This window comes from Colletes gigas, unplaced genomic scaffold (genome assembly GCF_013123115.1).
Source record: "Colletes gigas isolate AHSC1104 unplaced genomic scaffold, ASM1312311v1 Colletes_gigas_Sc00004, whole genome shotgun sequence".
NCBI classification, from domain to species: domain Eukaryota; kingdom Metazoa; phylum Arthropoda; class Insecta; order Hymenoptera; family Colletidae; genus Colletes; species Colletes gigas.
Window position 1 is genome coordinate 3,947,448 of NW_025106633.1, and position 63,780 is coordinate 4,011,227.

At 45.5% G+C, this 63,780-nt stretch overlaps 2 protein-coding genes across 3 annotated transcripts; one reads left to right on the forward strand and one right to left on the reverse strand.

The window, feature by feature from the left end:
* Positions 1-1,422: 1,422 nt before the first annotated feature.
* Positions 1,423-9,716, forward strand: LOC122394874 (tubulin polymerization-promoting protein homolog). 2 transcript variants are annotated; one of them, XM_043392052.1, is made up of 4 exons: positions 1,423-1,565; positions 7,621-8,011; positions 8,163-8,295; positions 8,806-9,716. In XM_043392052.1, exons 2-4 carry the CDS (start codon positions 7,629-7,631, stop codon positions 8,986-8,988), a joined length of 699 nt encoding a protein of 232 aa, XP_043247987.1. In that variant the 5' UTR covers positions 1,423-1,565; positions 7,621-7,628; the 3' UTR covers positions 8,989-9,716. The 2 variants fall into 2 exon arrangements, with proteins under 2 accessions (XP_043247987.1, XP_043247988.1); XM_043392053.1 differs by lacking the exon at positions 1,423-1,565 and adding an exon at positions 3,632-3,862.
* A 2,491-nt stretch (positions 9,717-12,207) lies between these two features.
* On the reverse strand, positions 12,208-42,871 carry LOC122394826 (protein TANC2). Its single transcript, XM_043391968.1, has 15 exons — positions 42,167-42,871; positions 19,650-20,020; positions 19,150-19,267; positions 18,724-18,867; positions 17,355-17,984; positions 16,813-17,144; positions 16,455-16,733; positions 15,670-16,113; positions 15,349-15,555; positions 14,975-15,241; positions 14,607-14,902; positions 14,092-14,540; positions 13,721-14,022; positions 13,145-13,564; positions 12,208-12,788 (listed from the first exon to the last, which is right to left on the reverse strand). The coding sequence occupies exons 1-15, from the start codon at positions 42,228-42,230 to the stop codon at positions 12,486-12,488; spliced, it is 4,626 nt and encodes a 1,541-aa protein (XP_043247903.1). The 5' UTR covers positions 42,231-42,871; the 3' UTR covers positions 12,208-12,485.
* Between the last annotated feature and the right edge of the window lie 20,909 nt (positions 42,872-63,780).

Here is a 63,780-nt window from a genome sequence, read left to right on the forward strand (position 1 = left end):
GCAACTCGTCACGAATTTCACTAGCATTTCAACAGCGTAAGCCTCGTTGCTATATGCACCGCGCCTGTCACTTTTATTTTAAGATTCTCGTGTCATTCTTTACGAGCCTTTAATCGCGGTGCATTTAATGATTTACAAAGCAAGAGACATTAACTTAATTACCCACGAGTGTTCCTTATACTAGATCGTTTCTCAAACTATCGTCACTTGGGGGAGGTTAACAACATTATTTATCTCATAAAATTAAAATTTCTATCGTGCAAATGATTTGGAAGTTGAATCGACCCTTTCTATTTTTTCATATTTGTGGACTCAGGTTTTGACGTCGCCATTTTGGTGAACGGCCCCCTATTACGCGATCACACATCGTCGAGCTTGTGTGTTTTACTCTCAAGTTCAACGTAATCGGAATGGGTAGCGAAGGTAACCACTTGACTCGTAGAACATACTGTTGAGTCATACTACTTGGGCGTAGAAACGTCGACTTCAAACTCTTCCTAAAGTCTCAACAACGGGGTCAAGGATGCTTTCGGTAGTCGATTCCGCTTCTACGGTGGGTGCTTTTACGCCAAAGCGTTTCCTGCTGCCATTGAAACAACCTTAACCGCCAGCTTTTGTACTTGCAGCGGGGAAACATGATCCAAAATCCGCGTCTTTTGCACATTAATCTCGAACCAGCTTTTATACTAGCTCCTTTACATTAGAGATAAGAAAAGAAATAATAGGAAAGTAGCTTATTTTTGAAGATAGAATAAACTGGACAAATTTGGTTATTTTATTCTAATAATTTTGTGACCTAGCAACGAATATATTTAAATGTAACACACTGTACGTACATTTGCTGGAGTAAATTGCACGGTAAAAATTGAAGGCCTGATATCTGTAATCAAGTTATAGATAAAGATGCGTGTTTTCGAGTCGCGTGGTAAGCAATTATAGTTGTAACGATTACGTAGGTTCTCGATAAAAGAAAGAAGAAATGAAAATGTCCTACTTACAGAGAATTTAATAAATATTTCTAAAAGAAACAGCTTGTTCTAACAAGCTTAATTATTAAATTTAAAGAAGATATAAATATCAGGAGAAAAAGCGTAGACAATAGTTGGAAAATGATCCATCAAATATAGAGATGAGGTTCATGGAACGAATGATGGAAAGTGGATGAGAAAAATAATTATTTCCGGGCGGATGGTAGAGGAAATGTAGACTGTAGCTAGAAAATGATACGTCAAAATGAATTCTAACGATAAGAAGAAATGAAATCCGCGGAACAGACGATGGAAAACGAACGAGAAAAATAATGATTTTCCGTGGGTGGATGAAGAAAGTAGGTGATAGCTAGAACATAGTTGAAGGTGTTGCTAGCTGTAGGTGGGGATGATGTCGGCAGCGGACGCGGTGGTGGTTCAGTTTCGTTCTCAGTCTCATCCAGGCTGGAATCGCGGTGATGAGCGCGGCCAAAATACATTAAACGTCGCGTCCCGTGAAACAAATTTCGCGAATCGATACAGTTTACGTGGAAAACGAACTGGTCTACGGATATAGTGCGGCGAATCAGTTGAAAGGTGACTGCCCGTACTAATTAATTATTTATATAATACGAGATTTGCATCTATCATCGTTCACGATTCGAATTACTGTCCATTATTAAAATTAGCAGCTCCGTAATAACGGAAATTGTTTCGAAGTTTCTGGGGTGAAAAACGAGGGTGGAATGTACAGTAGTAGACAAGTATTTCGTAATTAGCTGGTGGTCGATAACGGTATTAAATGTTTAATAATTGACGATGCTCTTTTTGCTCAAATTTCCCAAGATAAAAAATAAAAATTCGTAATATCTTACGCTGAATACAGTAATAATTACATTTGTTTATTTACATTTTAGCAAACACTGATTAATTTTGTTCCTAATGTCTTTTCAGAAAAGCTTTGAATAGCTGAACAAATTGTTTTATTCTTTCGTGCAATGTCCATAATTTTATCGACTTAAATAGGCATTCATAGATAAACATTTCGCTTCGATATCGATAATAAAATAGTTCCAAGCGACAATTTGTTGCTTCCACGATAAAACGTAAACTGTTCGAGCAATTTGTTGGGAATGTTATCATTGGCATTCTGGAAGATAACGTTTACTCTTCTAAAAATATATACAAATTCTGACGTAATCCACTTTGCTTATCGAGAGGGTCTTTGAAACCTCAACCTTGGGCCTCGAAAGTCTTAATTCGTCCCTGAGACTGCTGCACGAGATTAAACGTTGTATATTACTAATATCGACGCAATTTTCATTCAGTAGCCCGTTTATTCGACGTGACGAAACTCGGCTATTTCGAACCAAGTCGTAACACCGTTGACGTAATGGCCGAATAAAACTAGACAGAAACTAAGACGCTGACGTTGTTAACTAGCCTCTCAGGAGAGAACGATACTCGAATACAAATAGAATCTTCGTGGAACGGGCGTTCACTGGCCAGAGATAAGAGGGAACGACGTTATTTCAACAGACGGTTCGCGTGCGCCGTTTGTTATCAAATATAACGATGCAGTTGCACGCGAAAACGCCTTCGCCAGGAATCTTGTATAAGGTAGAGTCAGGTCTGGGTTAATTCTCGTACGTTGCAATCAGGAAAGCACTCCTACAATACACTGCAAACGTCAAACATCATATTTTTCACGGAGTGAAAATGTAGTTGCCTGACTTTATGTCATTTACAAACTTTGATTAACGAAGGACTCAGACATCAAGTTCAACGAGGTTTTCGTAGGAGATATTTTATATTTTTTTCTTTCAATTAGAATATATATTCGTATCGTCAAATTCATTCTAATCTATAAGTTCTCTAACTCTAGCTGAGGAATCTGAAACCCGTAAATTAGACAGATTCCGTAAATCTAGCGTTAAGAATTTGTGTAAGCAAAATTTGCAGACCAGCGACGTGTATGTACGAGTTCATTGACCACGTGGATGATTTACTTAGATCGTCCGTGAAAGATCAAAAGTAGTAAAACGATATTTTCTAACCAGCCCCTTTCTTTTAAAATACTCCTTACGAATCGTGAAAATTTATCTTTTTCGAAATTGAGTCTCTGGCCATAAAAATTTAGAAAGTGTCTCGGAGTAATGAACAAAATTTTTTGCAACTTCGGTCCATACAAGCTTAGTCCATGAAAGTTCTGTAGGGGGTGCGATTTAGGCAAATTCACCCTAGGAAGTTGGGTTCAAAAGGATCCCAGTCATCGCCGTGTCAGGGTTAAACGGACCTTGGACGTAATTTAGCGATAATTAAAATTGTTGGCCGGAATTATAAATTCCCTTTGCGACCCTTCCGGGTTAGGAGCGTCAAATTTCGAATGGAAATTACAGGGAATCTCTTTAGAATATTTTAATCGTTTCGTTTTCGCGATGAGGCGAGTCGGTTGTTAGAACCAGCCCCCCGCGGCTCTCATTTTGGCTGCAGCGAAGGGTGAAACGCAGTTTCAAAGATATATTGGGAGGGTGACTGCGTGCTCCCTGAACGAGGAGATCGATATAACACATGCGCCTTGCGGCACAGAATCCTTCCTGAAACGCGCGTTCAACAGCTTACCGACTTGTACACAAAGCCCAGTGTTCTCTCGCCACTTCTGTCGCGATAGCTTCGCTACGTTTGATCCTAATATCTCGTTGGAAAATATTTTATTCGGCTCGTTGACGACCGTCCACTTCCGTCGAGGCGTGGAGTTTCATCGATCGCGGTGATTCGCCTAAATTTCGAGCATGGTGCAGCAGTGACTCTTCCGTTGTACCTCGTGACTCGAAGCAGTTAGACGCAATTAGCTTTCCTGGCCTTCGATTTCTTCCTCGAGAACCTTTGAATCGGTGAGTTCGAAGCAGCGAAAAAAGTGAAGCACAACGTGCTGTTTAGAAATGCAAAGTGTCCTTTAGAAGTCGTTTTCGTGGGGCGTAAATGTAAGGAATCAGTGTTATCGGAGCTTGTTCGGAACGTAAGAGTAATTTTTAAGATGGAGCACAAAAATCTGGTCTAGAGAAGTCTACTCTGAGAGGACGTGTCTTGATGTGAAATTTCATTTCATTTCTCTGTTAAAGTTAGCTCCAAATGAGAAGTGGTAAAATTTGTAAGTCGTACGGAAGTCTACTCTAGAGAAGACTGCTCTTGGGAAGTGCTCTAGAGAAGTATACTCTATAAAAGTCTAGCCTAGAGATGTCTACTCTGTAAGCATACTCTAGAGAATGTCTCTTAATTTAAAAATAATGTTTCACTTCATGAACCAGGACTTCATCTTAATTTATCTTAAATTTATTATACTTGTGTATATTATGAAAATGTAAAGCACATGTTACGTTTCCAAGAAATGCTCCAGAAGTCCATAATTATTTCGTTTATCGTTTCCTAGAACCGGTAGGCTTATTAATAGAACAAGATTTCATCTTAACTTATCATTTAGAAACAGTCAACAGTTGTCTGATTATGTAACTGTGTCATGTGTAAAGCTTTTGCATTTACAAATTAATTTTTTCGGTTCAAATATTAATTTTCTTGTAACTTTCAAATATTATAAATATTTAAGCAACATGGGCGCACAATGTGGCTATGTCAAAAGTCGAAAGGCTCGACTTGTTTTTGTAAACGCGAGACAAGTTGTTGAAATCGTTTTTGAGAGGATCGTCGATTTTCTGTATTGTTTATTTTACGGAGTCGAGCCTTTAGGCTTATGACACGACTATATGCTAACACTGCGGCGTTTCGACACCTGATCGGTATTACTTAATAGGTCCCCCGCTTTCTGTTCCTTGATAATTGCGTTAACGTGGTGTCGTCGTAATCTCTATTTATAGTCATGAAACAACGCCGTGCCTTTCGCGGCCTTCCGCGATTTACAGTCGTCCAAAGTCGAACTCACCTGCGATCGAAATGATTCCTAATACGTTTACTTACGATTGCAACGCGTTATTGTGCTTCAAAACACGAAGTTACTAAAATAATCCCCTTTCCTTTCGATTTTGACAAAACCCTATAGGTTCATAGAACGGTAAAAAATAAGGGATACGTATTTTTTTAAACATCGATAAGTCAAATTTAAGGGGTTGAAACTACCCGTCAAAGTTGGAGTTTTAAGCGCTGCGCCGTTTCATACTATTTTTATATTATCTTCGGTACGATTGAACTTACACAAAAATCGTTTAAACAAATTCTGCATAGTTTTTGACAGAGAATACTATGGTGCACTCTTTGTTATCAATTTTACGTCTAGTATTGGCTACCCACCATTTTCTAGAGGGAATACCTTCAATTATTCGCTGTATTTACTTCTTAGTTGAAACAGTTAATTTAGTTTTCTTCGCTTTTAAGAACGTTTGTCTTTTGCACCTGCCTTGGCGCGGTTCTGCACGCAGGATTTAATCGTCGTTGAGCGTAACGCGATACCTGCAACCTCACGAATCAGATCGGAGGCTGGTTTTCCAGAGGTATCGTGTTCACAGGCGTGAAATCGTAGCACGAACAGTTTTCGTCCTTGGACGGGCGAAAACGAACCGATCGGTTCGATTAGACGATCGCGCCGCGTTCGACATCACTGGATCACGCGAATTCTCAATCACGAGGCTTGTCGAAATGTTTGAACGATACGCGATGATCAGTAATGGGACGAGGATGATTGAGAAATCGAACAGTCTCTGCTCGCGAGGAAAAGATGGCCACCGCGTATCGTGTATCCCCTCGAAGCCGTACTTTTGTGAGCAACGTTTCTTCGTGTCGTTTAAAGTACCGAAGATATTAAGGCGATCCGTTTGCAGGTTTCCTTCTTCCCGTAAAATTGTTCGAATTATCTTTTCGAAAGGCACTTAGCTTCGTCAATTTGTACTATTTCAACAGCCAAGTCTATTGGCTTGCCAGAAATTGTCGCAGTCGAATAATTGAACAGGGAATACTCGTCCCTCGAGGCTTTCCCAGAAATCAGAGTTAGAGTTTTCCATTGTTGCCTCCGATCCAACGTCTGTGACAATAGCCCAGGTGGGCACAATGCCATTCAGCAAATAAACGACAATGGAAGGACCTTATCGTCGGTAGCTCGTCGATTTTTCGATGTATACATCGCGGACGGTAATAATTAAGTAAATTGGAAGCCATTGTTCTCGATTCGTCGATAAGATTTCCTAAAGATTATTCCGTATCGTGTAGAGGAAACGAGTTTTAAAAAATGAAAGAATATAGTTTTATTTCGTTTGGCCCAGTAACGAAAATGGTTGGCCACCGCTGAGGGTAGAAGGAACTTCAACGACCCCTGATTTTTTCATTAAAGCGTTAGTGTCAATTCCAGGGGATCGTCTACGGGAATTATGTTAAATCGATAGCCGGCGTTAGTTGACCTCAAAACGTCATCGACGTGTCTGTCAGACGCTAATAGCGCGAACGGTGTACCTACATGTTTCACATGGTGATACATTTGTCGTTTAAACTTGACCCTGACACGCTACTTATGCAGTTTACGTTCTTTCGAACCATATTTTTTAAAATTAAAATTGTCATAAAAAATTAAAAATCAAAAGTTGAGTTTTATACGTTGTTAAATAGAAACTGTATTTCTCTGTCTTAAATGCTACTGAAATACCTAATTATAAAGGATTCAAAACCTCCATTATAGCAAAATTTCTTTAACATTTGTTTTCCATGAAGTTTCAAAAAATTATTCAAGACTATCAAATAATAAAATTGTAGTAAAAATTGAATTTCCTTTTTAGTAAGTTAATTTATTGAATATTATTTGACTCGATGAAAATATTATGCATGTTCTTAGTAATTGCTTGGGGTAAGGATAAACTGCCATAAGGTTGCTACTTCGTTTCATGCGACCTCACGTCCCTTTCGAGAAGATTTGGCGTTATAAAATTCCCTCGAGACGTCGTGAAAGCTTCAGCAGGAAGGGTGTAAAACGTCGATAACCATAAACCTTCCTGAGGGTTTGGAACTCTTTTTATAGCGAATCTGGAACTGCCTAACCTAGGATTTCCCATCGTATTTCTGTTTCCAAGTCCATCGAAGTGTGCGTATTCCCAAAACTGATGCCAATTTTCAAGCAAAATTTTTTTGAAATGTTCGATTTTTCGCAAAACACTTGAACTTGAAACAATGCCTCAGACATTGAAATACTTCGACGTATTTCAACTTGTCATCGGATCCATACTACTGCTAAATTTTTAATAGGTGTCTTTACAACGAACCGTCTTTGAAGTCTTAATGACACGTTTGTCAGCACGATAAACTACTTTCAACCCTTTGCAAATATACACACGTATAACCATTTGATAAGTGGCTCTCGTAGGAATCAATGTTTATAACTTCAACGATGGTCGTAAACACAGGCACACATTAATAACCTAAATTTAACTCTAATAAAGCTTTGCTCGTATAACATTTCTTTCTTATTTGGAATCAATTTGAATCGTCGCAGCCTCAAAAAACTTCGAGCCATTTCGATGCTGCGATTCGAACAGTCCATTTTCCAAACGCTGTGACCCGAAAACGGGGTCAGATAGAACGAACGACCGCGATATCGCCTCCGTTGCTGTCCTCTTTCGAATTCAGCTAGCGTGCAGCTTTCGTGTTGTGAAATTTCCAGACGCAAGGATGCAAGCAGAAAAGACCGACAACGAGACGGAGAAGGTAGAGCAAAATAACGTCGACGGGGAGAAAAATGGAGCCGAGGGGGCTGAAAACGGGGCCAAGGCGGAGGGAAACGACGCGAACAAAGAGTCCGCGGAGGTGACGAACAAAACGTCGAACCTGAAGATCGAGGACGACACCGGAAGCTCGACGCCCAGCAGTCCGGGCGCCACGCAGCCTGGCAGCTTTTTGGCAAGCTTCAAGGCGTTTTCGAAATTCGGTGACCCGAAAAGCGACGGGAAGCTGATCACGCTGAGCCAGAGCGACAAATGGATGAAGCAGGCGAAGGTGATCGATGGCAGGAAGATCACCACCACCGACACGGGGATTTACTTTAAGAAGCACAAGTGAGGCGCTTAGAAATATTTAGGAAACAAAGTTTGTTAGCATTTTTTAATAGGACTGGTAACTAAAGCATGCCTCGTTAGATAGAATTTTTACGAATTGACCATCGAATATTGTTTTACCATGAATTTTACACGTCTAATTCATCGACAGATCCACGAAGCTGGGAGTCGAACAGTACAAAGCATTTCTGGAGGAGCTGGCCAAGAGCAAGAAGGTGGACTTGACGGAGATGAAGAAGAAAATGGCACACTGCGGACCACCGGGAGTGACTGGCGCTTCAGGAGTAAGTGTTTCAGTAGGAGGTCCTCGAGATTTCTATAATTCGTATCTCGTCGTTTCGTTGTTTGCCCTCGTAAAATAAAGTTATAACGAGCACACGACATCGTGGTTAACACACAGTGTGGACGTCAATCAATATCCATAAACTTCGCCCACGATTTCATAAATTAATCGAGGGAAAAAGTAGTACGTCTTTAGCGACCTCGTCCATCGTGATATCGACAGCGAAGATTTACAGGCCTGACCTTATAGACACCAGCAATAAATCTTTAATCGGCGATTCGCGTCGCCCACGTGTCGCCGAGCATCGCAGTCTTTCGCGTTAATTAGGCCAATAGTTCGCTTGGAACGACCTTCAAGGACGATTCTCGAGTATTTTTTAAATTAAAGATTCAACGACCATTCTGGAAAAAAAGATTCCTCAAAGGAGACAGAAGTGTCCGCCGTCATTTATTAGCCAATTAACGTCCCTTGTTCGTTTAGAATTGGTATTGAGAGTAAACAATTTTTTTAGATGGGAAAAGCAGCATCCACCGTGGACAGATTGACGGACGTCAGCAAGTACACTGGTTCCCACAAGCAACGTTTCGACGAGACTGGAAAGGGCAAGGGTATCGCTGGTCGGAAGGACCTGCCCGACCAGTCCGGCTACGTGCAGGGCTACCAGAACAAGGACACCTACAATAAGGCCCACTAGCCCCCGATCGCGTGCTCCTGTGATGTCTTCGACACTCTGTTGTCCCGTCCACGCGCTTCACGCGAAACAAACGCGTCGTCGTGCTGTCGTCGCGTTCTCGCCTCGTCTTCACTGGCGTTCTTCCTGGCGTCGCAGCTCGCTTGAACAACACCGCTGGCAATCAAGGTCGATCGACCAAGTCCCATCGAACGAACTGGAGCACACTCCACCGGGGAGTGCGATGAACGTCAAGAGCTTCACTGGTGATATTTCGCGATAAACGGCGATACTAGGTTGCCATTGGATTTCGTACAGTAAAATCAGATTCACGCCATTTTCTATCGGGCAATCGCTTATTTAAACATTTTTAAATGTTGAGAACACCTTGTATGTGTCTCAATCTATGCTATCTTTTCTCTTGGAAGTTAAGTTGTAGTGTGCATTTCTTAATCCAAAGTATAGCAGTACATGTTACTTAACATGTTCATTACCATCATTGGCTAGACTTATATTCATTTTATTGTATTGACGCCTTCAAAACGACTACCTAGTGTACTTCGAGGGAGAAAAGGTAGCATGAAGCGAGCCTACGCCATTGAATGTACAGACGGTTGGCTGACGAGTAGCGTGAATCGGACTTGATCCTTGAGACATTAAAACGCACCATTCTCGCGTCCGACATTTTGTATTTGAGAGGCCTCCTTCGAATGCAGGAATTTAATCCACAAACATTTCTGAAATATACGTCCAAATACGACTTGATTTTATACGATTACTTCGACTAGCAAAATTTAGGAAACCCTTCGTCGGGATATAAATTTTGCAGAGTTGACCTAGTCGCGTAAAACCGGTCGATCGAGTCTTATTTGCACACAGATTTTAGAAACGTTTATGGAATAATTATATCGACGAAGCTCGAAGAAACAACGGTGCATATTTGAGAAAGATTTTTGTTCTCGAAGACCATCGGCACCCCGTCTGGGCGAGACGATAACATTTTTTAATTCTCGGCACTTTTCGTGCACAAAAAATTTCGTTTTCTTACAACGTTCATTTTCTATGACAATTTAATATCGAGTTTTCTATTCGTTTTTTATTCTATAACGCACCCGGCCGTCGACAGGAGCGCGAAATGTTTCTTGCTAGGCGAACGATTTCCAGCGCGATGGCGGTTCGAGACTAAAAGACGCACTTGTTGCATCCGTTATCCATACTTTAGCGCGCGAGAAACTCGATCGTCGAGTTCGGATGACGCGAGAAGCGAACAGGGAAATGGGTCAGTGCAGTTTCGTGGACAGTTTTCCTGCGACGAATAGTTGAGAGAGGATACCTTGTGCGATATCCAAGCCTGAGAATGTTGTTTCTTTTCACGTAATGTACAAGCAGTTCAACAGGGTTGCAAATACTACAAATATGGAATGTATTCTATCCGTTACAGAGGTGCTTGTTAGGAGATGACTACGTTGTATTTACAGTTCGTAAATGTATGCTCAATCGAGTCGCTTCGAGTCTCTGGAACCGACGATACTTGTTAGAATCTTCACTCGAACGCAGGATGAGCAACTATGCCTGAAAGAAAATTTCTAGACGCCAACGTAAGACGAAAATTGGGAAGTATTTTGTTCTTGAGATTTGTCTTATTTTGGTGTTTAGAATCGTCCCTTAAATTTTCTCCCAGCTGTAGTCGGGTATCCTGTTTGCTTAGACGCCGAAATTCTTGTAGATGCTGTCTTCGAATCAGTTGCGGAAGGGGAAAGAATCGCGATACGAATTTTACACGGTACAAAGCGGTAGGTCTGGGCAGAAGCACCACACCAATAGAATCTCCGTACGAGCGTGGCGCGTAGTTGTTCTTGATCGTGCAAAGTGTACAGCCGACGATCGTCTTACGTAGTATACGAGAATCGAATTTGTGATCGAGCGAGGCTTGAGATATTTGCGATTATTCTTACGACATTTACAATATATACGTAATCGATTAAAAAGTGTACTTAAACGTGGCTGCCAACGCGATGGCGGCGGGTTCGAGACCAAAATCCGTATACTTGGTACTAACTCTTGGAGATATTTAGGCGAACTGTAACGGAAGATACGCTTGCGAAAGCGGTAATGTTTTCTCGCTTAATTGTTAAAAGGAAAAACAGAAAAATTTTGAAGAGCTGTAATCCCTTCTAGCCTATTTTCTATGAACATTTTTCCGATAATAAGATTGTCGTCGATGTTACTTCCGAGGTTAAGCGTTCTTTTTCTTCAGATGTTTAATTCCGGGGGATTGTCACACTTCTGCGAATATGTCTTCAATGTATCCATAACGCACTTTTACGAGTTCTCTCTAATCGATGTACACTATTTAGGGGACAACGTACCTCGATCGGTTCTCCCGAACGAAAAAGACGTTCGATCATTCGGAACAATAAAGAAGAGTTGAACGAAACCGGTAAGTTTATTTTCTGACATTCGTCGCGTTTACTCCTTTCGTTGTCGTTTCTCAAGCGTGGAGCAATTACGGTGTGAAAATAGGAATAACGTAGATCGAAAGATGGTAGTAGAAACAGAGACGAGCATTTGTTCAATAAAAAGTTCGTTTATTTCGGACATCTGTGCTCCAAGGCAGAGACAAACAACATCGTAGCTGTAACCAAAAAGCCTATGCAAGTTCGCTGCAGGCCTTCTCTATTATAATTAAAATAAATCGAACACGCGCCGACGTGGGCGACGATCGAATCGCGACGCTTAACGCGATCCGACAGGTTACACAGGAGCAGGTGTATTAAAATGTGTGGCAAGCGAATGCATTATAAATATGATCAACGAGATCGTCGCGTGCAACGTGTGTACTCTCCTTCTATCGGTTCGATTTTCTAACAGTGGAATATATTGACGCTTCTCTACGACGAACGGTGCCCGTCGCGCGTTCCGTTTGTTTTTTGTTTTTTTTTTTCTTCTTTATATCTTTAGATATGCATACGTTCGTGCACACGGTGGTTCACGTTACAAAAAAAAAAAAAAAAAATACTGAGAGAAAGAGTAAGAAAAAGAAACAGAATTAAATAACTTTCATTAAATTACAACGACACTAGAAACCAATTTTCATACGCGTAATATAATACAAATATTTATATATATTTATACTATATATATATAGAAAAATGTATATATATTAAACTCTGAACATCGTACAAAAACCCTACACGTTCATGCAATGCAATTGCATACAAAAGAAAAGACGTTGGTTCGCGTTGCAGAAGACGCAAGGAAAGGAATTTCTTTCGACGCTATAGTCAACAGGACACTTTCGTTCAGATTCGGTTATTGAACGTTGCTCCAGGACAGCTTAGATCCAATCTCAAGGCCACTTAACGTCGATCGGAATCGACGTCCTAACTTAAATATCGACGGCAACGAATCGAAGCTCGTCGGGAACGTTCGAAGACCATCGTAAACAATGGCGACTATTCCCCCGATAAAAAGGGGTTGTCTTAGAAAAGTTTGTGTCTTTTGCGAGTGAAACAGTAACGTTACAACTCGGTGAGAGTATCGACCGACGCTCGAAGCCGGGATCTGCTGACGGAGTCGTCGCATCCCTTGGTGATCTCGACGTCGTCCAGCCGAGAGACTATTTCGTCCCTCAGGGCGACGAGCACGCGTCGATCCTGTCGATTCTGCGGCGGCGCCATCTGAAGAGCCTCGTGGACGTCGGACAGGGCGTCTTCCAACAATCCTGAGTCGACTCGCGCTTTCGCCCTGGCGTAGAAAGCCTCGTAAGACACCGGGCGAACCTTCAGAGCCTCGTCTGCGAGCTCGATTGCTTCCGCACATTCCTGCAAGAAGATGACTTCGTTACGTCACACTTCAGTCACTCACTGAATTTGATACGCAAAAGGGTTAATTTGGAGTGCAAAATCTGTATCGAAAAAGTTCTAATGTCAAGCATCTTGAAGAGTACCTTAAGCTAGAAATTCAAAGCAAATTTCTTCGTGTACGTTCATATTGCACAACAGCAGAGCATACAATGAACGATTGCAAAGAAGCACTCACTATCATAGCTGCCTATTTAGAGACTGTTCTAATTCGTTGCGCAACCGAAAGTACCTAGAGCTTACACCTGCGCCATTTTGCAATCGGCTAGTACAATTGATCGACCAAAAGAAGCGTGCAGAGTTGAACGACCACTCACATTCATCTTGCGCTTGCATCGACTGAGATTGAGCAAGAAATTGAGCCGTAGTTGCGCAAACGTCTGCAGTTGCAGCATCACGTGACCCTGCTCTTGTCCCTGGCAGTCCTCCTCGGGCGATGCCGGGAATTTCCTAAGGGCGTAGGCGTACCTATGCGACGCCTCCTTCAATCTGTTCTTCCGGTACAGCACGTTACCGTCCTCGAGCAGTTTGTTCAAGAGTATCAGAAGAACGTCGGGCTTCCCGGCCGCCATCGCCCAGGTGGCTGGTCCCAACTTCGCCCCGCGACGGAGGAAGCACTGCACCACCGGTATGTTTCGACACCCGATGGCTCGATCCAAAGGTCGCATTCCGTGCAGATCGACGTGCTCGACCGCTGCTCCTTTCTCGAGCAACAGTTGCACGAGCTTCGGATTGCCCTGGGAAAATATCAACAGCCGCAGTTAGGCGACCGTTTGGTCTTCAAACGCTGGAACCGCCGAAGCAGTCAAAGTAACCCATTCGTAATTTCACAACACGACATCGAACGTACATCAGAATAAAACACTAGAGAAGATATAAAGATATGAATTTACCTGGAACGCGGCTAAATCCAAAGGAGTCCTGCCAGTGTTGTCGCTGGTGTTGACATCCGCACCGCGATCAATGAAATTCTGCACAGCAGTCAACCTTCCTCTCACGCAAGCCCAGCAGAGAGCAGTGAGTCCTTCCTTGTCCCTGCTCTCCAGTATAGATCCCTTGTCGAGGAACAGTTCGATCAAATTCGTGTGGCCTTCGGAGGCTGCCAGCATCAACGCAGTACGTCCAGCAGGGTCTCGTTGATCCAGAAGCGTCACCGCATCGTCCAAGATAGTATCCGTGCTACTGGATAGGGTTCCTGTACACGTATTCCCATTAAAGTCGTTGAACGTAGATCCTTTGCAACTTGCCAAACGAGGATACGAACCTTGTAGGAGTCTTTCTGCGGTGCCCCAGTGCCCTTCTTTCGCTGCTAATATCAGAGGAGAGAGTCCCTTTGCATTCACGGCTGTTGGACTCGCTCCACGCGCCAACAGAGCGGAAACTGTGGACGTGGAGCCATTTGCAGCCGTGATCGTCAAAGCTGTTTCGCCTATCAGAGTGTCGGGACGATCCACGATCACCTCCGCCATGTCCAATAGGTACTCTACGATGGACTCGTGGCCCTGAGCGGAAGCAGCTACCACAGCCTGTTGGGCAGCTTCCTCTCTGCTTATGTCCTGAGAGTTGTCAGGCTCGATTTCACCGTTTGGAACGAGCCAGTCGCAGGCCAGGAGATAGCCGACCACGGATAGTCTCCCGTGCCTCGCGGCGTGAACGAGAGGACACTGTCCAGCCATGTCTGTGTGGCCCAACGACGCTCCAGCGGCGGCCAACCTAATATCGAATTATTAGTTTGAAATTGGGTAAAATGTGCATCCTCGTGGTTAAACGACTCCTCACCTTCTGACTACGTCGCAATGGCCGCGGGCAGCCGCCAAAGACAGGGCAGTGCAACCCTGGCTGTTCGTCAGCTCGACGTCAGCACCGAATTCCAATAACAACGACACCATTTCGACCGAGCCCTCGTGAGCGTACATGCAAAGGGCCGGGGCGTTGCCCAGGTACTCGGTGATGTGGTTCGGAGACGCTCCCGCCAGCAAAAGCAATCTCGATACCTTGACGTTCGGACTGTAGATGTTTCGAAGGGTGCACAACGCGGACGAGACGCATTCCGTGGACGACGTCAACCATATGGCCTGCAGAAGCAATAGCGTGTTTTGCAATCGCGTGTATTTCTTCAGCCCATGTAAATGAGAACAGGTGGTTACCTGCAAATCGCGTGAAGGCCAGCACGGAGCGACGCCTCTGTAGACGTGCGCCTTCAATATGTGATGACCCAGTTCCAGTGCTTTATCGCCGTCTAACGGTGCCTGAAGGCGGGACAGCCTGTACGCGATGGCTGCGTGACCGAGCCTCAGATCGCAGAGGAACTTGGTCGATTCTCCCTCATCCCTTCGCATCAACCACTCCCTGAACGACGGATGGAAGAACATGTACGTGTTGTCCAGCCGTTTCACGAGGAATCCAGAGAGCATCTGATAAAACAATACACGTTACACCGTTTGTAGATCAAATGGGCGGATAAGAGGATAGCGAAACGATTAGAACCAAAAGTTCGATCGTTGAGCATCGGTTTGCTTACTTTGAATCTCTGCAGAAAATCCTCCCACGAAACGAAGCGGTCCGTATTCAGGGAGTTGACGGAATAGAAGATCTCCGGGAGAGTGAGAGGGTAAAGGGCAGCCAGACAAACGCCCAACAACGGTTGGACCTTGTCGAAGGAGGTTGCGGTGGGGAATCTTAAATTGAAGTGGAGCTGGAAAATCTGCGCCAGGGACACCGGCAGTACCTGAAACAAAGATGGTACGCTTATTAAAAACGTTCTCGAGCCGAAACGTATCCCAGTTTATCCTCTTTATCTACCGTGAAAGCGAGATACGTCGACAGATACTATTGTGCTCACCTTGTAGCTCGCAGATTTAGCTACTAAGTGCCCGCTCTCGATAAGATCAAGCGTCAGCTTCGCGAAGAGAAAGCTGCCTCTAGCCAACGAGAGCAGATGCGAGGCGAATCGTGTCTGATTCGCACTGCACGACGATTCCGCCTTTCCGTTCACAGACGCGGTTACGTTCGTCTGGATCGCCGGGCTCTGGGCCAGCCTGTAACCGATGTAATCGGACAAGTCCTTCGAGACGTTGCTTCCGGTGGTGTCGTTCGACATCCTGTCCAACGAGACTCTCGTGTAGGGTAGTTGCTTGGCGCACTCCAGCAGCTGCGTTCGCACTGTACAGATGATCTTCAGCCAACTGGGGAAGTTCGGCGCGTGCCTCGTCAGGAAGGATGCTATTGTGTCGCCTCTGTCCGGTCTGTGGTACTCTGCCTCGCAGACGGCGTCAATTAGTATCACCTGGTAACAGAAGATTCGTTCGCATAAAGTGTGTATAATCACCCATTAAAATTTTTCTTAGGGGTGGCCAAGCACGCTGTATATATTATTACTAATAATAAGTCGCTGTTTTAGGTCCAGGTGATGTGCCCAGACTAGACTACCATTTGGGACAAGTGGAACCTAACTTCCATCCGTTTTTTCAAGATCTACATAACCAACCTTTAATATTCTTCAAGTTTGCAATGAATTCGTTATTGATGAGAAGTTTCTCTATTATAATACTGGAAAGTAACCAAAAATTGGTCCAGCACAGGTGTTAACACTAAATTTGATCTCGTTTGAGAGTACCATATTCGTACCATATTAGTCTCAGGCAGTCTATTCGTCTTTTTTAACGTCGACAGAGGCTCGATGATGCCCCTCGAGAGCGCGAGGTCAGGATCCACGGTGCACTCTCGTTGCGACAGGGAGCCTTGAATGTGAGGTTCGGAGAGCAAGTACTCCCTGTAGGAGATGAGCTGCGGAGCTTGACAAAGCTGGGCGGCCAACGAATGAATCAGATCGGGCACCAGGCAGGTACTGTTGTTGTCCGCTTGGCAGAAATGATACGCTACGACGTGGGACGCCAGCTCTCGAACCTGCGAATCAACGTATCGAATGATTTCGCGTTCTGCAGCATAGTCTTTCTTTAGATACAAATTCAGACCTTCGACGCACCTTTTCGTTCGTGTTACGGATGCTGACGTGTAACGCCGGGGTGCAGCCAGTCTTTTCTTTCTCCTCGGGTTCCTCGCTGATCTCCGATGGAAGAAGTTGCTCCCTCCTTCGTCCAAAGCAACTGTGCTCCACCAGTTGCAGAACCAGTGCGGTCTTTCCGGTTCCTGGCGAGCCGGAAATCAGAACACCCGGACTGGAACCGTTCACCACGGATTCTACTTCGTGCAGCAACCACTGACGACCGGTGAAAAGGGGATCTGTTTCTAGAAGAGGTACCTCGAAGAACAACGGTTTCAGGGTCAGCTGCGTCGCGTGGTGTTGCATGAAACGCACTGGAAAACGATGGATCCAAATTAGACAAATTTAGTGGTGTCATGGTCCATCTTAATATCTTAGGCTATATAGTCTTCAAGACTACAATTTATAAGACTTGATGACGAGTGAGTCGCCTCGCAATTGTGAGACTTGACATCAAGAACTTGCGACGAGTCAGACTCGTCATAGTATGGCAACGAATTAAGTACTCTTAAGAAGAGAATTACATTTTGCATCGACGGCCCCCTTGACGTTTCCAGCTCTGGCGGATCTTCTGGCGCAGGACCGTCTATTCTTGAACTGGCCAAGCTCGTCGGATTGGCCAGCCTGCGAGGCGTTGACGGAATGTCTTCTGGGAGTTAGGGGGCTCGAGCTGCCGTTCGACAGGCCCGAGACGGACACGGACATGGACATCGACATGGACGTGGAGGCGGACACCGACGTGGAGATCGAGGCTAGGCTTCCGGCGCTGTCGCAGTCTCTGGATTTGCTCTTCCCTTTGACCTTCGTTTTGGGTTTTATGGGGCACCGTAACGCGGCAGCGGCCTCTGCTTCGCTCGAAGTGCCGGTCAACGTGGAGACGGGGCTGGTGTTTGTCGAAGCGAGTGTTTGCGTCTCGAAGCTGGTGAGGCTGCTGAAGGAGGCCGCCGAGCTGTCGTGGCCTTGGATGGGCACCCTGGACTGACACCCGCTGGTACCGGAACGATGTGGAACACCGGGTAAATCCGTGGTGTCCACGTTGCTGTTGGTTCGCGCGTGATTAGCGCCCAAGAGGAGACCTAGCCTCATGTAGAGGTCCGACTGCGACGACTTTCGCGTCTTCGAGGACAGAGGCTTCACGCAACCGCCTTCATCGTCTGCAAAGAGAACGTCCAACGTCAGAGATGCTGGAAATATCGGTTTACGCGAAGGATGCAATCGACACAGAAACACACGTATATCGTCACGATGCAGGATCCACTGTACGGGTTTACCTTGGGATAACGTCGCAAGCATCTACCTAAATCGTGTAAAATATTCAGATTTCGTGTGTACGGTGCAACCGGAACGATCTGGTCACGGTTTAAGGATAATCTTTCCGGAATGGGAGTTTCGTGCTTCGAACACACCACACCGCGATCGGCGATAAGGATAAACGACATGCTTCAAACTCGGTTATCAGTGTACTACCAGAAGTGTGAGGAAGAAAAGCCTTAGTAACAGTAAATAGTATAGTCTTGATTCAGAGAATGGGAAAGAAGAGGTAGGGCTTTCAAAGGATCTTTCGATCGTCCTCAACCATCAAGCAGCCTGTGATCAATTTTAAAACACGGCAATGCACACTCGATTCTAATGTGTCTCCCTGCCTGTAACTTTGCTCCTCGAGTCGATCAGCTGGTTCAGCCCATCGTTGGCTGTCCCTTGGCTGTTGCTCCACAACGATTTGATCTTTCCCAGCACTACACCCGGCCATCTTGACTTTCCCTCCCAAGACGAGGCCATCCAAACTGCGTGTGCGTGCAGGTGTCAAGGTTAGTACAATTTAAGCTGTCTTTCCCGACTCCGTTGCATTGTCTATCCTCTTTTTAGAACTCAATTTCCCAAAGAGAATCTTACCTGATAATGCGGATGGATTGTCGTTTGCAACTGGCTCCGGAGACGAGGCTCCTCGCCTGGACGACCTTTGCGTGACGAACGAACTCCTGAGGACCTTTGGATTCAGGAAGAACCTCTTCCTTTGATTCGGTGGGGTTGGACAACCTAGAATACCAACGTTAAGTTAGAGAATTTTTATAATATGAGAGGAGTCTACGATCGTGTTTCGAACGAGGTCAAATAGGAATTAATTTTAATGACCCCTATTAAGATTCACAATTTGCAAGCACGCAGTTCCGAAAAACAGTCGCCACCAGCCAAGATTTTAGTCCGTTGATGTCTACGGTGGTTTACATTTCGCAGTCAGTCTCGTCCAAAAAGCACTCGTTCCGATCGTAGACTTTCCTCGTTAGACGATTTAGCGAGGGTACGATAATTGTTACATACTTTGCGTCATCATTTGTAGCTTCTGTCGTCCGTGAGACGCCGAAGACTCCGGCTGCGCCGGTGGTTTGTTCTTCAGACCCTTCGCCATGGAAGTGATACTTCCGTCCGTCTCTCGTTGCTGGAAAAATGAAGAACAATTTGATTCCATGGACTATGAATTTGGTACTTTTTTCCAATATTATTTGTATAACATAAGATCGTAGCTTTGAATGCCAACTGGCTTAACTAAGATATCGACTACGCAAACGTCGAAGCGTGGGTCGAGTGTGTTTCGATTCTTCAACCACCCACGAAACGTCATTGTAATCGGTGCGTAACGCGTCGCGTTGTTCCCTTGTCAGCACGACAACGATCTCGTCGAACAATAGTTCGCTCTAGACGTTCCAGCGTCTCCTCTCTCGCGCTGGAGAGGAGCCGCCGGTACGTTGAAGAGCCGTGAAGGATCTTCGGGCAGGAAAGTGTTACTCGACTCGGGTCGCGGCTACGATGATGATGCTTACGTGCATGATTCGTGACGGAAGATTGGCTCTCGTGGTGACTTTCGTACGCGGTCTGGGGCTGCCGCAGAGAGAGTTCACCGTCGATGACTCATCGATCCAGCCATCCGTGGGCGCGAGGATGGACATGGGTCCGGAGGAGCCGGTGAACCCGTCCCTGAAGGGTCCCTCCAGGCCGTCGTCGTCGTTGAAGTCGGCGTGCAGACAGAGCGGACAGGCCTCGCTGCGGAACAGGCAGGAATAGCAACGCTCGTGGCCGCAGGAGTCGATCAGCCTGCGTTTCTTCCCTTTGTCGAACGGCATCTCGCAGGACGGGCAGGTCGAGCCGCCTAGCATCCCCGTCGACTCCACCAGCGCTCGGATCTGTGCAAGATCTGCAACACGATGATTGTTTAGCTTGGACTCGCGTTACGGGAACCGCCGAAGCGACTGGGAACCGTTGGACGATACCCAGACGCTGAGAGGATAAACAGGAGCGATCAATATTGATCAATCGGGATATCGCGATAACTGAAACTTTTATGGAAACCGTAGGAACCCCCCAAGAACGTTGAACTCGCATCATGGAGACGCATGCCTTGGAACCGGCGTCGTGTACCGTCGAACGCAAAGAAATGCAATTTCCAGAAACACGACGCGCCTTACCAAACGCGTTCGATCTATATTCCGTAACGATTATCGCCGCGGACGGAGGACACCCAGGAGGCTCGCAAGAAACGCGACAATGGCGAAGAAGAAGCGTCTACCACCATTTTGGTCCGTTGCAGCGAGGCGGGCGCTGGCAAAAACTGCTCCTCACGTGCCACGACTTCCGTGAGACGAATCAAGCAGACGTTCTACTTTAACGAGTCGCGGGGCTCTCGTGGCCGTTTGACAGCGGGACCATCTGTCACGAACAATCTGTACGGGGCCCGGTATCTCGGTTAGTAGAGACACGTCGTGTGTCAGGGAAGCGCCGTTCGTTCATCGATAATGGATAAACGAGCCGTAGAGTCGAAGGCGCCATATACTTAAAGGATTCTAGAAAGTGAGGTCAAGAGGAGACCTCACGTGCTCCTCTCGATCGTCCTCACGTACGGGTAACGCGGAACGAGAACCTGCCGGCGTCCGTCGGCCCTGCTTCTATTTCTGATCCTCCACCGAGATCCCTCTCGATCGATTCCTACCATTCTCCGTGGCTCGTTGTACCGTTCGTCATCGCGGGGAATTTATGGCAGACTCGCGCTAATCGGCTAGGATACCCTCGACGATCGAGAAATTACCTCCCGACGTTTTACGATCGAAGTACAGTATTACCTCGCTAATTGATCGAATTTTTACCCTGGTTAGCGACTCGGAGTCAACGTCGTCCCTCTTCGTTCCGAGAACCCAATTCACGGGTCTCAAAAGCCTTTGAAAACTCAATGAAAGAGTGAAAAATAGATTAACTTTTATCGTATACTTATATCCTGACGTTTTAAGATGTAAGAACAGTATTCCCTCGCTAATTGATCGAATTTTTACCCCAGTAAGCGATTCGAAGTCATCGTCGGCACTCTTGGTTTTAAAAACCTGAGTAGAATTCCTGAGAAGTTTCAGAGGGTGAATAATATTGATCAAATTCCACTAAATCTTATCGTAGAGCTTATCGAGTTTATTTTAAGGGTTCGGTACTATCTGTGCAAATGTTGAGTCGAACGTTTGTTTGCCATTTTCAAGAGTCACTGAACCCCTCGAAAGTTACAGTAGTTTCGTAATCATAGCGGGGGGGACTGGCATTGGTTTGCGAACGTGACGTAATACGAGCCAAATGATTTCATGCTACAATGCTGGCAATGTGCATTCTGCAGCAGGATGGCCACTCGACTGACCCAAATTCAAGAACAGACCCAATGACGCGCACTTAGATACCCGCATATCCACTGGTATTCCTCGGTGATGACTGGAGATTTGAATGCCGAGTTTATTACTTTATAGTGTTCAATAGACGCTAAGTAGGAACTGAATATATTTCTTCGAATCATAAACACATCATCACGTTCCGATGACTATATACCATTGAGAGTCTATAGCTTACTAAGCTCATACTTGTAATGACTGAATCGAATAACACGGCGTTTCGAAATATTTAAGAACGTTCCTCCTATCCTTGACCAATCTACATATATCTAACACGATAGTTAGCGTACGATAATATTTAAAATATTAAGCCTCGAAGTTATTAGATATATCGAAATAATAAACAATTGCCTCCGCGTGTCAGTATTTTGTATAAATGAATTCTAGACGGTATTAATTGGTGCATCGGCGATTCGGGGAAGTTGAACGCTCGCGGAGGAAGGAACTGAATGGGTCGAGGTATGCAAATTGCAGATTAATACGATCACGTTGAGTAGACGAGCCAGTTAAGACGTGGGCGGCGCCTCAACGATCACTTTGTGCAATTGAACAACTCGGGGCGAGGATGTGACGAGTCGGGTACCATTAAATGGCACTCCGCTATTCGAATGTTTAGAGAAACAACGAAACCCTCTGTTGTCCGACGTATCTCTCGAGCACGAATTTCCAGACCTTTATATCGGGTCGTTGCGGAATAATTGGCATTCTCTGTCTTGTAATTTACGCCAAATGGACGCTTGCCAGAATATATACTTCTGATTTTTGCTAACGATCGGTCGGAACTTTCTCGATACGTCTCGTGCTCGCGCCTCTTAATGATATTAGTGGCAAGAGTTTTGATCGTCGAATAATCCCACGTATCCATTCGGTAGGATCACAGATCGATTAAACGATCTTGCAATTAAAAAGCAATAATCGATTTATGAGTTGGATTTTCTGTCTGGTCGGCGCGGAAAGGTAATCGTCCGAATCGGTGTCGGCGCGAACTCGTATGTACGGTCGGTATTGCGTGGAAGAAAAACATGACGGATGAAAAAAAGAAGGAAGTAATTTGGGTCGCACGACCCTTTATCCCGGTAAGTCCGTGCGAGGCAGGTGCAACTCGGCCTGGGTTACCGTAAGCTGGGTCAACGCACCCGACGTAGAGAGACCTCGCTTCCACGGTAAACTCGTACAACGATGTCGTTTTCTCCGGAGGCATCACTGACTCATGCGTTTCCGCCGTGTATCCAGTTTCCATCTTCTCGGCATCGGCAGTTCCTGCGAGATTTATGTACGCGGATGGGCCCCGGAGAAGTCGAAGGTCGAGGAAACGTACGTTAAACGCGTTCTTTTCCTTTCCCGTTTTTACCGGGCGAGCTATTTGCCTGCGATCGCCATGCAGGATGATTCCTCACGAAAAAACACAGCGAAAACGTATCAGACAGTATCCTCCTACGAGCTTTGCTTTCCGAGAAAATCGAGCTCGAAGTACGGCGAAATTGGGCGCGCTTCTTCGAACCTCTGCGCAACTCTCGCGTCTTCAACCTCGATTATCTCGACAACTAACGCTCCTGCGAGAAAATTTCATTCCACACTTTTGATCCAGTTTTTCGAGCACGATCGTGTCCATGAATTTTCATTTCACGTTTTCGCGTCGGTTGCATCGAGAAAAATCGCCATCTTTTTTCGTACTGGATTCCGTCGTCTTTCGCGGTACGACACATTGTCTCGTTCGCTTTTCATCGAACGTTTTTCTTTACGCTGCAACGAACGCTCGTTCTGTGCTTTTTCGCGGCGGTTGTTGATCGTAAATTAAGTGGGAACGGCGGTTTTTGCGATCGTCGAAAGAAACCTCGCAGCCCGTCGCTCGGCTCCGGCTATATTACGCGGTTTTTTCGCGCCGCGGCGATAGTCACGATCCAGACGTTTCACTCGCTGGCATTTTGCATTGTAATTTAATGGTCTTCTTCGGGATTCGGGTTTTTCCCCGTTCGACGGTCGATCTAACAAGGTGAGAACGAACATCGAGGAGGCCTGGAGAACAGACTCCGTGCGCCGCGAACCGTGTAAATCCGGCATCTATTATTCCCACGTTTCCTAGACCGTGACGGTTTATAAACATCAAAGGCTCGATCGAGTGGGAGCTCTTCGCTTTGAAGTTCTTTCCGGCGTTCGTTTCTTTTCGAGAGAGACAGAGAGAGAGAGAGAGGATCATAGGGCAGGACTCTGCCATTTTAAACTTTCTCCAATTATTCCGAAGGCGAGAATGAACCATGCAACGTGGATGCTCCCGTGGAAAATCGCTCAGTTCCTCATCCATACACCCCTTATTACGAAACATAATTCTTTTAATGTAATACCCAAGGATTTTAAAATAGATAAATAATGTGACGCTGATTTGTAGGAGGGCTGCTAGTGGACTCATCAGTAAAGCTTTCTAGCAGGTCCTGCCTTAGACGACTGAGATATTAGGAAGTCGGTCGAGCGCTTGTGAGAGCGCGGCCCCTCTGGTGGCGAGCATGGGAGGCGACGCCACGAATAAAAATACAGAAATGTTTTTCGAATATCTGCCCTCTGTTATACCGATTACACTTGTCATAATGTTATTTATGTTCGTGTAATTTCGCTAATCATTTTTGCCTCGCTTTTTACCCGTTCGATTACCTGGCTGCATCCTGTACCCTCGACGGTTACGGATAATAGGTGTCCCACTATATTTTGTTTATTTCTTCGAGACACTCATTTTCTTTTCCCTCGTATTTACTAGCAAAGGGTAATCCCGTCGATAAATCAAATTAGTCATTACGCTACATCCTACGGTGCCTACAGTTTCCACAGCCAATCGGTTGACCTTTAACCGGAGAAACGCGTCGCCACGGCCTCTACGTTCTATTTCGTTCCGTTCGAGACGATTTACCTTTTAATTTGTTTACCTTCACTCGTGTTCTAGGTAGCTGCGTGCCAGATATTGACGCGCGTCGATATCAATGCGACGAACGGTTCCGCATTCCTCACCCCTTTGGCGAGCCAATCGCCGAACCAGTCCTTGGCGTCATACTTTATAGTTTCGCGGTTTTATTTCGAATAGTGATGGGAACGATTAGGCCTCGATGTCGTTTGACCAAAGGATCGACATGTATGGTAACCTCGAACACACAGTATCAATTTTCATAAAAGATAATAGTTGATTACTTGTTTTCGTTGTACTCTACGAAGTGTCGAATCGGTATTAACATTTTTATAGACGAATCAAATAGATCGTGATACCGTTCGATAACAGGTTATAATTTACGGTCTGGTATCGATAGTATCGATTCGATACCATTCCCATCGCTAATTTCGAGCTCTCGAAGAAACGGTTCTCGGTCGATCGAAATGTTCCACGACGTTATTACAATCCTACCGACAGAGGAAACGAGGTGCCATCGACGCGATTGAAATGTCTTCATATGAAACAGGGATGTAGAGAGGGGGGTGGGAATCAGACTATGAACAAGTTGCTTTGAATTTGCAAGTTGCTATTGTCAATCTAGCAGTAATTTCTCGTCTCAAAAGATTATATTTCAAATTACTTCAGATCGAACGTTCGACGTATTTGTTAGGGCCCACATCAAGAGTAATAAATTAACGCAATTGGTCGGTTGCCCGCGATCGGTCGGCGTACAGAGTCGAAAAATCTGTTCAACCTGCGCCGACCCAATTTAAAATCCTCCAGATGGGTCCGTGCGGCGGTGGGGGAGGGGAGGGGCCCAAAGGATGAACTCAGACGCGGAGCCAGGTCGCGTGGAAATCCTCGAGTTATTCCCATACCCTCTCCACCGCGCTTAAAAGATCGTAAAGGTTCGTTAAATCGAACGTTCTCGTTCTGTATCTTTTGGGAAAAGGGAGGGGGGACGGGGCCTCTATATTTCTGAATCACCGTCGGACTTCTCTGTCGTTCACGGGGCCCTGTCGGGTCCGGTGTCTTTCGACTCGAGCCGAGACAACGATAATATACGACGCGGTCGGGCACCGGAGCGAGAACGGCTGCGATTAAGGCCCCGTTCGCGAGGGAACGGCCAGAAACTACGTCCACGGCGGTGCCCACCTGTCCCTATCTCCCCGTCGGTGTTTCCGTTCCCCGTCGGCGGCTCTCTCGCTGGCAGCGTCCTCGTAAATCGGGCCCCATCGCCGACTGGCTGACCCGAATCCCGATCCCGCCACGGGGGAAACATTGTTTTTCATTTACGCCGCTTTCGTTCTCGTTCCGACGCGACACGAACGGAGGGCGGATCCGAAACGGGGGTCATCCCGACGAACAGTGATTTTTGGGCCTCGTGGGAACGCTCGTTACGAGGATTTTTTTTATAGTACATGGTGGTAATAGAGATGCAGTCCAAATTCTTAAACACCAGTGGTGACAAGTAGGCTTGTTAGGGAAATCTACTGACGCATTAAAACTTGGAAAATATGTCGATTGTAATATATGAGACTTTACGACGAGCTTCCACCATTAGTTTTGGCGAAATTTTAAATGGACGCGGATAGTCATGGATCCGTTATATCGATTACAAAGGCATTCGAGTATTGAAGGAGAGATTCTCTAGAGTGCCATTCCTTAGATATGGATTGGGTCGATAAAAGAACCGTTTATGATAATTTATGTAAATAGGAGGTCGTCACTATCTGTTTTTTACACTATTCTCGAGGGATTTCGTAGGACAGCTAGATACTCGAAGAAGGTGCAGCATTAGAAGAAGGTTAACACTGTAGGTTGAGCTGTCCCTGAGTTTGTTTGAAATTTTGAAACATTTATAAATTCTTGCAGTTTCTTAGTCGAACTTTGAGTACGCCCATTAATGCAATAAAATATCTCCTTCCAATTATTGTGTTTTTTCGTTTAAATCGCTGGTGGACTGGTTTAATGCGAAGAAATGGTCCCTCGTAATGATGCTTACCGACCAGGAGCGAAAAAGGGAAAAAGACGAGCAATGTATAGACATCCAGGGGGAGGGGGGGCGGTGACCGTTTTGGTTTCAACGAGTCACGCGTAATAATCGTTATTCGGTACCCCGAAGAGTGAGAGAAAGTTACCCTACCGAGTCTTGCCCACGGCTGTCGTATTTAAATCGACGCCTGCCGCTATACCGGGAGGCCTAAGAAACGACGCACAATGTGACATTACAGCAATCTAGACGAACACTGAATTCAAATGAAGCAATTTTTGAATAATTACACGAGGGAAAGTGTGCTAAAAATATTCCGCATTTGTAAGAATCCAAGTATTTAGGACTTGAAAGACATTCCTCGTCGTTCGTAAAGAATTTTGACGTTTGGAAAGCAATAAACGTTCGGTAGATATCGATATGAGAAAGTTGATTATCTGGAAAAATGTCACTAAATTCTTCGATACGAACTACCGGTGCTCGATCATGCTCGAGTTAGCCTTATACAGCCGTACGTTGTCCCTCGACAGAAGAAGAACAAATCGGGCTAAATCGATCGGTAACAACGACTGTGGAAAGGTGGCACGCCGCTAAAAACGTCGACTTTCTCGAGAGACTTCTGATTGGATGCCAAAAGGAATTCTTCGAATATCGGTATGGAAGAATGAGGTCCGATACGGGGTAATTGGAAAACTGGGAAAGTAGATTTTGCTCTATTAAACTGGCATCAACGTTCGAGTGTCCGAGACCACCTGTGTGTCTTGTTACGGCGCCATCTTAAGTGGAACGCGAATTCATCAGTTTCTAATCCTACCCAGTTCGTTAAAATATCCTTTCCGTCCATTGTCAACTATTCCAGACAAGAAGTAAACGGTTCGTTTTCAATTTTCAAAATTTATTTGCATTCGTCCAGATATGTACTCAATTTCGTTCGAAAACCAGACCTAACCAAAGACGTTTCGTCAGACACCTTAATCGCGGAATTTGCCATTCTCCATCAAAAGTTCAATCCGACCGTGTTCGGTCGCGAGACGCTCGATAATTTTCCGTGGCGATCCCCCGCCATCGTTTCCAGCGACCAGCGCGATTAATAACCCCGCGGAGATGTCGTTGATCCGAGACGAGCATCGTGTCGAAACCGCGACGCTGTTAGGTATGTTAATCGTCACCGAGCATTGTGTGGAAAGTCGGGCCAGTTCGCGCGTGCACGCTCCTCTCCGCTCCAACACGCCTGTCCCTCGATTCAACGCGCGATCAAACTTAATTACCGATCGCTTATTCCTCCGCGATTCGCGATTCGCGATTCATCGACGATCGCACTAGTGCCTCGTTTCATGACGGAAAATCGGTACCGCCCACGGTCTCGAGCCTTGTTCGGGGTAGCTAAAACCATTTTTAATTGCAAAAACATAGCAAGCTTGAATTCCTGTTGCTAAAATCTGAACTTGAAACGAGACTCCGGCGTATCGTGGACGGTTGCTGGCGTCTCGGGGGCTCGTGTTTCTAATCCGAGAGCGCAAACGCCGCCCTAGGGAGCGCAGCTTACCTGTCCGTTTCCACGAGATAACGCGGCTCTAGTCGCAGCCACGCGATAACGGACGACAGATAAGCGCCGTGGTACCTAAACAGATTGAATCGTGGCCGAGCGGGGAAAACTTGCACGCGGGTTATCTCGCGTTTATCGGGCCGACCGTTTCCCGGATTAAAATCTGAGGCGGGCCGTGGCTGGCCTGTTGGCTCCGGAGGAACAACTCTCTTGACGCCTGAGAAAATTATGCTCCGGCGAACACGAGCGCTAATTAACGCATCGCGCGCCAAGAAGTGTCTTTAACGCGAGCTACTCGGCAATTTCGCGGCACCGTTTCTAAAAATTTACGAACGTTTACAATTTTAATTCCCTCCGTTTCTTTCGTTCATTCGGTCCGTGTTGCCTTAAATATGAAACTTAAACCGAGTTATGAAGCATAATTCCAAGTCAATTTCGAGTATAATACAACCATTCGCGTAAGAAATTCAAAGTGTGGATGTATAGAACGAACCATGATAGAATAGCTACGAATCTAGTGCACGAACTTCTAAAGTTGGCATTTGGAATCTTTTCAAACACACAAAAGGTGTATTCAAAGTTCGTTCATGGTCCTCCATCTCGATGCTTGTGTTCGTCACGCTGTTCAAGTAGGTCTACAGGGAAGGGTGTGTACTAAAACCAATCAGGTCGACAATTTTTGTTATCAGTAGGCAATTTTTGCACCATAATTCAACGACTCCATGTTATTGCTAGAAGAAGCGTTTTGCCAACCATTGACCGCCATTTTGACAAAAAATGTCGCTTCGTCCGTCCTCTTTTCCCTATTCGCGTGCGGAGGAACTGTCTGTACCGTTTTCACAGCCGATTTCTATGGTACAGTTAGGGAGTCTTAGGCCTGCACGGACGGCTGAGAGTGCTCGATTCAATCGCGCGTAACTGAACGTCCGCGGTTTTGTTTCTCGCGGACCGTCACGAGGCGTAATTCCATCGTCGAAGACGCCGGAGATGACAGTGATCGAACTGTCGGGACGATTCGTTGTCGACGACGGCGCTGAAACGATGCATACTGATCGTGGACGGGCAAAATGTTCATCCGAGTACGCGTTTCGAGTAAAAAATAAATATCACTCCTGAGACAGAATTTAGAAGAAGTCTAGAAAACACGTTCAGAGTTTACTTAGTAACGTCCAATTAAAATTTTGTCAATAAAAACTTTCAGCGTTAATAACACTTTTTCCTCCGATTTCTCAACCTTTTTGCCACAAGAAACGTACTGTTACACGCGGTGTACGATTCAGGTCGTGACTCACCGTGCAAGAATCGATAATTGCCACGAACGGATCGATTTTTAATCGAAGATATCCCCGCTAGTGATCGTTGCTGACACAGCACGCGTCGATCGGTTGTTTTCGGCGTTCGTTTCGAAGATTTTGTTATCGGTCGGCGTGGCTGGCTCAATGGAGGGCGTCGTGTGGGTGGAGGCGGGGTTTGCGGCTTTCGAAAGGAAGCCTCTAATTTCCGGAGCACTGGTCGCTTCATTATATTTAGTCGATTAGCTTGGACCACACAGACGCACGCCAGTCGTCGGTCCGAGACGCTGATAAGAGCACGGCCCCTATCAGCGGACGGAATTAAACGTGGAGAGGAGCTAAGAAAAGACTACACGCGCTCGTGATTCCACGGAACTTCTTTCGAGTTCTCCCGGGACACATCGTGCCCCTTTTAGAACGCAATCTGTCTCGTCCACGCGATGACCGATTGCCTGTTGACGCGCCACCGTTTACCCCATTTTGTAAGAAATATATCTGCGTGCGTAACCGTGCTCGAACTTAGATTATTTTCTATTGTACGTAGGTACATGGGTATTAGGAACAATCAACAATTCTATTCGTTTCTATTACGATTCGCGAAAGGTAAAGATGTCCCAGAAAAAATTGTTACGTATCGAGTAACCATCGAAATCGATCTGTGCAATAATTTCGAAGCTTACGTATAGTTTATTCGTCCCACCCCGTATAACGGTATTCGCGAAACCTCCGATTATCCAGTATAAAAAATATTTTCAATTCGATCGACCGTAGACATAATTAAACGTTTTAGTGTCAAAGGGAATGATGAAAGAATTAAATCTTTAAAAAAGTGATTACATAAATACATTTTTATCTTCAATTAACACGAGTAATCGAGGTTTATATTCTATTTTCGTTCGTTTCGAGCAGAGTAATTGGTCCCCGGAGAGGTTATGTCTGCGCAGAACTCGTTTGACTTGTTGTTACGTGATAATAACGCAGACGAAAATAAAATAACGTCAGCGAAAGAAATAATATCAAAAATTACGAGTGAAATACTTGACAAAATTATTAAATAATTTCGCGAGGGCTTCTATACTGCATTTTTTTCTCTTTTATCCGCCATTACCGCGAATAATCGACGAAGCTGCTGCGTTACTAAGAATTATGTCATACTCGCGTTCGCCGTGGGGCAAGATTCGGTAAACCTTTATTCGTTTTTAGGTACGGCGTACGTAGGCGTTTACGGTCGAATAATTGCACGGTACGTAGGTTAAGGAGTCGTCGGGACGAGCCAGATCGATTGACTTCGCGAGAAGTTCCAGGATGACTGGTCCGATCGTGGTTGCGAAACGCGACCATGCACCTGTATGCACTTGCTGCGTGACCACAAGTGCTCCCATCCTTTCGTCGCGAACCGTAGACCCGAGATCCACAAAAGGGACCAGGGAAGCCGCACGAAACCTGTCGTCCAGGGCCGCATCCATCATTAACCCCCTACTGCACGAATCCCCAAAGCGTGGGCCCCATCAAATATTAATAATATAAAAAATGGCGCGGCAATATTTCTTGTTCAACCCCGCCTCCCTCTAAGCTATCACGATCGAGCGAATCGCGAAAATTTACCATTCTCGAAAGTGGGCCCATAAAAAATTGAAAAGCTATTTTAGCTCCCCAAATAAAAAATTATTTCTGAATTATTAATACTCGCTTTGAATAACAAATGGGCAAATTTAAAAGGTTCTCGAGGGATAGGAAAAATAGTTGGCTTCGGGGCCCGATTAGGTTAGGTCCGCCATTGCTGTCGTCTCGGGGCAACGCGCTATTGAAATACCGACGCCCCAGCAACCGTTCCACCCCGGGGAATCTCCTGCGGCTCCTTTTCGACGAAAAACGTAAAAGAAAAGAAGAGGGGCCCCGAAAACCCGATCCCGCGACGATGCATTTCGAGGCACAGTGTCCTGACCTCGAAACCATACGCGCCGTGGTGATCTCACAACGTCAGCTGTGACTCACTTTCTCGTTGCCACCGAAAACTGTTCGTTCCCGCTCCGTTCGTGGAATTAATGAGAATTTTATTCCGCGCGGACCCCACGCACACCTGGTCGGCCACGAGAAAGAAACGGGAAATTCATCTTTCCATCCGATGGTTATCTATCCTCAACTTTCGTTAGTATGTTACCAGAGCTTTGCTCCATAACCTCTTTTTCCCCCCATAGACCTCTTTGGCAGTCTAATGGGACTTACGGACCCTTTCGACGCCATATTCCTCAGAATAACATTTTAAGTTTCTGTTGTTTTTAAATTTACAAAACGAGACTAAAAGGACACCAAAATGTCTTCTAAAATTAGTACATCGATAGAGCTTTGCTTGAACTCTAATGTTAATTATTAAAATTAAGATTACCGTGTGGATCAAACAGTGGCATTGAATTAAATATCGCGTAATAATAGTACGCCTCTATGGCGTCACCGTGCCGATAGATCTCTGCTTGAACTGCATTGCCTCTATTGACTATCGAAATTAAGGTTAATTCCACACGAATAGAGACGTCCATGTGGATGATCAAACAGTCGCGTTGGGATTAAATATCGCGCAATAACAATTGTACATCGACGGTGGTGTTAATACATCGATAGAACTTTGCTTGAACTTTGGTACCCTCTATTGACTATCGAAACTTCGATCTATTCGATATAAAACACGAACGTGTTTTATTTATATACTTGACAAAGATGAACTCGTGCAAACAGTTAACCTGTTTGACTTTGTATTGTATCAAATTATATTTGTGAGAGTTACTGCAACCGATTGCATTCAAACATTTACACATCAGACTATCTAAATCTTGCTATCTAGTCGCAAACATTTTCATAATGGATCGTTTCGATCCACTCTTTTGTGTACAACCGTATGGATTACACAAAGAATTAGAGATTTTACTGGAATAATGGCGATTGATTAAACAATCGAACTTTTAAATCGTTATCTCTTCTAGCAGCAGATAAACATTTATCCTTTGATCGTTGTTCGACATTTTTATCTGGACAAGAATTTCGAATTATTGTTGTTATCTTGATGTACTTAATATTATACTTTACGTTCATATTTTACATAACGTTTCGTATAGGAAGTAAAATATACTTCCGGACCAACCTGTGTACATAAACGGTTAAAAGGCGAGGTGCAGCCATGACACTGTCGTGAAACCTAACCTAAATTTTTATGAACTATGGTCATAACTTCGAGGATGGTGTACAAAGTAATAAAAACTGGTCGTAGAAACATTTGATCTGTCTGGCCTTCTTCTCCAGTTATAGCCGTGTTTAGTATTTTCAATCATTCTCGTTTGAAGCCGAGGTAGCGTAATTGATTCCACTTATAGTCATTTGCAACGAGCGTTTCTTATCTACTCCTCCGTTCTGCTAGCTATTTGCGAACGCTTGTATCTTTCCTTGCATAATATTTCGCGTCAAGTTTTTTCGATAAGGGTAATCGTTACGAGAATTTCTGACAGCACCTTCCGCGAATACGTGTGAATCACTGATACGTCGCCAAAACGATAATAACAGCGGAAACAATGTTCGTCGGAAGGAACGATTAATTCGAACTTGCTTTCCTATTTTAAAAGTCTGACTCTCGAATGGAAAATTGTCGCCTGGTGTACTGAAAGGTTAAGAAGTTAAGATAAAGAAAGTCAGCGAAAGAGATACGAAATAGTAAAAAGCAATTAGTCTTGCGCAAGTACGGTGTAAAGGATTATCCATGAAGATTAAGATACGTATTTATGAAATGAAGAATTGTAGCTGGAAATATGGAATTAATATGTTCGCGAGAAACAGCATCTAAGTGCGACCGTTTGGCGGGAAATTTGAAAAACAAATCATCTTCGTTGCATCTTGTGTCGGATTCAATATTTCAATGAAAAAGCAAGACGAACGTATTCGCGCCTCCGATCGCTTTGTTATTCGATAATTGATCTTACGCAACCGTTCCTTTCCCCCGACGAATCTTTATCGACCGCGAGTCAATTTTTATCCATACTCCATAAAACTTTCTCTTTTTCTCGGATGCCACCTCGATCGGGCCATTGCAAGCGTGCTGGCTCCTAATAGACCGACGATGAACATTTCATTCGAATAATATACGACGAACGAAAACACCGAGCGACAAGTAGCAATCGGTGATCAATTGTCAACTGTCAGTTGCCACATCTGCCTTACAAATCTCGCCTCGTCAGATTCCTTTTCATTTGCCCCTTCGAACAAGAACTTACAGTGATGATTCTTAAAATGAACATCGATCAAGTTTGACATATCCATGGCGTTCAACAAAGGTGAAATTCGACACCAGCAAATATTAATACACAGTTGTTCACCTTTATACAAACGTTCAACTTACGAATCACGTCTGGGTTCATTTTAAGAATCATGTATACCATAACGGTATCCAGTAGAAAACCAACGTCTCCAGTGATTTGTGGTCCATCGAAAAAGGTGCAATTGGTCTTTCAAGTTGCAGTTCCGAGGGATACTGAGATTTCGAAAGCAAAGCGGCGAAACTCGTGGAATTACGGGCTTCCACGGTCCCGTGGCCGCGTAGCCAGATAAACCGTCAGATAATCTTGGGGAATTAAGAGTCAGCGAGTGCGTGTGAAACGCGTCCGCGGTAAAAACTGGTTTAATCGCGACGAGATGAGCGTGTTCCCGCGCGAGAGGAAAGATCTGGAGGCGGTGTGCTCGAAATTGGGGAGCCTGCGGTCCGCCGCGACGCTCAGCCGAAAGGCCAACGGACGGACTTCCTACTCCGTGCGGGCACATCGGCTATTAACTTGGCAGGTTTCTGAGAATGGATGTCCCAGACGCGACTGGTAGGACTGGTGTCCGCCCCCCGACCCTCCGCCTCTATTCTTACCCGCGCGACAGCCCAGACTCCGGCAGACCCGCGTACGTACCGAGACAAACGTACCAGTAGTTGGCATTGACGGAGCAAGAGGTTGGAAATGGGATGAATTTATCATTAAAGATCGAGAATAGTCCGCGACGGTGCATTATTCCTACCGAACCGTCTACGAGAACCATATTCGATAACTGAATCGTTTACGAGCAATCGACTCCATTTTCTTAACTTCGTACAGTTTAAAAATGATAAATGTGAGAGGGTGACACACGCGTCTGATTCAAGCTAAAAGATAAGAGCGAATAAAATTGTTGCAAGTCAAACATAGTTAAGTCTGACAAGTTGCAGGACGATCGAGACTGGTGTCCTGCATCTTGAAAGGCGAGGAAACGAAACCTGGCGGCTCTAATCTCACTAATGTGAGCGTCGTGGAAGAAAAGACGGAACAAGCAAGAAACTGTTAATCCTTAAGAGGCAAATGTCGTTGCAACTTGAAAGGCATCGGTGCACGATGTAGAACATTGCCCAACTTTGTCAGATACAATTCGAAAGTGGTGCCAATTGGGCAGTCAAGATCGGGAATTGACCCAATACATCTTGTATACTACGTAAACTCGAGGACCTTTTTGTTACGAGTTGTTTATAAAATATTCATTCTAACGTGCCTTATCACGTTCATTGAGGAATCAATGATAGTTTCGTGAGTTTGTCGATACAAGTTATCTACAAATTGAAGGTTCGAGGAAGACATTACAGAAATTTGAATGGAGATATCTCGAAGCAGCTCCGTGGAATTATCGCTTCGAGGCCATCCTCTACAAACTCGACGAAGATTATCTGTCTCCTCGGTTACGGATCCTGGAAGTTCGTGATTGCACGATGTTTATCGTGAAAGTTTTAACGAGCAGAAATGAAAAAAATAAACAACTTTAATCTGTTAATCGAGGAAGACTAGTTTTTAATTAAAAATGCCTTTGGATCGAGCAAGAAGATTCGAATCAATGAACGTTTTAAGTAACAATAATACTAGTAGCACCCCTGTGGGTCCGGGGTTAGAATAGACCCAACGTAATTCCTGCGTGTCGTAAAAGGCGACTAAAAGGAACAGGAAACCCGTGGAAATTATAAATAAATTAGATCATATTTGTATTTTCGAGACCAACGGTTTGCTCATTTTTAATCGTAGATTCACGTGGAGTTTCAGTCTGAGAGAAGGCCCAGTTAACAGGTTTTTAAACGTAGTCGCCTCGAAGCAGCTCGGTGCAATTATCGCTTCGAGGCGATCCTCTTCAAACACACCGAAGATTATCCGACTCCTCGGCTGTGGACTCTGAAAGTTTGTAATTTCACGAGGTACATTTCTAAAACCAGAGGCAGAAAATTATAAAACCAAGGTGTTTTACCGCTAACAGAATCCACAGCCCAGTTTTAATTCCACGAAAGCGTACATATTTTTTTTGTCCTACTCTTTCTATTTTGGTTTATCTTTCTTTATCTCCGCCAAAGCACAAGATTAACAGCTCGAGCGATAGAACAATACGATTATATCTGCAAAGTTACTTTATCACGCGATATTTATTAATTGTCCAGCATATATTTTTCCAGAATCACCTAGGTTGAAACTGTCTGATTTTTTGGTTTTTACGCAGCGACTGAACTCGTTAAATAAAATAAGCGAAAAATGGATAAAAAAAGATCCCATGACCGAACGCAAAGCGAATCGCGCGCACCGTGGCCGCCCTTATCGGGCGTAACTTATCGAGATTCGTAGAAAGATAACGGGTGACCTATAATAACAGCCGCGAAGTATCGGTATCGCGTCAGAAATCGCGTGGGACCTCGAATCGCCGCCCGGAATCGAACTTCCAAACGCTGTCTGTCGATGATTACGTAACGCCTTCGAACACGTCGAGCGTGTTTCGAAACGGTCGCTGAAATTTCCACGCTCCCCTAATCGCCGCGTTTCATTCATAATCCGCGCGCTCGGACGGCAATTAAATAACGCAGCGGTGCACAACCTTTACACGCTAGTTTGCCAAACGAATCAAACAATTTTCTGCGCGCCAATTTTCTAATACAAACAAAAATTAAATAACATACTTCGATTCAATATCAATGTACAATATATAAAAAAAAATTAATTTTCCCTCCGTATATTTTTCGCGCGTCCAAACGGTGCAACATTCATTCGAACCAATTTTATCTAAAGCTGTTATTTACGGAGTTATCGATGTTCGAAGTTTGTGTGTTTGTGATTTCCCTGTAACTCCTGTCGTTTTCGTTCAATCCTGATGAAATTTTGATTAGTTGCTCTTCAAGGCCCGACGAAAAGTATAGGCTACTTGATTTGAGTCCACTCTGTGTGCTATGAAGCCCTGACAAATAAATAGAAGCAAAAAATAGCCCGCGGGCCGGACTTTGTGCACCTCTGAAATAACGAGCGTTCGAAGCACGACGAACAGAGACAGAGAAAGGAAAAAGAAGGATAAACCCCTCGAGCAGGAAGTCGCAGAAACTGGATCCCCGATCGCGGTTACGCCGCGAGATAGAAAGAAAATCTCTTACGACGTACTCTATGGAGGGGACCCAGGGCAGAGGGTGGGCCAGTTCGGACAAGATAACTGGCTCGCGGCGAAAGAATAAAGTGAATGGTTTAATTTGTGCAACTGGTCCCGATCGGTTCGCAATCTGTCACGTGCTGTCTCGTTCCATTGATTGCGACATAATTCACCGCGGAAAAGCGTTTCCAGCTCGAACGACAGGTTTCCCGCGCGATACAACGCCGTTATCTCGAGGGGTTATCTACCTCCGCGACGAAAAAGATTCGATTTCTTTTACCGTAGGCTATTAAGCCGCTAATGGTCAAGCAACGTATAAACATTAGCGCAAACTGTCTAATAACTGTCGCGTTAAAAAAAAAAATCTCAAATTTTCCAAACGCAACGAGGCAATAATCACTGATGTATTTTAACGTCGATGGTAGCTAATGGGTCTAAAACAGCATTTCCCAATATCTCTCTGACAAATAGAGTTATTCAGCTTCCTGTTCGGTGGCATTCGTTAGGCGAGGAGACGCGAAAAGGGCCCAGAGAAACGTGCTAAGTGACGCGTTTTATCGTCTAATGGGATTGTGACGTTGACTTTACCGGAATATGTAAAACAGCGGTTACCTTCCCCGTTACCCAGCCAAGTAATGTAAAATAATATTTTCTGCGAGCCAAATAAAATTCATGTTCCCCGTCGATTCGACGCCGACAAGGACGCGGAATCCTTTCCCGAGCGAAGAAAACGCGCGACGAACGACAGCGTCGCGTGAGGCTTGATTCATCGACTGGCAACGGCCCCGACGGGTACCGTACGCTGTATTTTCAATGAAGCTGATAGTTCCTGTCGATGACGCGCGCCGTGAACGCATCCATTAAAAATACGATCCGGTGTGGGTCGGTTGTCACTCGCATACTCGACACGTCGAGCAAAGCAAGACAGGAGTCTTGCAATTTCTCGATACTACGCCACGCTGCGGTCGGAGACATTTCTTGTCAAGTACCCGAACACTTTCAAGGTTCGCATTCAGGCTCGAGCGGTTGAAAAAAGATCATAAAAATGGCGCATCAATTTTTCTCTAGATCGTATCGTTATTTGACTATAATCTTCTTTGGAGATAAATCTTTTTATCCAGATACAAAATTTCACAGATAACCATCTGTGTTTCTGTCGTCCCGTACACACTGCTACCATTGTCTGTTGTTTTTACGCGATGGCGTTCCTCGTACTCGAGACTAAACAGCACGTGCTGCACACATTTTCCATTCGTTTCGATCTTCTTAATTTATCGACCACTTTGTTTTGTTTCATTTCACGGAATAAATTCTTAGATGGAATTTTCATTTGGTGCCCATCTTTAACCCTTAAGTGGACTCTCGATCTTAGTTTAGTTGTGGGGCCCATGTGAATTCATAAAGTCATCTTTCTCTTCCACTTACCATGCAACAGATTCTTTAAAATGTCGATTATTTTATAGCGTAATAAGTTTAGAAATACATGAAGATATTACAAATTTGAAAACTAAAGTAGGTGAGATTAATTTATCGAACGATTCAGTAGCGGATTGAAGGAGTGTTCGTGGATTATGAAAGGTGAGGTTAGATATCAGTAACAGCATTGTGGCTGCACAGTGCCTCCTATGCATTTTTGTACGTCTCGTTTCATGCTTTTATATTCATGTATTCGTTTCCTCATACTTGTGCCATGAAGGCGTTAAATAAAAATAAATTTATCGGGACGATCGGTGGAGTTAAGGCGGAAACGCATTATTCTCGCATCGCGTGGGCACACGTCGCCCTCAAAAATATAAAAGTCAATTTAAAGTTGATTTTAACTCTCTTTTGCGTGATTTTTTAAAGAAATTATTTACTGTCAAACTAAACAATAAATGGCTGAACCCGCAGAGCCATGGGAATAACGTGATGCGTAAATCCTATAGAATTGTCTTAAGTGAACTTCGCTGGGTTCTCGTCGCGGAACATTATGGCAGTAAAGCAGTGGTTTTCATATTTTTAAAAAGGCGTTTCTCTAAAACAGAGTTGTTTTTAACCGTGTAAACTGCATTGGACAGGTGACTGCTCAGTTAGTTCACACGTCCCTCATTCTCTGTCGAAACACTTTCTTGAACCGTGAATCGAATAAACAATTCAGCGAACGATTAACGAATTATTCATGGAAAGAATACACGTGTACGGCGCTAGACAGTACGAAGTCTCGTAATTACAAACGCGTGCCACTAGTATTTTTGTTCTATAAGTCAATGATTTTTTACCTTCCACAGTTATTCGTGTCGAAGAACTGTGCCAGGTGTTTTCCTCTAACAGTGTGGTGAGCGTGAAAAGGTTAAGAACCACTGTCATACGTGATTTTACAGGTTTCGTGTGTTCACGTAACGTGACGATATGTTTCCGCGTTTAGTGCCTTCCCTCGGAGAGAGGTTATGTCGTAAAGCAAGCCAAGTTATAGCTTCTTGCCGTAAAAAGTTGCGTCCAAGTTATCAACGATTATCTGCATCGATAATCCACGCAACTATAAAGATTCGAAACACGCGTATAGGTGTCGTTTGGAATTCGATTAATTTCGATATCCAGAGAGTCGTATGTGCTTGCGATATTGCGATTCCTCGCTGCGAGTAATCGATACTGCTTGACCGTGCTCGCGGCCCATCGTTGCTCATGATATGGCGCCCCGAGGGTATGTGCCCCGTTTGCCCCCGGGACTAGCCCACGTAATTCCACCGATCGACAGACTTTACGCAACTGGCGCGCAACAAAAGAGTCTCCGACGCGTGAGAAGGAGATTAAAAAAAAAAAAAAAAAAAAATAAAAATCGAAAAAAAAACCAGATCGATGGCTGCCGCCCAGGGTACCAGTCCTTAGAAGGTTAAGAGAAACAAGAACCGCCTAATGGAAAATCGATAAGAACACCTCCAACCTGACCGTTTTTGCCTCGAGAAAGCTGGGGTGGGTTGGGCGCGAAGAGAGAACGCGATTAAACGGCGGAGCGAAGGAAAAAAAAATAAAGATGAAGGAGAGAGAAGTTGATCGGTAACGGAAATAATGACTATCCACACAAACGCGAGCGTTCTGTCACGCTCCAAAAACCAAGCGTCAATTACGCCATTTAATTGGGTGCAACAGGTGGCCGCTGACCGCGGCGGCGTTTCATGCATGCCCCCCTTTTTCGAAATAATAAGTTTCCTGGGAACCTGTCGGACGCGCGTACCGAAAACGGAAGCGGCTGGTTCCACTCCGCGCGTCTACGCGACCAGTTTTCCGTCGTGTCGCTCGCTCCGCTCGTCCAGGGGCAATGTTAAGTCTTCGCGACTCGTCCCTGGAATGAGTCACTTGTCGCGATACTTTCCAGACGATTTTGCGTCGCGACGAGTCCCCCCCTCGAACGTACGGGGCCTCTGACGTAACGGTCGAAGAGCTACTTCGGTACGGTAAATCAAACAAACGTGTACAGGGTGTTCTACAAGTTCCTGGTACAACAGAACTCGGGATTATTCATCGAACAATGAAGGCTACGGTACGACTATTCCAGCAGAAAATGCCTTGGACGCGACTGCAAGATGGAAACAGTCTGCTACGTGTGCAGCCTTTGGGTCAAACTCAGCAACGAGGAAGAACTTAATTAACAGGCATCCAGTGTCTATAAGAGGGAACGTTGAAGCTCCAGTAAAGGAAAGAAACTAGTGGTAATAGTAATTAAGTCAAACAAGTATGTACAGTTCCTGGTACAGCAGAAACCGGGATTAATCATCGAACAATACAGACTACAGATGTTCCAGCAGAACCTGCCTTAGACGCGACTGCAAGCTGGTAACAGTCTGCCATGTGTACAACCTTTGGATCAAGCTCAGCAACGAGGAAGAACTTAATTAACAGGCATCTAGTGGCTACCAGAGGGAATGTTGATGCTTGGCTGAAGACCAGTAAAGGAGACAAACTTAGCAGACCTTACCAAGGAGTCTATGACTAAACGAAACATATCCCTTACATAGAAATCGGTTAAATCTATGATTTGACTACGGATTCTTTGTGTAAGAGCGAACCTGGACGACCGAAGAAACCATCGAGTGAGAACGCGTTTAACGGAAACGACGATCAGGGAGGAGTTTGGGGGAGAAAATTGAATCGAGGCGGCTTAAAGCCTCCAGACGGAAAAATTACAGTGATCTCGCGCTGGAAGTCGAGCGATCTTGAGCGCACGGCAACCCCTCATTACAAATGGCTAGACTCTTCATCGTTTTAGTGTTCCTCTCTTCAGTTTCGAAGCCAGACTCCAATCGTGTAGATTCAGCGTGTCGATTTTTCGAGGTTCGAGAACCAGGGGGTTCGTTTCGTGCTGAATCGGATACTCTTTGAGGCAACGTTTCAATACTAAAAATTCTTTCGCGTATACGTAAATATCCCTAAAAGCTATGTCTGAATTTTATCCAAATCGAACATGCCGCTTTAAAATTTGTCCGATTTGGTACGGAATGACTCAGAGGCAAAACGAAGACGACGAATCATGAACGACGACCGGGGAACGGGAGCCATGCTAATGGCGACCTTGTAGCGGTCGATTTGTAGAAAGTTTTCATACCAATAATCGCGTCCCCGATGATAACGGACGGCGCGCAATCTAAGCGCCATTGGATCAGCCTGTTCGCTCGGTGCGCGATACGCTCAGCATTCCTTTGGTCGTCGAACCCCTCGAATCTGACTGCATTCTTTGCTAATTAAAACTATCGCGAGCCAAAACGAAGTTTAAGCTCTGATGGCGATGCGTTTTAATCTTATAATCCAACAATTCGCCTCGAGTAACTTCGTCCGGTCCCGTTCGGACAGAAAAAGTACCTTTTGCATTAACCGCCAGACGATCGAATCGAAAGATAAGCTCGCGTACCTGGCAAGACAAAAAATCATGCACCTGCTCACACCGTTAACGCGAATATGGTCTCTCTGTAATCACTCGGATCCCTTATAGGGATCCCCGATCGGAATCGTCGTTCTCCATTGTGCTTAAAGCGACCTGGCTACCCTACGAACGTACAATGCTCAGAAACTCTACGTTATTAAGAGTCTATTCCGAACACGATCTTAGGAACCCGGTGATCCTCTTTCAGCCCCGTGAAAACTGTGTGATCCCGTGTTTCCAGTTAGCGAGCAAACCGAGATCGTCCGAAGATCGGATCAGTGACACTCGGCTGACCGCAAACAGACCTTCCGTAAGCGTTCGAAGGAACGGCTGACAGCGCAAATCCACAGCGCCCAACGCTCCCCGTCGACGCTCTCTATTACCGGTCCAAAAGCCATGGGAAACAAGTACGCGAAGATAGTCGATCGAAAGAAACAAACCGACACCTCTCTGTGAAAGGTTGTTCCCGCACGCGAACTATCGTCGGGACGCCGTGCCCACGGCGAGTCGTGGCGCGAGTAAATCGTCAGGAGTGGCTGGAAAAAGCTCGGTCGTACAAAACTCACCGAGCACGGAGAGGCTGAGTCCGGAGCCAGGCCTCGGCGATCTATGCCTGTCTGGGGGCGCCATGGCGTAGCTTGTCGCGGTTACGGGGCGCCTTAATCCAGTGGCAGGCTCGTTTCTTTCATCGCACGGTCACACACACGATCACGCGCGAGCAGGAGGATCGCGGTTCGTCGACACTGGATTAACGCGACTGTGACTGAGTCCCTCGTGTTACCAGGTCTCGCGATGGTCAACGAGACCCTCCTGTTCGTATCAGAGCAACATACGCACTATCCCGACGCCGGGATGTCATTGTACGTGTCGGTGAACTCGCGGAGTGTTTTACGCGCGCATGTACACGGCAAATGCGCTCAACGAGGACGCCGGGGTCGAGTGATCGCAACGCCGAGAACGCTGGTCGGGCACTGACTGCCAGACGAGAGCTCGCCACCTCGGCACCGGTCTACTCGCGTGACGCCTGATTGGCTGATTGTCTGACCGGTCGACTGGCTTGACTGGATAGATGCTGGTTGCCCGACGACTCCGTCCCGTTCCTCACGGTCGTTCTTCCTCGCTGGTTTTCTGTCTGGTAGCGCGCGTATGCGCATGCGCACGAGAGGCGTCTCGGTTTGCCCGTCGAGTCTTCTGCTCTTCGCTGGACGACGCATCTACGCCCTCGTAGACTCATCGGGCCCTGGGCCCTTTCCTCTCACGGGGGAATTTTAATTGTGCCACTGGTGATACAGATCGATTCAAAATACGATACAGTCCATGCAAAGCGATAGAACTTTGAATCGAAATAAAACGAATACCACAATTTAGGTAAATTGATGAAATTATTACAGTAGTCGCCATTTATCGAACGCTAATTTGTGTAATACTTTCGATGAAAAATAGCGTCGCGTCGATAAAAGCGGCTGATAAGGTGCTGTATCACTAGATTATTCTACTTCTAGCGCGGCAACAAGATAGGACCCGGGGATAGAGTAAAATGATTCTAATCACGATGACTGTTTCTATCCAAGGACAGCTTTGCGCCTCTTCGCAGTCTGACATCACCGTTGTTGGACGGTTGGGTCATTGTGTGGATCGCAGGTGGACAACGGGACAGTTGTGCCGTGACGAATGACGCTAACCGATGTTTCGGGGGGCTGTCGAGCCCTCTGCCCTTTTCGAATCGGGACTACGCCCTTGTAACCCACCTGTATTTTCGGGGTCTCGTACCTACGGTCGAAAGGGATCTCCGGCGATGCACAACGACACAAAGCGTGTCACTCTTTCGCTAGAACGCGGCGGCAGAGTCATTTCGATCTAGGCGATCCGTTCGATCCAAGGACAAGAATGTTTGCAACTCTTATCGCGATGACTTCATCGTTGTTGACATAATGCAGTCGTCGCGTAGGTTCAACAACTTGGGAATTGCAGTATATTCCAGGGAGCATTCGTTCCATTCTTCTGCCCTCCGAGGGCAGCTCTCTAGCAACTCCCCCTTTATGGCTCGCTTCTTTTTTGGGACTACTTTTTTTCCACGGTGGAATTTTAATTGTGCTACCGCGGATACAGGTCGATTCAAAATTCGCTGACCAAAGCAGTAACCATTAAATAACGTTCTTTGTTCTCTCTGGATAAAAAAGAAAAATAGTTTTCAAGCGTTCCAAATTATTTGGAATAAATTTTATTCGTAGTAAGAACGGACAACTTTAATATCTGATCTCGAACGCTTACGCCACAGCCACGTTGACTTTAAAAAAGTTGATATCCATAATATATATCGATGTAAATAACTTAAACTGCGTATATTAATTACCGCATAAAATTATCGAGTTATTGCACGTGATATTTCATACGCAGCAACGGGGGCCCCCGTAATCTATCATCTCGCGGAGGTAGATTAAAATCGAAGGGGACAAGTCGAGTGCGTCCCTTGTAAGATTTAATCCAGGTGCGTCGAGCCACGCTAGGAGAACATTTGCAAATCTCCTCGTTCGACTGCGTTTCAACTTTTCTGAATACGATCAGGGTCCGAACGCGACGCAGAAAGCGTAAGTACGCAAGCGTCCAGTGGCTTATGCAACCGACTTATTTAATAAAACAAAGTTACGACCAGTATCGAGCGGTAATAACGCGCTCCGGGGGAATGCTACTGTTGTTCAGCTGTCCAATGCCGAGAAGTTGACGCGGCCGCTCGTTTATCCGCGAGGCGTGAATGCATTTAGATACCACGTGCATGCTAAGTCCCCTCGAAGTCCTTGCACGGCACGCATCAAGAACCAGGACACCTAAACAGTAATCCGCGCGCAGCTCGTAGTCTACAATCCAGTCTCTGTCATTCGATCCCCAGCCAGGCTAATCCAGACTCTGCACGATGGGATGGATTTCCAGAAACGTGGTCCAATTACAGACGATGGGGCTCATCGATATTTTAAACTGAAATTAATTTCTCTGGAAAGAATCCCTGACGGTCCACCGACTCAAAATAAGTGTCTACATTTGCCAAGTTAATCGAGATTCCCAGAAACGGTAGTCCAATTACCAACACCCCTTTTTTCTCAGGAATCCTCGTCGAGGATCCTCCAGAGATACCGGAATGAGCTAATCGGTACGGCGAACGCGCGAGGTCGCCCACCTTCCAGCACGCCAGTTACACTCCAGGAGGTGCTAACTACGCGATTATTCGACGGAAGTGTAGCCGAGGGGACGCTTACTTGCGTCGCGGCTCGCCCCCACGCGTATCGACGCGCGTACGCCCCCAGCAAACGACGCGGAACAAAGCGCGGAGCCGCGTAGTCTGGGGACCCGTCGATCCCGGGATCGAGAAACGTATCCCGGTTCTTCGGGGCCCGAAATCGAGGACGCAACGAGCGCATAAATTTAGAAAAGACACGCCGCGAACCGCTCGGCCCGCCGGAGCAGGTGTACACCTCGGCGCTATTCAGTGTTTAGACTCTCCGTGCCGGGAACAGCACTTTCTACTTTCACGTCGATGCATACAATATACATACACCTTGGAATCTTTATTATTTGCTGGAGCAAACGGTTACTGATTTGATGGCTCCGGGATCGTGAACGTCATAGCTCGAACGAGAGCACATCACATTTCGTCGCCAGATAGGAATAAGAGTACAAAGGAAGCAGGACGTAGGGGTTGTCTACCGTTCTTTTGAATTTTTACACGTCAATTTACAATTTTGTGAGCTCTATGTACGCTAGAACTCTAAGTGACACCTAGGTCTAGCTAAGTAAAAGTGGCTAGCGATTGTTCAATATCTGGCTATGAGGATGCAAGGCTCCCGATGAGGATCTGTTCAGCCCTTGACCAAACTGTAAGGCTAGCAGCATACTATTTTGCTTTCCATCGTAAGACAAGGTGCTCCAGCTGGTTCGAAGCATGTATTTATAGTCGTGCGATTGATCATGTACGAGGGGTCCCATATAGATTCATAATTTGTTCCACTCTGAGTAAATTATCGCGAGATAAAGGGTCGATACTACGTTCCTAGAAGAGTAATTTTCGTAATTTCATGTTGAGCAACAGATGTTACGCGGATAACCAATATGGCGGCTACGATCATCGAAAGTTCTATCGGTCTCATTGAAATAGTATGTTCCTGACCTTACATTTTTTAAACAATATCATCTGATATACAAATCGCGAGTTCTAATGGTCGAAACGCTAGTTCGAATTGCACAAGAAGTTTTGTAATTTCACGTTAAACAACAAATATGGCGGTTAAGATCCCAACCTTAAGAGTTCCGTTGATCGAAATGTACAAATCTAACAAGAATTTTCGTAATTTCGTGTTTGGCGCCAGATTACAAGAGTCAAGGATCGATAGTCGTACCGATCTTATTGGAAAAGTCTGTAAATATGTTTCGCATGCGAGGCATGCCGACAAAGGGTCTGCGGATGCGGATAAATCCTTGGACGATGAGCAACGCGAAAAGAAACGCGAGGCAATGTGTTCCAGGAAAGCTGGGTTGGCATTCAGAGCGTAGCGTTTTATCCTTGGTCTAGCTGCCGATCACGATCCCTGTCGATCCTTTCTCGCGCTCGGTCCTCGCTGCTGCGAGCTGCCTCGGCCGAGAGCGATGCCCCTCTCCGGGGTGACCCGATCTCGAACGCCGCAACGAACAGGTTAAAGTAGCCTCTCTGGTGCGCGCACGCCACCGGAGCAACCTACCTTGCAGCCTACCAGCCGTATTATTACGCGCTGGTTTGCGGGGCCCCCGGGCCCCCGGTGCGCGACGCCGCGCCATGTAACAGGTTCCAGTCACGGGGAAAGGATATTGCCGCGCGGGAAAACCGGGGGAAAAAGACACACCGGACGTGACGATGAATTCGACGACCGTCTGCCGGCCGATGGCGAACCCGGTCTCCTCTCTTCTGGTCTTACCTGACGCGACGGCGGGAGGTGTGTTTGCGCGCACGGGTGTCTCGTTTGAATTCAGCCACCGGGCGCTGACGTGGAACGGGATCGGTGATGAATGCTAGCGCTCGCCAGAGGACTCCTTTGATTTCTCCTTTGGCAAGAGCCACGGGGGATTTCGGTGGGAATTCGAAGAAGGAAGGTTCGCTCCGTGGATGGCACCGTAGGAAACTCGATGTTTGATTTACCGAACCCGGCCACTGACAAGGCGCGGAGGAGGACCTTCGACGAGTTGTTCAAGAAATATTCTTTTAGGCGCGCGGAGGAAGTTCGAGTTCCTTTTACGTGAAGGACGATGGAGGACGCGACAAATATTTCGGTCTTTGACACGCTGTACGATCTACCTGGTCAGGTCTTTCTCGAAATAAACTTTTTGGGAATCGAATGAGAAGTTTATTTAGAACGTGTAAAAAGAGTAATTGCATCGATGGAAAGAGTGACGTAAAGAAGAGGTTGCCCCACAGAGCGGCGCAAAAACGTTGGACCGGAGTTCCGAACCAGCGCTTTGTTTCGCGAAAGTATTCCCGTTGTTTGAACCGTGGACGAAAAATCCACGCCGGTAGAAAGTAAAAACTCGTACTCGGGCCGTGGAAAAATGTGTAAGTAAAGAGCCGAGCGCGGCGGACGGGTCTGCCTCGGTCGTTACATGAGAGCATATGTACAAATATATATATGTATATGTACATATATATAAGTGTATATTGCACCTTTCAACGTAGGCCAGTGTGGCGGATGCGGGTGGGCGGACCGGGATCGGGCCTGTGGCAGTGCAACGAAGCCGGAGAGCCCACGCTGAAACGAGCATCGGTAATTAAACGAGCACCTCGCTCGACGAACCCGTCGCTTTTAACGACGAATCGTCGCTGACCGTGGATAGACCAGTCCCCAAAGGAATAAAGTTGACTCAAAAATGAAATAATAAGAAATCAACGTTTTATTGCGTTAACCCTTCGATGAATGGGCCAATGGCGAATACAAGGGGGCAGCTTGAGTCCCTTGACTACCACCCCAAAACTTTAATTTTAGGCAATGATAAATTAGTGCCTTAGTACTCTAAAACTTATGACTCCTCTTCAAATTTAGTTTTTTCGAATTTGTTCAGTTTCATATGAGGGATACATCAGAACGTAAACATTAGTTATTCTTGAAGTCATAAGTGCGAATAAAAGCTGATCCGTGCCACTGTTCAATCCCCAGCAGGCCTCAGGCTCCCGTCTCTGTTAGCAAGTGCCCGAAGATCTCCGATGGGATCGATATCATCGATAGTTTATTACATCTTATCGAATGGACGACTGCCACTGCCTGTCAGGGAGCAATTAATTATCTGGGACGATCGAGCGCCAGTTGTCTCTCGTATGCTTCGTGTCTAGTGTCAAACTACTTCAGCTACCGGGATATTTGATGATAGTTCTCCCTGCTCTTCTTCTCTTTAAACGATTAATCCCACAATCATTCCTACCTTTTGGTCGAAATAAATATACACAAAACCAGGAGCTAGAAAGAGAGATCTAGGATCTCAGCACCGTGTCTGTCGCTTTCAGCGAGACATTCTAACAAAAAACAGAACTAAATTGAAACAGCTTCCTAAATAACAAAGTCACGGTGCTGAAATTCAATCTATCCGAGTGACCCCGGGGCTGCTGTAAGCGTAGACCAGTTTCCGTGGAGCGTAATCTTCCCGCTCTGACCTTTCCGTGCCTCCGTTATTCAATGTCCGCGGTGTCCCTTCGCGTTTACGCCGATGGGAGAACGTCAGAGGTCGGTCCCCCGGGCAAAAGTAGCAGGGCGCTTCTGTCAGCCAGGGCAGCGGGAAAGAAAAATGACCCCGGCAGCACGGGAGAGGGAGCTGCGACAAATTAACTACGCATGATTCCGCGACGAGATAGCCGGGTATCGGTACCACGGGTATAGCGGATCGTGTGTACCGTGTGGAAGGCAGGGGGACCAGGCTCTCCTCCGGTGTGTTGTACCGTGCAAGTCGGTCCTTATACGGGCCCCCGACACAAGGTTCAGCCTCCACCGAGCAAAAAGAGCCCCCTGCGCCGCGGCACTCCGTCAGATGGTTTCGGTGGCCCTTACGGGGCACCGTCGAATACGCACGGTACCGTAGTGTGCGACTCCATTACACGAGAAATCTCTGGTAATTGAATATTCCGCGTTTTTGCCGGGTCCGCCGGACGCCAACCGCGACGGAAAGATAAAACGTAAATAACAGGCCCCGGAGAGGTGAAGCCTGTCCCAGATAGAAGCGTCGCGCGAAGAAGCGCTGAGTAATTATGGGACGTTTCGAAGAGACTGGAGATTATGCCCGGTGTGTCCACCCGGAGTCTTTTGCTCTCTGGACCGAGACACTCCGGCGGACACGGCGCGAGGGTTCTTCTTTCGCGGAGAAAACCGGGAGCCGATCTCAACGATAGACTAGGCGAGAGGACTTTTACCCTTGGTATCGACTTTCGAGAGGAAATCGAGTGAACGTCCCTTTTTCATACATTAGCTTTATATGCTTGACATTACTAAATATGGAATGAAGGGAAATTGGTCTCTTATCCTTGTTATTAAACGTGGGAGAGATTAAAAGAAATTTTTGTTTCGTTTCTACACGATAAAAACAGAACTTTCGTCGAAGTTGGAACATAGAAATTGATTGGTTTATGCACTTCGCCTATCGCACATTTACTGTTTCCTGCTTTCTTCGCGTTTATAATCAAGCGCCTGTATACTTACGCTCGCTTAATAAGGACGTTAACTAGGGAGTAAAATAAATAAATAAAATTTATTGCTGAAACGTTGGTAGTCGAAGGCGAACGAGGCTGGGAAAGTTTGCAATCGTAACATTAAATTGTACGGTTTATTTTACTCTTGGTTCGTTCGCTCTTGTTGTTGGTAGTCTATCGAAAAATCTTTCGACCAGAGTAATTAAAATCGGTTGCAGTTACCGATCGAACCGATGGGCGCAAAAAGAACACCATCGAGGGGCGATGGGTCAAAAAGCAAAGCGAAAAGAAGCTGTAAAAACTATTTATAGCGATGTCGGGCGACATTCCAAACGGTCGATGAGAGGAAATTATTCGCGTTACTCGTTGCTCCTGCCGACGCATTAGGTACAATTGGGTGCGTGGGCAATGTTAAACGTTAAATCACTCGTCACGATAGGAGACGATGCGACGAGATTGCTCGCCCACGTTCGAGTTTCCTGCGCTACCGATGCGATCGCGCGTTATTCAGGTCTAGGCACTAAAACATCAAATAGCACCGACGAACCAATTAACCGTTCCGTACGCGGCGCCCTTGACCGTCGCGCGATGGGCCCCCTTTGCACCAGCGCTCGGATAACTGACGCGAAATTGGGTCCGCGGCTCGACAGTTATCCGGTATAGGTCGAGTTTTTGAATTTTTGTACAATTTTCTAGATACTTCTCACTATTAATATAAATAGTGTTTAAATACACTTGGAACAGTTAGGTGGATCGCTGTAGCGTTTTGATTGCCAACTCCCCAGTTATTACTTATAATATCCGTGTTAAAATTTCGTCCGAAGTGTCGCGAGAAGGGATATCGGGAACGATCGGGTTCGAGAGGCTCGTTTTGCAATGCGTTGAGCTCGGTGTACAACTTTCACGTTTATTAACAGCCCGGCGACGATGTGGAAAAAAGGGACGAGAATCGCGGATGTTCTGCGCGCCGGGAGAAATCTCTCCGTGGCTAAGACGTTTATTAGTAACTCGTAAAACGTTCCGACCGATTTAACGCACCTATTCATTTCGTTGTTACCGCGATTTATGTACCCCGGGGAAACCGCCGGACGGATGATAAACGACGATCGGGGCCGCCACTTTTATCACGGTAATGCGAGGTGCGCGACGCTCGATAATAATAATCAGTATTTAATTAGCTTCTCGCGACGACATACAGCGAAACGGACGCTCGCAAACCGCGACTCGATTGATTTACTTTACTCCGTGCTGGCCAATTCTGGAAGCTCCAACAACCCGTGGTCCTTTTCTAATCGTGGCGTATTCATCTTGTTCAAATCGAACCATTTCTTTTTCCACGTAAAACCATCGAGTCGTAACCTTTGGAAACGCAACGCTTTTCGAGATATTTCATACCTTACGTTAGGACATTACTTTATCCCAGCGGGTGTCCAAACGTTTCAACATTTTATTACACGCTTCCTTACATTTTTCATTACATTCTTAACTTGCGTTGCCGTTATACTCGTGCAATTAATTTTAACCGTAGCCTTCGCGTCGTCGTAAAACGGAGTACCCTAGATATTCAATCCGTTGAACATCATTTTTCTTGGAAAGATTTACTTAATTCAATATATATATGGAAGAAATAGTTCCAAACGAGCCAAAAGCGACCTCAGCCTATAATTTTAATTTTTTATTCGAGTATTTCAAGCACCCCATCCTGAATTTCATTGCAAGGGCGTTTTCGTTCCCCCGTGTAGAGTTCACATTATTTGCTGGACTCTTCCAAAGACGGTTCGCTGAACAAACTCAAGACCACACGGTCTCGAGTAGCCTAGGGATCGATCCCGCCAGTCGAGGGGGTTAATGACGCGTTTGGGGAGGCGAAAAAATGCGGCTAGGCCACGTCATTCGACAGGTAGTTCCTCCGGGAAGATCGTAGACGCTCAGGAATCCTCCTCGACGCATAGAAACCCCCGCGTTGCCCCCGGATCTTTTTCTCCCATCGAATCGGTTTCACGCGCTTGAGGTCACCGGACCTGTGGTAGCTCGAGGAGATTCGTTTCGGAAGATAGAACCACCGTGTGTACGACGGGGAGGTGGGGAGGAAAAAAAAGGAAACGGGCTCGTAAATTTCCGTAAATTCGTGCGCCGAAATATTATCTCCGTCGCGGCTGAGAAAAATGCGACGCGTCCGAAACCGCGCGCGGAGATTTAAATGAAAATGCCCCGAATTCCAGACGGCGTTCCGACCCCACGGACGTCGCGATAAATCTGCTCGATGCAACGGCAGGAAACGGTCAAACTTATGATTACCGCGATAAGTATTATTTATCGCCGTCGCATTATTTATCGAGCGGTCGTAGAGATCGCGTTAAATTGTTACAGCCCGGATCAGCTATCGTTCCACGCGTGATATTAAGAGCTATCAACGTTTAAGCACAGCCGATAACTATTAGCTGGGCACTGAACGCGAGTCACAATATTTCAGTTTTATTTTTCACAGTTGCCCGCGGTTAATCGAAGCTCGAATGGCTTCGATTACTGCTTAATGTTACAAATGAGTTCCGTGTAACGTTATCCTGAACGATAGCGTCTCGTTTACAGGGATCAATGTCTCGTTTAATCCGCCAGGGGACTCGATAATGGAGCGTACAAAGAAACTTCGGTCCAAAAAGTATACATAATTGGCTCTAAATTTCTGAACCGTTGCATCTCAACCATCAGAGAATAAAGCAGAATTTCTGACCTCGAAGTGTCCTTGACGCTACCACTACCTCCGCCATAAATTAAAGGACTCCACGAGGCGTGCTTTTCTATCTCGAAAAATAAACGTGTTATCCGGGTGACCTATCTCCTGAACGCCCCACCCTGTATATTAGAACGTTTCCTCGGGGGCAGAAGTACGGAACGTCCGAGATATCGAAGGACAAGAACTTCTTAACGAGCCACGACAAACGGTCGAAGTCGACCGAGAGAGATAAGTGGCCTCCACGGAATATAAAAGGCGTGAAAACCCCGGTCGAAAATACGACCGCGCGTTGGCCGTAGCGGAACGTATCGCTGGTACGTGTGCCGCATTTAATATACCTTCGAGCGGACTTAAGATACTAATTACGATTGCCGAACGCGAACGCGAACGCCGGAGTCGAACGTTATGCGATCGCGAGCGCGTGTTTCAGGAAGAAATAACACCTCATCGTTCTTAAACGTCCAACCGCGACGGATACACGCGCCCGCGTGAATTATACCCGGTGCATGCACGCGCGATCGTGCTCCCTTCCGACCAGAGACTTCTTCTCGCCAAGGGCGTTTCCAGGCTACTTGTCGCCACAGACGGTCATATTATTCCCATGCAAATTTCCAACGGACGTCGAACCATCAAAATTACACACACGTGCCTGTGCATGTATGTTCCTGGTCTGCTTCGTATCACGGTATGTTGGCCTTTGTTTCATTTCAAACCTCATCAAACTCGCAAAATTCGATACGTGGAACATTATTTTATCAAAGCTTTGGTTTCGTGAGTCTATTACAAAATTCTATATGTTGTCCGGTTGTTTGGGTCCATATTTTAGGTGTAGATCGTCATAAAGCACCGTCTGCTTATTCGGTTCGCGATTTGGTCCCCGGTCGAGGAACGTGTTCGCTGGAGGAGCCAAATTTATTTAGACCCCACGCGGGGCCCGATCGTTAAGCGTTTCACGAGTGTCCCTCGCGTCAAGGGGCCCCAGCGACTATCGATAAAAGTATCCTTCGTATCGCGAGGGAGACGGTGTTTACGATCGTGGACGCGAGAAGCGATAATTGCCGGTTGAAAATGGACGATGAACGGTGTGTGGTAGCGAACGTGAACCGTGACGAATTTCTTCATGCTCGTCTGGTTCGTGAAATTCTAGCCGGGTGTACGGCGGGGCTCCATCTTTGGGACGCGGAGTTTGTTGTTGGGGAATCGGGTGTCCGTTTGGAAGGCGACCAAAGGTTTTCATTTACTGTTACAGATGTGCCCGTTTGGGTAGAATTTCCGATTTTCGGTCGCGTGAAATTTTTGTTGCGATACCGTTCGATGGTCGGACTTTCTAACACTAAAATAGCAGGAATCGATTAGTGTGATCGAGTATGATTAATCGACGAGTGAACGGAAGACTGATAGAGACAGGTAGAAAAGGAGCAGTGGAAAATAGAAAACGAAGCTATGAACGTGCTTCAACATTTTTTTTAAATCATCCACCAGGGTGGTGGAAGAAATATTTGATGACAATGGTTCCTAGGTGGAGATTTATTTTCGGTTAATAGAATCGTACGTATCTACGTCTATCTCGAGACCAATACAATGTCCTGTAACATAAATTCGATGAAAGACAGTTATCATTACACCTTCTTTTGTATCGCGCAACGTCGATTCGACAAATTGTTCTCCTACTCGCATAGCTTCCAAGACACTGAAGGAGTTAACTGTTATTGGTTCATTGTGTTCTCTGGAAACATAGAGGCAACCTGAAAACATCGATCGTTTCAACAGTACCAATAGACTATGATTTAAACGATGTCTGGTTCGCTTGAATTCCTTAATCACTCAACTGGGGAATTAAAAATTGCGATTGATCGTCGTCAAAGGGCAAAATTTTATTCGAATAATAGATGACGAATAAAAACACAGTACACAGCGATTTATTACTTTTATTCGCTTAATAACAAATAAAAAATAATTTATATTGCATTCGTTATTTGATATTTTTATCTCGACAAGAATTTTGCCCATCCGTGTATGCAGTTGGCCTTAACCGCAATGCCACTTGTTTTATTTCTGGTGAGAATTGTAAACAGGTATCGAACTTGATGTAATTGATACATATCGACACGACAGTCGCATGTCTCAATAAGTCTCAAACCATTCGTAATCATTTCATTCAATGGATTGATACAGGAGAATCAATTTCATTTCGTGTATCTGCACGTGGCCACCATGTACAATTAATTTTACCACGCGAAGGGCATTTTCCAATTATATTAATTATCAGTTATTACATCGCCATATTAGAGGCAAGCATAATAACAAGGCAAGAATTGTTTTTAAATACTACTTGTCACGCGCTCCAATTATTTTATATAATATTTATTTCCCCGGTAGGACAATTTTTCAGTCTTTGCGCAAGGAGAAACCCCAAATGATTGTGAAATTAAATTTAATATTGTAAAATATGTACCGTCATCGAACGTCGAGATAATTGGAGGAAAAGTTAAATCGTTCGTCAGCCTGTGCATATCCCGCCGGAAGTGCATTTAAGCTAATTAGAGTACATAAAGAGGAGTTTCTCTTCCGCCATAAGACGAGTTCCGATCAAATTTGTCTAGAGAAATACCAGTAGTTTCGTAGTAATTCGACCTACCTCGCCTCGCCTTTTCACAACCTTGAACATCACGATTTTTCTTCGTTTAATGAAAGTTTAAACCTTCCGTCGAGCAGAATTATTGGTCCGCCGGAGCGGAAATTGCCACATAGCAGACCCGATTTTTTAAGAGTATCCGTCCGATCGAGAATTCAACTCACATAATGTTTATCGTGTAATTATATTACGAAAAGGAGTTAAATGTCAACGAGAAAACGTATGGCTTTCCGTTCGACCCAACGAACCTACTCGTAAACTCCCGGGGCGAGGTTAAGGACTTTCGCGTTTCGAATTTACATTGAAAGGAAATATTCCACTTAACGTTGTCGTAAGAAATTTGACAAAAATCCTTCGAGGATTGAAAAGAAAAGATTGGCAACTGGAAAGGGTCGTCGAATCCACGCGAAACGTTTCGCCGAGACAGAATGGCTACCTGCAGCCACCCAAACCCTGTGAGACCCCGTGAAACACATACCGACGAATCGGCAGACCAATAACGCGGATACCTAGTCCGCCCACGTGGTGTCCCACCGGTTCGTGGACGAGCATATACACCCGAGCGTAATTTTGCACGTCCGTGTACTTACACGCGGTCATAGCGAGGCTACGAGGGAACGAAGGGGCAGGGAACGAAGAAGGAAACGAGACACCGGTTTTCCAGCGGGTTGCATTCATGAGACCGAATGAACGAACGGCCGTGCACACGCGAACACGAATTAAGCCTGTCGCCGGGCGTAAGTATGCAACTACAACAGGCCGACGTGTCGCCAGGACCGCGTCCAGCTCTTACGATTTAGAGCGAACGGGCCCGTCACGTGGGTGTAATCGCGCGAAAGTCGATATCCACCGACCGGATCGAGACGGATCGAGAGGCAGAAGCGTCAGGATGATTCCATGGACGAGCGTGAGTAGCCTCGCCTCGAATTTTACGCTACGACGAGCAACGCACCGTGGAAACTCGTGACAATGTATCTCGGGTTGCTACAAAGTTCGAACTTTTTATTCCCCACACGCGATAGCAAACATTAATTTTAGATATTGAATTTGTTTTTAGTTCACTTTGCAGTGAACTAAATTTATTATTACTATTATTATGTTAGGCGATACAAGCTGTTTTCCTCTCGAGTCTGCTGATTAAAGAATCGCGCTATACATTCTAGACTATTAACTCCATCGGTAAATAGAAACTGTTGATATTGAATGTTCTTGTAAAATATGTACTGTAAGATGCCTTGACTGTTCAAGAAAAAAAAATGATCGTGTTATTATTATTTCAGTTGATACAAACGTTTTCACGGAATAAATTTTGCTCCTTACTGTACATATTTTCGTACGCATCTTTGCGTCCGCGTTGAGAAAGTGTTAGCGCAGTTAGATCGAGTGATTTTTCCCCCTCGAACACCCACGTACTCGTAACATACGGTTTTTACGGTCTAACTATAATTTCTTTCATCGAGTATACGCGAAAGCAGTCGAACCGTGGATCGGTTTCGAGGAACGAAGTCTGTTTCACGGGTCCCCGTGAATGCAACTTTCACGGCTGGTTCTGTGGACAGAGGTTCATTTGCAACACAATGTACGAGGAAGTGCGCGCGCGTTCGCTTTTCAATAGCCGGCTGACACATGGCGTCGAGGATCCACCGATCGATACGCGAACTCCTCGTACGTGCGATCCTCATTTAGCCGGGTACCACGGCCGATACAAAAGTGGTCGGCGCCGGTTTTGGACATTGAGAGCTCGTCCCTTGTCAAGAGTCGTTGATACGGGGACAAGGTCTTTAATACTGACGACGATGTTAATCCTCATTTGTTAGGCGGAGTGAGGTCAGAATTATTCGCAGAATTTAGAGTCAATCTTCTTTTTTATTCATTTACATTCATAAATTTACACCTTATTGATCTTTCTTCTCATTCGTTAGTATTTAATACATTAAATTACATCCATAGATTCAACATTCAAGACAGAAAAGTCGGCCATATTGAACTAGCCATTTTGAATATCAACATTTTCTCAGATTCGTAATCAGCGACCCTGAAAACCCATACCCACCAATTTTCATCCAAATCTGATAACTTTTTTGCACATAAGTCGGCCATATTGGATCCGCCATATTATATTTTAGTAGTTTTCAGTCAAATTCGTAATCAATGATCTTGGAAACTTCTCTATACCAATTTCGACACTCCCATTGTTTGCCTCGCTTTTGAGATTTCAAACTATCGTCAAAAATCATTGCTTCTGACCGTGATTAAAAAGTGCTATGAAAATGGAACATATTCTCTCGAATTTTGTCGTCGTGAGTTTAAATTTGAATCGTTTCGAAGTGCTTGAAGTCCCGTGGCTACAAATAAACTGCCCCAGCGCGGTCAGGTTGGCCATCCAAGTGTCCACGACCCGAAGCACTAAAATCCAGCAGATGCGCCGATGCGCGCGAACACAAGTGTCGCGCGTGCGCGTGGAGGTGTGCGCGTACGTGAAACGGCTCGCAGCTACGCGTGCGCACGCCCACGCTCGCTCCTACACGCTGTCTCTCCTTCCACGCACACGGGGACACTCGGCCGTTCCTCGGTTCATTCAGTCGTTTGAATCCTTCTTTCATTCAAGGCCCGATACACTTCGATCTCGGCGTGTACGAGAGTCGCCACTCGTAGATAGGCACGCGTGTGCACGTGCGCCAGACAACACGAGAGCGCGCGCGCGCGTGCACTTTATCGTGCACCGAAGGAAACAATATATGTACACATACAGTGGCGTACAAAAGTTTTTGATAAACGCGAAACCTTCAGAAAGGCATACCGTGTTGAATAAGACGAATGCAATTTATTCTTTTATTTGCTAAAAGGTGAATTTGCAAGCTCTTTTCTCTTTATCAGCGAAGAGTCGCGCTTGCACAACGTAATCACGCATATTGTTTCCCTCTTTCTTTTTTAAATCTTCGCGTTTGATAAAATCTCGGGCACGTACGCGCTCCGGGCAGCGTTAAACGTCGCCGCGCGGCTCTCGATTCGAAATTGAACCGATCGGGCGTGTTACGATCGCGCGCCCCGTTAACGCGGATGAAAAAAACCGGGCCAGCCTATAAAACATCGAACGAACGTGACACGCCGTCCCGTACAAATTGCTTTCCGTTAATATCGGCCGACGATCTGTAACAATAACGGGTCTCGATTACATTTTACCAACACGCGTGCAAGCGATCCGGCCGGCGAGGTGTCGCGGCGCGGGTTGCAGGTCCGAGCGCCGATAAATGCACCCGGACAGGTTGGGCAACGAATCGCCCCTGGGCGTGATTGGCGCAACCTAGCAGAGGGCGACACGTGGAAAAGCGAGAGTCGAGGCGAGACCGTCGATATCGACCGTCCAAATGGTGTGTAATTTTCACGTAATTAACCGCCCCGCGGCTACCAGTTATGGTAGCCCAGTTTCCCGTTCGTTAATTAAATTTTACAATCGTCCGACTGAAACTTCTAACCCGCGGCGGACCTGCCACCTAACGAGCTTCGCTCTTGACCTCGTTCCAACAATTTTTATCCTCGATCTCATTGGTTTAATCATTGGGAGAATGACTAAAAGGGTAATGTTCAGGGAAGGTGCTTTGTTCGAGATCTTCTTAAGCAATTCATTAATCAAGATATACTTTTTTTTCTGTTTTATCTTCGCGAGAGTATCGTCACTGATTTGGCGAGGTTCTCCCGATTAAAATGTGTCCAAACACGACGTCATTATGACTATTTTTAGTTATACATTATTTGACGCAATTTTATAAAAGTTACAGTTATGTAGAATTGAACGTAGTCCGAAGTAGGTCGTGTTTGGACTCATTTTCATCGAGAAAGAATAATCAGTTCATTAATAAAAAATGTCGTCAAATTATCCGGTGGTAATTAAAAGTATATGATAATAGGGATAAAAAGGGTTAGGAGGGGCAGTAAACTGCATAAACGATTCATGTCGTTATATCGAGGAAGACATCCGTCGTTATATCGAGGATTAGCCCATACACGGTCTCTTATGTGTAACGCAACGTAGTAGGAGCGCGTAAACAACGTGGGCAGATTCAAACTTTCTCAAAAACGAAGCACGAAAATATTTTATTCGACATTTTTTTAATTTATTTTTCCTCGAAGGCCCCTTCTTCTCTGCATACTTACACGACGTCGTTCCCCGACTCTCACACGCCGTTAACCGTAATCTTTTCGATTACTCCTCCGGATTAAATATCGCTCGCCTTGGAACAGTAGAAGTTACTTTCACGGTTTTCGTTGCACGCGGCGCGACCCAATTAACGAAGAGGAGGAGAAACCGTCCCACCAATTAACCCCAACTCGCCCGAAGGAAAGGAATCGTGGAGGAATCACAGTGTCGATTCGTTTAAATTCGCCACTCTCCCTCGTGCCTCCACAAATTTATCTCGTTTGATTCAGAAACCACCAAGCATATCGTTTACTCAGAAAATAGATCTAATAGTACTACATATGATAATTGTGTTCCTTTGTTCCTCTGCTAGTGATATTAGTAGCAAGGAAAACTAGTTTTTGGCCTAGGATGCAAGATATATGACCAAATAGATAAGATTATACTATAAACAGCATTTAAACAGCGGCATTCCTCTCGAGTCCACTGACTGAGGAATCGCCCTATACATCGACAGAGGGTAGATAAAGTTTTTGGTGAAAAAAATTATTTTCAGTTGCGGGGGGCAATTACAATCATTTTTGGTGAATAGACATACCCTCGAAATCCTACGCACTTTCGAGAAAAAAATTCTTGACCGAAAATACAATGTCTGTCTGATTCCTCTGCATGCGTATGTTTGATCAATCATAACTCCTGAACGAATTGGAGGATTTAAAAATTTCAAAGCGCAAACAACGCGTATTTTGATGAAGAATATTTAAAAATTCCAGGAATCTTCAAAATGTTGTTCCTTAACCCCGTTAAACCCCCATAAAAATGGCTCTTGTGTTAATTTCTATACCTAGTGATAATGCCCCAGAAAGATGGACCGAAAAAATACATTGGATTCAAGGTCTGCTCGTATACCTCGCCCGTGATAAAGTCATTTGTCGGGAATGGAAAACGGAGACTACGAAACGAGTTCCCAGCAACCCCAGGTTATACCCTTCGCGTTCAGGGTATAGTTCACCGCAGAAGAGTGAAGAGCGAGAAGGCGTATCGCTCTTTATTCCCACGAAAGAAGAAAAACCCCTGGGATCGGCTCGTTACGATCGGTGGTCGCCAGTGCACGACGACCGACAACCACAGACTCCCCCACCCCCCCAGATTACCATCTCCCGCCCGTACACGTGCACAAATCCGTTGGTGTGCGCGCACGTAGCCGCTCCTAGGCGTTTTTTCGCCGAGGGATTATACGTGCCCGAGATCGTGGATCTCACGAGGGCGCTGAAAGGTACGGCCTCGCCGTTTTATGCGGCCACGATACGTACGTGGCATGCGTCCACTACGTGTCCGGCATGAGACCGTAGCCTGGCGATCGTGCGATCGTAAGATACGTTCTCGCGGGTAGCTTCGCGATCCCGCGAGAACGGGGCTGTCGCGCGTCCTGGACCACGGCTCGACTCTGGCTTTTCGGTCAGCGATCGTTTCATTGAGCAACCGTTCCGTGCTCCTCGGCGATACGATTCCTGCGCTTACGTTGCGCAAGAAGAGATCCGTGCGCGATTGGGGAAAGCGTCCGAGGGATTGCGTCGCGAAGAGGCTTCTAGAAGCGATAACGAAGGGACGAAGAGAAAAGAGACGCTGGAACGTCTGTTTACGATTTTATCGGGCCCACTTACGCGAAGGGAGAACTTGAAATGGAAGCTTCGAATATGATCGAAAGTTTAGAACCCTTGAAACTCTCGAAGAACACAATGTGTAACGTTTAGACTTTGATGGAACTTCAGGAAGTTGCTGCCATGGTCTTTAGACTGAGACCTTACCTAGGTTTACAGACGCACAAGGAGTGTTTGAGCGTTTCTTGGGGCTTGTGGACATCCCGTTTGCCAATAGGATCGTGTGAAACGATAAGATGGCACCGAAGTTAAATGGCGCTATTAATAACCACTATTGTTTCGTGTTAGGTAACCGAGGATACTAAGACACAAGGTGCAAAGATACTGGGGATCAAACGTGGTACGGATTATCATCCGTGGGTTTGGTTGGACCATTCTTTTTTTCTTGTTCGACTGTTATCGATGTTCGCTTTATTTCAAGAATCAATCGTCCCACGCACTCATGGGTTATTTAAGAACGATGAATTTTATTTTCAATAAGATGAGGCACCTATGCCGGGGCTTATCTGAACGTTTCCCAATACCAAACGCATGGGTTGGGCGAAGAGGCACCGTTGAGTATCCTCGGCGTTATCCAGATTGAACCCTATTGGATTCTGATTTATGGGGATACTTTAAAGATAAGGTTTATTGCAAGAAAACCAGCAACTATCGCTGTCTTGCGAGGAGATATTGTAACAGAATGTGACGCAACATCGATACTTTAGGTAATTTTGTGAAAACTCCTGGACAATGGACGACAATTTGGACGTTACCTTCTTTACGAAGTATACGAACACCTGTGAAGGGTCACGAGGAATTTTGCACGTTCCGTGTGATTGACAAAAAAGATAATTGCGTGGGAATTACTTTGTACGCGAAGTTTCAAGACATCTAATCGTCTTCGAAGTAAGAACGCTACAGCGCGACGACATTACGTGCTCACTGACCTCTACCCATTAATCGGGCATCGAAGGCGGGAAAAAAGCTGTACGCTATCTGCGAGCGGGAAAACAGGAAACACGAAACGAATCGGCGTATTATGAAAAAGTACACTACGTGACTTAATTATTGTACAATTATCCACAAAGGCTCGTAAACGGCTCGCGGTTAGCTCCCGTTTATTGCACCGTTATCTGCATCCGGATACCGCGGATTCGGATTACTCGGGAAACGGCGGTCGTTTCAACGGCCCAATGAAGAGATCATTGTGACGCACGTACGGAGATAAACGGCACGACTAGCTGTCGTGAGACGGAAGACGACACAGAGAAAGCTGTACCCTCGCTGATCGATGCACGGGACTCAATTTCTTTCCTAAATAACAGGACTGACAAAGACGGAAAAACGCCATTTCCAGCGACGAGTCTGGAAGAGCTCGAAAAGCGGAAGACTGATTAAAATGGTGAACAATATCTTGGGAATTACTCCCCATGAAATTATAAGAAAGCCATTGAGTTGATTTGTAAAAAAGAAACTTCACAGTAATATGCAAGATCATTTTCTTCAAATTGCAATAGAGTTACCAATTAACAGATACGCGTATTGCAAATATATATTGGTCTGGTTCGTTGAATACGCAGTGCCATTTAAACGGATGTTATGTTCCTTGGAATTGGCTTCCATTTCCAACCAGGAAAGCTGGTATTATTATATAAATACGTAATTTTATTACGAGAAATGGCACCTGATGGCGGACTCTGTGTAATTCGAATAAAATTTTCGCTCATCTCTGACGCGAACGATCGTGCCTGGTCCGGCAAAATTACCGCGAATCGTAATTAAACCGAACCGATGTTTTCCACCGGGGCCGTTACTTTCACCCAGCATGCAGGAAATCGATCGTAAAGCTCGAACACTGCCTGTTGGCGTCTATCTAACGCACGATTTATGCATCCTCCGCGTTGAAAAGGTAGCCATGACTTTTTCCGGGCTCGCGTATATACCCGTGATTGGGAAATTAATAGAATTGCCAGACGGCGCCAGTTCCAGATAATACTTATCGAGTACCGAGACTTGTGGACAATCCTCAGGGTACCGCTTCTCTAACTCCTCCTTTGCGCTTCTTATCACGTTGCACTGACAAATACCGATTATCGGTACGCGCGCGCGCGCCAACTGGTGCATACACTCCGGCTAAAAAGTATCACGACACTATAATAAATATTTATAAAAAATTACAGGACCGTTAACAAATAGTGATTATGTTTATTTATCGTTTGTAAGAGTAGGATTCTCTGGAATTAATAGAAAACACTTTGAAACTCTTTACAGTATCCCTGATCTATTTGCTATTCTGGCGAAACGAGTGTTACATATAAAAAAAATTAGTATGTATGCTTCAGAGGAGGGAATGTTGATGCAATTGACAGTATACTTCCTTCGAAATATTAAGTAAAATTTTTTAGACATTTAACATTTTTTAGATTCGCAGAAAATTTAGAAATCTCCGCAAGACTTTTGATGGGTATTGTACTCGTTGCACACGAAAACAATGGGCACTTATAAATCAAGATATGATTCATTTTTTCACCGCTGAATGTTAGTTTCCTGCAAATCTAGCTCTGGTTTCGATTATGATGAAACAATGACGCCCTTCAGACAAGAAAGTTGCGGTATCTTCCTCTTGGAATCGAAACAGTGTTAAAATTGCGATAAAGATTCAAGATAAGTGGCGCGATCCAACATGGACGAGATCTTCGTTTAATAATCTTTGAAATTCTTCTCCTTAGAACTCTTTTGAAAATTAGGAAAGTGTTTTCGACCACAGAAATTGAAGGTAAAGAATATTAGAATAACAAAAGTCAAATTTAAAATGTCCATGCAAAAATTGAGAAACGTCGAAAATTCAGCGACACGCCAATTCGGAATAAACAGACCGAACTATGATATTAGAAACGGTCGTTCTTACGTAAGAAAGAGCCGTTCAATATTTAAGCTCGGTTATCGCGTCTGTTTTCCAACGTTCGAGGTGTCATTCTTCCAAGAGCCGCGAAGATAAGACAACCCGCGCGATTAAACAATGCTCTTCCAGGTGAGCGTATTATCGTTGCCAAAAACGGAGCCTGACGCGGCTGGTTCTCCGGGTATTGCGTACATACGCCACGCCCCCGCCCTATCCTACATGCATTACAAGCGCGAAGTTCGAATTCGGAAGTCGTGTAGGTGTGCTCTGAGTCAGAGTGGCTTGTCTTCGTTCCTCCATTTCCAATCGTATCCGGCTTGACTTGGTCAGGAATATCCGTGTTCGGTCCGCGTTGGAATTTTAATAAAGAAAAGGTGTCGCGACTAGTTAGCAGGAAAGTCCTCGAACGCCCAGGAATTTGCCTTACATTTTATACGGTTG

Excerpts from the sequence above, each read along its gene's own strand:
- LOC122394874 (XM_043392052.1), top strand. The coding sequence starts at position 7,629 with ATGCAAGCAGAAAAGACCGACAACGAGACGGAGAAGGTAGAGCAAAAT. Across the intron at positions 8,012-8,162 it reads ATTTACTTTAAGAAGCACAA|ATCCACGAAGCTGGGAGTCG; the intron begins GTGAGGCGCTTA and ends ATTCATCGACAG. Across the intron at positions 8,296-8,805 it reads GAGTGACTGGCGCTTCAGGA|ATGGGAAAAGCAGCATCCAC; the intron begins GTAAGTGTTTCA and ends CAATTTTTTTAG.
- LOC122394826 (XM_043391968.1), bottom strand. The coding sequence starts at position 42,230 with ATGGCGCCCCCAGACAGGCATAGATCGCCGAGGCCTGGCTCCGGACTC. Across the intron at positions 18,868-19,149 it reads GCTACAAATGATGACGCAAA|GTTGTCCAACCCCACCGAAT; the intron begins GTATGTAACAAT and ends TTGGTATTCTAG. Across the intron at positions 17,145-17,354 it reads GGGGGCCGTCGATGCAAAAT|TGCGTTTCATGCAACACCAC; the intron begins GTAATTCTCTTC and ends ATCGTTTTCCAG.